Source organism: Giraffa tippelskirchi, chromosome 3 (assembly GCF_054371585.1).
Source record: "Giraffa tippelskirchi isolate mGirTip1 chromosome 3, T2T-mGirTip1v1.2.pri, whole genome shotgun sequence".
Lineage (NCBI taxonomy): Eukaryota > Metazoa > Chordata > Mammalia > Artiodactyla > Giraffidae > Giraffa > Giraffa tippelskirchi.
The window spans coordinates 162,799,775-162,871,863 of record NC_137277.1 but is presented as its reverse complement, the minus strand read 5'-3'; the positions used below and the strand labels follow the sequence as shown (position 1 = coordinate 162,871,863).

Sequence of the window (72,089 nt, the reverse complement as noted above, 5' to 3'; positions counted from 1 at the left end):
GAATTCCATCAAAAATTTAAGAAAGAAATAGTATCAATATCACACAAACTATCTTAGAAAACAGATAAAGGGAAGCACTCTCTAATTTGTTTCATGAGGATAGTGTAACTCTGATATCAAAACTGTCAAAAGTGTCAAAGACTTTGATGGGAAAGTCTACTAACTCCCAACCTCAAACATAGATACAAAAATCCTTGAAACAAGTAAATTAAATTTAAAATTAGTAAACCAAATAAGAAATATACAAAAATGACAAATGATCTTTATCCTAGGAAGGCAAGGTTGGTTTAACATTCAGATTTACCACATTAGCAAAACAAAGAAAAAAATTATATGATCATTTCAATAGATGAAAAATTATTTGAAAACATTGAACAGCTGACTCATTAGAAAAGACTCTGAGGGACTTCCAGGAGGGAAAGATTGAAGGCAGGAGGAGAAGGGGACGACAGAGGACAAGATGGTTGGATGTCATTACCGACTCGGGTTTGAGCAAGTTCCAGGAGATGGTGAAGGACAGGGAAGTCTGGCATGCTGCAGTCCATAGGGTCACAAACAGTTGGACATGACTGAGTGACTTAACAACAACAAATTACTTATTTATGACTGAAAAAACAACTCTTGGAAAACTAGGAAAAGAGAGAATTTCTTCAACCTGATAAAGAACATCTCCTCATCCAATATTCCCAAATAAGCTAAAAACAAACAAACAAACAAAAGAAAACAAAAAATTTCTGCTACTAGTACCATATCAATTATGATATATTGTATGTTTTCTCCTTAAGATTGGAAACAAGGCAATAATGTCTGCAATAGCTGCTTTCATTAAATATTATACTGAAGGTCCAGGCAAGTACAATAAGAAAAGACAAAGAATTTAAAAACATACAGATGGAAAAGAAAGGAATAAAACCTACTTTATTTGCAGGTGATGGAATTGCCTACAATTTTAAAAAATACCCTAAGGAATCTGTAAAACAAGTACCAGAGCTAATAAGCAAGCTTAACAAGCTCGCAGGATACAAGGCCAATACAAAAAATCGATTACAGCAGAACAAAATAAGAAAATGTAAGTTCAAAAATCCTTTTCCAGCAGCACATAAAAGCATAAAATATTTTGATGTTAACTTGACAAAAGGCATGAAAGACCACTATTTTGGACACTGTGCAATAGGGCTGAGGAAAATGAAATGAGACCTAAAAAAAAATGGAGAGATATTCTCTATACATAGATTGAAAGACTTAGCATTTGATATCAATTCTTTCCAAATTGATTTCCAAATAAAGAATTTCAACAGCCTTTGTATTGACATTAATTTCATTTCTAATATACATTATATAGATAGATAGATACAAATAGCTAGACTAGCCAAAAAAAAAAAAACTTGAAAAAAAACCAAAGTTAGGTAACTAACATAATATTACTTCAGGACTTACTGTGTAGCTTTGGTAATTAACACAGTGGGGTATTTGATGAAAAGATGGTCAATTCAATCAATCAAAGTGATTAGAGAGCACAGAAGTAGATCAATACGCATATGTCAATTTATATTCACACAGAGTACCAAGGAAATTTAAAGAAAAAAGAATAGTATTATAAAAAACATGGTGGTGAAACATGTAAACAAATATGTGGAAAATAAGGAATTACTGCACCTACCTCACAAGCGAGCAAAAGTATTTGAGTTGCATCATAGACTTGAACATAAAAACTAAATGGTAAAATTTCTGTAAAGAACATAGTAGAATATCTTTGCAACTTCTGGGTTGACAATACATTTTTATAATGAACACAAAAAAGTCCAAGTATAAAGGAAAAAAATGATCATCTGGACTTCATAACACACCACCAACAAAAGACTAATAAACAAAAGACCTCTGCATTTTGAGTCATCATTAATCAAAGAAAGCAGGATAAAACATCTGCAATGCATATATCCAATAAAGGACTCATTCAGAATATATAAAGAAATTTTACAACAGAATTGAAATACAAATCACCCAATAAAAATGGGAAAATAATTAAAGACTAAATTAAAACATACTGACAACAGTAAATCTTGGTGAAGATGTGGAAATCCAGAACACTCATGCATTGCTAGTGGAAGTGTAAAAAGGTACATCCCCTTGAAAAAATGGTTGGATATTTCTCATAAAATTACACACAGAGAGAATGATGCAGAAAAAGTAGCAGAGTAATGACCTTCAAAAATCCTCTCCTTCATAAAAGCAAAGAGAAAACTTTCAAAGAATATCAGGATCATTCACAAAAAATAGCTCAATCCTGGTTAAGAACAATGAAATTTGTCCTGTTTTCACTTGCCCTGTGAAAATGTTAGTTGCTCAGTTGTGTCTGACTCTGCATCCCCATGGACTGTAGCCCACCTCTATCCATGGAATGTTCCAGGTAAGAATACTGGAGTGGGTAGCCATTCCCTTCTCCATTCCCTTCTCCAGGGGGTCTTCCCGACCAGGGATCGAACCTGGGTTTCCTGCATTACAGGCAGATTCTTTATTCTCTGAGCCATCAGGGAAGCCCTACTCCTTTCCCTGCACCTATGCTTGTCTCCCTAGCATCCCAGTAGCTGTGAAGATCAACACCTCACACTCATGGTAAAAACTGCTAGCCTGGCAGCAAACAGAGAGGGCAGAACAGAGTTAGAATTCCTTCAAATCTAATTCCCAAAGAAGTGTCCTTAATGTACCTGGGTGATTCCCTGGAAGATCCCACTTGCTAGGTTGAGTGTGTTTGACTTGACTTGGAGCTTTTATAGTACAAAAAGCCTTTCCCCAAGGGTGTTGCAAACAGTTAGAAACAATTATTTAGCAGTTCCACTAAATATCCACTGTAGTGGATAAGAGTTGGGGCAAACCATAGGCTAATCCAAACATTTAAAAGAAAAATCTGGGGAATGAGATGTGCTTATGAGTCTCTAAAAAATCTCTGACACATTCTCAGAAATCTACAAAGTTGAATGTATGTGTATAACTGTGCATGTGCAGAGGGCTGTGTACATGCTCAGGATAGACATAAGAAGGCCGTAAGCTCTCACCTCCAGCTGAGCTTGAGGCTCTGAGCCTGAAGGAAGTGAAAGCTGGGGTAGAGCTGTAATCTTCCTGGTTGTGTGTGGAAGGTATAGCCCAATAGGCATGCAGAGCATCTGGGCAAACATTGGGAGGCTTCTTGGTTCCAGGCACTTAAATAAATCTGTCTAACCGTTAGCTGACCACTAACATAACTGAACAGAGGCTTTTGTGCCTACACCTGAGAATAATATAGGTTTTATAGAATTAGTTCACAAAAGGCAATACACAAAAAAATAACAGAGAGCAAAAACAACAAACCATCAAGAGAGGGAGGAATCTGATTTTCAGAGTTTTCATATTATATTATTTAAAACATCAGTTCTCAACAACAAAACATTATGGGACATGCAAAGAAACAAGAAACTATGGTCCATACCCTACAAAGTTGATTAATCAGAACTGTCTCTGAAGAAGTACAGATACTGGAATTATTAGACAAAGACTTTATTTCAACTGTGTGAAATATATCCAAAAACAGATCCTAAAGAAAACCATACTTTTAGAAAATTAAAAAAATTTATATTGATAGAGAATATTGTTCACTGGAAGGACTGATGCTGAAGCTGAAACTCCAATACTTTGGCCACTTGATGCGAAGAGCTGACTCATTTGAAAAGACCCTGATGTTGGGAAAGATTGAGGGAAGGAGGAGAAGGGGACGACAGAGGATGAGATGGTTGGATGGCATCACTGGCTCAATGGGCATGGGTTTGGGTGGACTCTGGGAGTTGGTGATGGACAGGGAGGCCTGGAGTTCTGTGGTTCATGGGGTCACAAAGAGTCAGACATGGCTGAGCAACTGAACTGAACTGAATAAATAGATGTAAATTATTTTTTTAAAAATAGAACCAAATAGAAATTCTGAGCTTGAAGATTAAAAAAACTGAAATAAAATAATTTACTAGAGAGCCTCAGCAGTATATTTGATCAGGCAGAGCATAGAATCAGAAACTTGAATATAGGTCAATTGAGATTACCTGACCTAAAGAAGAGAACAAAAAAGAATGAAGAAAAAGGGCATACACTCAGAGACCCATGAGACACCAGTAATAATATGAACTGCAAAAGGAGATTATATATAGAGAGAAAAGGTCAGTTTTCATTCCAATCCCAAAGAAAAGGGATTCTCCTCCTATCTTGATTCCAGCTTGTAACTCATCCAGCCTGGCATTTCTCATGATGTGCTCAGAGTATAGGTTAAGCAAACAGTTACAGCAGACAGCCCTGTTGTACTCCTTTCTTGAACTTGAATCAATCAGTTTTTCCATAGAGGGTTCTAACTGTTGCTTCTTGACCTGCATACAGGTTTCTCAGGAGACAGGTAAGATGGTCTGGTAGTCCCATCTCTCTAAGAGCTTTCCACAGTTTGTCATGATCCACCCAATCAAAGGCTTTTGTGTAGTCGATGAAACAGAGAAAGATGCTTTTCTCAAATTCCCTTGCTTTCTCTATAATCCAGTGAATGTTGGATTCCTTTTCTAAACCCAGCTTGGACATCTGGAAATTCTTGGCTTGCATAATGCTGAAGCCTAGCATGCAAGATTTTAAACATAAGCTTACTAGCATGGGTGATGAGTGCAACTGTCCAATGGTTAGCACATTCTTTGGTACTACACTTCTTGGGAATTAGGATGAGGGTTGATCTTTTCCAGTCCTGTGGCTACTGCTAGGTCTTCCAGATTTGCTTACATAATGAATGCAAAACCTTGATGGCATCATCCTTTATGGATTTGAAGAGTTTTGCTGGAATTTCATCACATCCACTAGCTTTATTAACAGCACTACTTCTTAAGTAAGGTCCACTTGACTTCAAACTCCAGAATGTCTGGCTCTGGATAACTAACCACATCATCATAGTAATCCAATTCATTAAGATCTTTTTTATACAGTTCTTCCATGTATTCTTTCCATCTTTTCTTGATCTCTTCAGCATCTATGAGGTCTCTATTATTTTTATCCTTTATTAACCCATCTTTGGACAGAATACTCCCTTGATGTTTCCAATTTTCCTGAAGAGATTTGTAGTCTTTCCTCTTTTGTTGTTTTCTTCTATTGTTAAGCATTGTTCATTGAAAAAGGCCGTCTTGTCTCTTCTAGCTATTGTTCGGAACTCTGAGTTTAGTTGGATGTACCTTCCCCTCTCTCCCTTGCTGTTCACTTCTCTTCCTTCTTCCACTATTTGTAGAGCCTTTGCAGATAACCACTTTGCCTACTCGATTTTCTTTTTCTTTGGGATGGTTTTGTTTGCTGCCTCCTGTACTATATTACGGACCTCTGTCCATAGTTCTTCAGGCATACTGTTAACTAGATCTGTTCATTACCTCTACTGCGAATTCATACAGGATCTGATTTAAGTCATGCCTGACTGGACTATCGTTTTTCCCAGTTTTCTTTAAGCATGAATTTTGCTATGAGAAACTGATGATCTGAAAAATGGTCTTTTTAACAAACAGTATTAGGATAATTGGATATCCACATGCAAAAAAAGTAAATCTGGATCTCTGCCTCACAACATATCCCAAAATTAATGTAAAATGGATAATAATTTAAATATAAGAGCTAAAAATAAAAAAAACTTTTAAAAGATAATATGAATAAATCTTCATTATTTTTAATTAGGCAATATTTACTTATATATGACACCAAAGACATAAGCAACAAAAGAAAATGATAGATAAACTGGACTTCAAAATGCTGCTTCAAAGGAGGTACTTAATTGTTCAATCATCTCCGACTCTTTGTGACCCCACAGACTGTAGCCTGCCAGGCTCTTCTGTCCATGGGGATCCTTTAGGCAAGAATACTGGAGTGCGTTGCCATTCTCTTCTCCAGAGGATCTTCCCAACCCAGGGATCAAACCCAGGTCTCCTGCATCACAGGCAGATTCTTTACCATCTGAGCCATCAGGGAAGCCCAAGAATACTGGAGTGAGTGGCCTATCCCTTCTGCAGGAGATCTTCCCAACTCAAGCATTGAACCAGAATCTCCTGTATTTCAGGTGGATTCTTTACCAGCTGAGCTACCAGAGAAGCCTGCTTCAAAGGATTTTACCAAGAAAATGAAAATACAATCCATATGGCCAATGGGAATTTGCTGTATGACTCAGGGAACTCAAACAGGGGCTCTGTAACAATCTAGAAGGGTGGGATGGAGAGGGAGATGGGAGAGAGGTTTGGGAGGGATGGGACATGGGTGTACCTCTGGCTGATTCTTGTTGATGTTTGACAGAAAACAACAAAATTCTGCAAAGCATTTATCCTTCAATTAAAAAGTAAATAAATTAAAATACAGTCCATGGATTGGGAGAAATCTTTGCAAATCACATATCTGATGAGAGTCTAATATTCAGAATATATGAAGTACCCATAAGAACTTAACAACAGAAAGGCAAATAACCTAATAAAAATATTTGAATAGACATGGCTCCAAAGAAGACTTATAAAAGGCCAATAAGCATGTAAAAAGATGCTTAACATCATTAGTCATTAAGGAAATACAAATCAAAACCATAATGAAATTCTATTTCACACCCAGTAGGCTGGCTATTACCAAAATATTGTAGCCCTCATACAATGCTGGAGGAATGTAAAATGGTACAGCTGCTTTGAAAAACAGTTTGGCATTTCCTCAAAAAGTTAAACATAGAATTACCATATGGCCCAGAAATTCCACTCCCAGTTATATATCCAAGAGAAATGAAAAAAATAGATTTCACACAAAAACTTGCACATAAATATTCATTTCAGTCCACCTCAAAATAGCCCAAAAGTGGAAACAACCCAAGTGTTCATCAACTGATGAATGAATAAACAAAAGATGGTTTATCCATGCACTAGAATCTTATTCAGCCATGAAGTGAATGAAGTGTTTATACATGTTACAACGTGGATAAATCTTGAAAACATTATACCAAGTGAAAGATGCCAGACACAAAAGGGCACATATTGTGTTATTCCATCTATATGACATGTCCAGAAAAGCAAAATGCATAGGGAAAGAAAGTAAATTAGTGGTTGTCCAAAGACTGAAAAAAGAAGGAACTACTAGGGACTGAGAGAAGGAATGAGGACTGACTGATAATATGCGTGTGTGTGTGTGTGTGTGTGTGTGTGTGTGTGTGTGTGTGTGTTAGTCCCTCAACTGTGTCTGACTCTTTGTGACCCCATGGACTGTAGGTATGGGGTTATTTAAGGGGTGATGAAAATATTACAAATCAGATAGTGATGATCATTATACAACCTTGTAAATATACTAAAAACTACTGAATAACTCATTTAAAAGGGTGAATTTTATGGCTTGTAAATTATATCTTGGTTAAAAAAAGAGTTAACTGTACATCTTTCCTACTACCCAGCAATTCCACTCTTATATATTCATCCAAGAGAAAATAAAGCATGCATCTGCAAAAAGACTTGTGTGAAGATGTTCATGGCAGCATTGTCCATGCCATCCAAAAACTAGAGTCAGTCCAAACGGCCACAAGAAGAAGAACAAATAAACAAATTGTGGGATATTCATACAGTGGTATACTATGCAGCAATTAAAAAAAATTATATCAACAAGAATAAATTTAAAAACCATGAAGTTGAATGAGAAAGAATGGGCTGAAATAGCAAATACTATGTAATTAATAATAAACTTTCCTGACTTTTAAAAACAGGTAAAATTAACTTACATGGTGCTATGAACAAAGATGTTTTTCTTATGGGGTGTAGGGTTTGTTGGAGAGGCAGGATGAAAATGCTGAAGGTGACTGAAATGTTCTGAATATTTATTGGAATGGTAGCTATATGGATGTATACATTTGCCAAAAACTGATCAAATTTTATAGTGAACTGATGTATATTTCTTTTTATATAATTTTTTAAACGTTGAAAAAATTTAAAAGACTGCAACCAAACATAAGACCAATAAGAAAGCTGGAGGGTTCTTTATAAACAGGTTTGATATTTAATCAGCATATATTAAACTAGAGATATTTTAAATGTTTAATATGATGTTTTCTGGTAGAGGAGAACTCATGAGTGAGGATTTCAAGGGAGCTTTCAGGGAAAGAAACAAATCTTATAGAAGAAACGAGTTTACATGGACTAATCACTGGAGACTTATGACTACTAAATTTTATAGGCATAAATGCTCAAAGGTTATAGCTGAAACTCTTCTAGAAGGAAAGAGGAAGAAATGTTATATACTTGATCATTTGATTTTAACTCTACTCAAGACTCAGGAGATTCCAGGCCTCACTCTTTCAACTTGTCTATTTTCTCTTTTATAATACAGATACTTAGAGCACTTTAAATTCCTTGTCCTCCCTTTTCTTTTTTGTTTGTTTGCTTAGAACAAAACAAAATATTTGTTATTTATAGGACAGCTTCAAAACTTCATGTGGTATATATGTAGAGTTTTTTAATGTCTCTCTTTTTTAAATCTATTTATTTTAATTGAAGAATAATTGTTTTTACAATATTGTATTGATTTCTGCCATACATCAACATGAATCAGCTGTAGGTATACATATGCACCTACCCTCTTGAACCTCCTCCCTCTTACGTCGAACTCCATCCCACCCCTCTAGTTTGTCACAGAGCTCCAGTTTGAGTTCCCTGAGTCATACAGAGAATTTCCACTGGATCTATTTTACATACGTTAGTGTATATGTTTCCATGCTACTCTCTTCATTCATCCCACCCATTGCTTCACCCTCTCCTTGGGCCACACTCCCCTTTGCCCCTACCTCCTTTGGGTCCCTAAGTCTGTTCTCTATTTCTGTGTCTCCATTGCTGCCCTGCAAGTAGGTTCATCATTACCATCTTTCAAGGACTCCTGTTGGAGGCTATGGTGGAAGAGCTGTAAAAGGGATAACACTTTACCAAAATGATAAGACCTCTCAACCAATACCAGAAAATCACAACCATTTCAAGAGAAGAGGGTCAATGAGGTCTTTTTTACTTTTTTGTCAGTAGTATCCTTTTTATTTCAGAAAACTTAAATCATGACCAAAGGTGCTTTTTTTTTTTTTAAGAGATCTAGGAACAGCCCTTCTATGTTTATTTTTAATTAATTAATTTATTTTAGTTGGAGAATAATTACTTTACTATGTTGTGATGCTTTTTGCCATACATCAACATGAATTAATGGGTACACATGTGTCCCCCGATCCTGAACTCCCCTAATCTGCATTTCTTTCTGGACTTTCTCCCACATCTCCATCACTGTTCAAATATGAATCCAGTATGTTTATTATATTCTATGATAAATGGTACATGATCACTTATGACCTGAAAACAGTCCAGCAGCCTGTTTGTCTGGATTTTAAGGCATGCTGAAAGGTTGTTGTAGAACCACAAACGACACCAGGATTCTTGGCCTCCAGAGGAGAAGAATTCAATCTGGGGCTAGAGATGAGGCTTGATCACTTAGAGCTTTTGTGTAATAGATTTTATTAAAGTATAAAGGAGATAGAGAAAGCTTCTGACATAGACATCAGAAGGCGGCAGAAAGAATGCCCCCTTGCTAGTGTTAGCAATGGCATTATATACCTTTTAATTAGTTATTACAATGAATCAAAGGAATGTCTGGATGTTGCAAAGATCTTACTAGACCTACTCCCATAATTTACATTTTAAGATAATAGGATTAGCCAGAAGGTTTTCAGGAAGGAGAAACTGTCTTCTAACAGGATACATTGTTGTTGTATAATCCCTTAGTACAGCCTTTAAACTGAGTTGTGTAATTGACTAAGACTAATGCTGCTGCTAAGTCACTTCAGCCGTGTCCAACTCTGTGCGACCCCATAGACAGCAGCCCACAAGGCTCCCCCGTCCCTGGGATTCTCCAGGCAAGAATACTGGAGTGGGTTGCCATTTCCTTCTCCAGTGCATGAAAGGGAAAAGTGAAAGTGAAGTTGCTCAGGACTAAGACTAATGAATGCAGACAAAAAAGTTTGTCCTTTCCTGCTCCTTGAGAATTCCAGACCCCTCTCTCCTTGGGGACCTCTGGACTTTTTATCAACCTGCCTAGGAATTGACTCTCTCAATGCCCACAAGGACTGGGTTTTAACTTGGATGCTAGGGTCCTGGGAAGAGTAAAAATGCTTCAGGGATCAGTCTCACCTTGAGTCCATTGATGAGCCCCCATGACCCTAACTCAACACAGTATATTCTTCCAATTGCAGCTCTGTCTTCTGGAACTTTAACCTGCAGGTAACCAACAATATCATTTAACACCATGCTTCCCACATTCTCAGTGCTAGTCCCAAGCTCCAGACTAAAACTCTTGCTTTATATCTCACAAAAAAACACTGCAAAATTAAAACCAATAATAAATATAAAACAAAGAGGGATGTGTTGCTGCTCTTGGGCTTTGAATTCCACCCTCCCATCAGCTCCACCCATTACTTTAGACCCCAAACCAAAATGTTTACTCCAATTCTACCCAAACAGGCAGCTAAGAGGACCCTTCTCTCTGAAGACTGCCTGGTTTTTGCTGAAGGATCACTCCTAGCCCTGGGGAATATACCCCTGCTCCAAAAGAAGCCATTATAAAATTAACTGGCGATAAAACCAACCACAGGGGGATTGTGGGGCATTTATCTTTTTCAAACGCCTTGTTGTTTTTGTCCATCTGGTTGCATTTAGTCTGGAGGTATAATTTCCAGTGCTGCTCTTCTCTGGTAGACCATACAATTAAGGTATTTGAAAAACAAACAGCTCTTAACCACTGCACGGCGAGGAACTAGTTCAGCAATCTGTGACCCATTTTCCCTGAGCAAACACAGTTCGATCTCCATGATGGTCGAAAAGCAAGAACTGAAAGTCAGGAATTATTATCTAATAAAATAATAACCTAACCTCTTTTGGCACTTTTCAGAGAAGAGAAAATGGAATGTGAAGAGGGCAGGGAGAAAGGCTGCTGAAGAAATTATACTTGTTGTGGCTCTCCTCATAGATCCTTAATAGACTCTTCAGGGCTGCCACCAAATATATATATTTGGGACGTAAAGAAGGGAAAGACTCGGTGATGGTGGGCTTACACTGGCAGACATGATGGTATCAGGAAAAGAAGAACGACAAGGGCACATTCAAGAGCAGTGTGGCTGTCAGTTTCTGAAAGCTGCCGGATGGCCGTGATGCACTGTGTGCAAAACAATTGATATTACAGTGGCTCATGTGCTCTTGTGCTTCTGCTTGGGACAGGGGACTAGTTTTGCTTTTCGTAATGCATTCTTCCAAATGTCCCTCCTCAATCTCACTTGGGAAATTTTTCCATAATTCTCTGATGAAATTCGTTTTTTGAATCTTCCCAAACCTTTCATTAGAGTATGAAATCAGTGCACGTGTGCCTGCACATCCTGTGTAACAAATACACCTACACACAGTCATTGCCCAAACATGAGACTCACCACCCAGTCATGGGTGTTATTTACCAACTTTGTTTCTGAATGACTTTTCTCCAAGAGAATCAAATATCACCCCAAAGAGATAAAGACATTCCACCCATTAAGAAATTTGAAGAAATGCACTTCAGAGTTTGAGGTTCCTTTGAGAAACAGGAGTCCTTGGGTGTGTTAAGCTTTGCTGAAGTTCTCTGAGGACAGTGCTCTGAGAATTCTAAGCCAGAATTTAGAGGAGGAAGTCACAAGGATCTTGTAGTAACACTTTTACCCCTGCAGGGATTACTTCCTCTCTAGAGCATGCCCCTGGCTCTCTCAATCCTGTCCTGGCCCTGAGAGTCATTTGGATTCCACCCTCAAGTCAGTGGAGATAAACTGATCCTTATTCCTCTTCCCTGAGAGATGTGGGAAGGTTCCTCTGGACAGTAACATGTCTTCCACACTAGAAAGGAATTTAAGCAGACTGGAGATTTGCACTCAGCTTCTGAATGTGTGCATAGGATGCATTTGTTGGTGTGGTTCCTAGCCCTGGTGTGGATATTCAGAGGTGGGACTGTGTTATATTGGGTTTGCTGTCTTCTTCTTCTCCTCTATTGTGTGGACTACATTTAGAGAATTAAGGGTGATGAATGAGATAATCTGCTTAGAGAGCGACAACTTGTTGAAAGAAAGGTATTATGAACTTAAATATATAATATGTGTATTCTCTACCCCAATCCTCTTTCTCACCCCCCTTGCTCTATCCATTTGTTCATTTCTCATGTAACATGTGTGAGTTAAGCGAAATTGTGCTGGGGACTGCACTGGTAAGAAATGCCAAGGTGATTATGGACCCTCCCTGCCCTCAAGGGGCTCATATTCTAGTCTCTCTTTTAGTTCTTTGTTTTCATCTCTAGCTCCTAGTTGTAGCACAACACCAAGAGGTATCAGATATGAACATTTCCCTAGAAAAGGAACTGTGAAGAACTTAATAATTCAGCTTAAAAAAAAAAATACAGGACGCTATGTTGAAGAAAAAATCAAAAGAATGAAAACAGCAGGGGAAATCAGATTAGGCTTAAAAAAAAAAAAAAACTACTGTGAATTTGTTAAGCATCAAAACTCCTTAATGGAGGCAGAATAAACTTTTTTCCCCTAAGAACTTCAGGATCTAGAGTTCCTTTCCCTCCTGTTCCATCTCAGTTGGATATGGCTTCAGGAGGTACATCAAATGAGTGGTGTAAGAAGTCCCAGTGCATTTTCCATTTGACAGTTTCCCAGGCTTTGACCACTGTCTTTCTCCCATTCACTAGTCATAGTTGTGCGTTCCCTCTTCCCCCAGAACACAGAGACAGTTCCAGGGCCCCCTCCCCACTCCCGACTCCTCCAGCCACTTGCACAGATGAGCTCTTCACACCCCTCCGCCAGCTGCTTAGTGAAGTCACACGATATTTTGGTCCCGATGACAGAGGTGCGAATGGCAGCTGCCACCCAACTCAGATGAGATCATGCATGTGAACACTCTCTGCAAATTGTAAAATCTTGACTAGACAAATGAAGAGTGGGTTACTTTATAACTCTGAAGCTCAATACCTTCTACACACAGAAGATATGCTCTAGGGAAGGGACCATTTCTTCTCCGGCACCCGATCCCCTGGGGTCGGGGGAAGTTCATTTCCTTCCTTTACTGACCACAGTTCCATTTCCTAGATCTGTGTCCATTGAAGTAAGCTGAATTCAAGAGCTCAGAATACAAAGAAAGACACAGCTACTTATTGATGACCCGCTGTTGCATAATATAAAGGGTTTGCTCCCTACTCTCTTAGGCCACCGAGTGTCACTGAAGATGAAAGCAATAAACCTTCCAATGAGTCCTCTCTGACAAGTGAGCTCTTACGCTTTCGAAATGTCTACTGGTCACTCCACGTGCTGTGTCTATAATGACTAAGTGAAGCGAACACTGAGTGCATGAAACTGGCTAACTCAGGAAAAACTTGAAAGTGAGAAAACCCTGTTATTTGGTTTCCCTAATTCCCCAGAGGTCCACTTGTCCTGGCCTGCATTGATATAGACTCCAAATACCAGCTCCCTGTCTCTAGTCTTTTCCTGAACTCATTTTTCCTCCACTGTATTAAGCAGTAAACAAATCTGATCATTCACTCCCCAAACTAAAACAACTGCTACCATCTAATCTCAATTCCCAACCACTTATTCAATGTATATACCTCCACTCTCTGCTCCTACCATTCTCCCCTTCTCCTCACACCCAACTATCCCAGTCATCACCTTCCGACCTCTTTCTTAGGCTGTATGCTCATTCTCCTTATACAGATCTCTTGTGGTTCTTCCAACAGAGTCCCTGGGCATTTATAACCTACCATTTCCAGGCCCTGCTGTGAATCTCTTCCTTGCCTCCTCCCGTAAAACTCCTATTCATTCTTCAAAACTCAACTGAAACATCACCTGTTCCATAGCTCCTTTCCTTACCACCTCTGACCTATTCCACCTCTCTGTTTTGTCTGCTGCTTATGATGACTTATATCTTTGAAAGTGAAAGTGAAAGTCATTCAGTTGTATTCCACTCTTTGAGACCCCATGGACTCTACACTCCATGGAATTCTCTAGGCCAGAATACTGGAGTGGGTATTCCTTCCCTTCTGCAGGGGATCTTCCCAACCCAGGGGTCAAACCCAGGTTTCTATAATAGCTTGATAAGTGAGTTATGAGCTCTATAGTCAGACTGCCTGGATTCAAATCCTGTCTCAACTGTGTGATTTTGGGAAAGCTACCTAAATCTCTGTTTCTTACTTCAATCACCCATAAAATGGGGATTAAAAAATCATACCCACCCCAGGGGTTTATGCAAAGAATTAAAAGAGTAAATGCTCAGAATACTGCCTGGCGTAGTGTTTGCTTTTAGTGCTCAATAAATGTCAGCCACACTTATTGTAATCACCGCTGTGTCTGTCTGCCTCAGGATCAGCCTGACCTCTCCTCAAAGCTAAGACCTGGGACATTGAATTTGCCCAAAACATATTTCTGCACAGAGCCTTGGAAGGGATAACTTTCATTTTCTTTTCAATTTATTTCTATAAGATTTAGCCAACAGCTTTGATTCTGGCTGCATAATTTCAGAGCTTTAGACTCTGTCAGTGCATGAGGCCCACACAGCCACCATTCAAAAATTCTCATTTCAAGCCAATAATCCAACTAAACTGAGGTGTCTTCACCCTTTGGCCCATGGTTCTCATCCCACCTCCCCTTCTTGACTCCTTTTCCTCCTTTACACCTCCTCTACCTTTGGTGCCTACCTGGAAATTCAGGGTTTAATTTCTATGGTTGTTTGAACATTTAACCATGAGAGAAGCTGGGACTGGAAGAAAGGGCAGGTGGCTGGAAAAAATGACAAACAAGGTTTCTCATGACATGAATGGGAAGAGAGTGTTGCCCCGAGAGGTCGCCATCCTCATATGCTCTGCATGCTCTGAGAGTGCGGCAGATATGACACTCCTATCAGAGTCTTCTGGCGTCTTTTATAAATGCAGGTTCCCAGGCCACACACTCTAGCCCTTGTGAGTGAGAACCAGCCCTGCGGGTAAAGCCCCTGATTTTTCAAGTTAAACAAGAAGCCACAAAACCCCCAGGGGATCGTGTGCACACTCAAGCTCCAGAGTCACTGACTTCGAGTCATGAACTTAGATTCTGTACTTGATCTGAACTTGAACTGGTTGGGATGAAGGGGGCATGCTCTGTTTGACCAACACACCTTCTTGCTTTCTAAATTCCCCACTTCTCTGTAACGTGTTGAGCCCAATCCAGAAAAAAACAAAACAAAACACTGACTTAAGCTTCTTTCCCCAGAAAAAAGAGGGTCACAAATGACATCAATCCACTACATTCAAGTAAACCCACACACCCTATGTCTGCACTTTGACCATGAACTCCACCAAGAGGTGCGAGTATGATTCAGGAAACCACAGGCATAAATCTCTTCATCTGCCCCCACTTGTCAGTCTGAGGTGTTATCTCTGGTGATTTCTTCTCATAGCTTTAATGTATTTTAATTAATGAATTAGTTTTTTTGCTGTGCTGGGTCTTCTTTGCTGCTCTGGCTTTTCTCTAGTTGCGGCAAGCAGGGGCTACCCTTGTTACAATGTGAGGGCTTTCTTGTCGGGTGACTTCTCTTTTTGTAGAGCTTGGGTTCTAGGCATGTGAGCTTAGTAGTTGCAGCATATAGGTTTAATTGCCCCACAGCATGTGGAATCTTCCCTGACCAGGGATTGAACCCGTGTCCCCTTCATTGGCCAGCAGATTCTTAACCACTGGACCACCAGAGAAACCCTCCTAGCTTAATCTATTTTTAATGAAAAGAGGTAATATGTGAAGATGCTTTCCTTCTTAGGAATAAGAATGAAGACCCTACAGATAGAAAGCTAAAGTTCTCCAGGAGCCCTCTCCTTCCAGAACACTCTCCAGATGTAACTACTGTTATCGTTTTATGTGAATCTTTCAAGAAGCATTTCCATATACTTGAGATAATGAAAATATATACAGACAACATGTGGTAGTTGAGATCTTCCCTGTAGCTCAGATGGTAAAGAATCTGCCTGCAATGTAGGAGACCTGGGTTCGATCCCTGGGTCAGGAAGATCCTCTGGAGAAAGGAATGGCAATCCACTCCAGTATTCTTGCCTGGAGAATCCCATGGATAGAGGAGCCTGAAGGGCTACAGTTTGTGGGGTCACAGAGTCGGACACGACTGAGTGACTAACCCACACATGTGGTAGTTAGGGCCGGTTTTGTATATTTTTTTAAAAAAAACGTTATACCACAGTATGTGTATTGCTCATCAGTTTTTTTCTTTAATCTGAGGTTTTACTATTTCTTCACAAAGCTCTACTTTATTAAAAAAAAAAAGCTAGATTGTACTCTATTATATGAACGTTCTATTACTTTCTTAGCCTTGACCCTCATGATGGATTTTAGGTTGTTTCTTGTAAATGGGGCTTCAGTAAACACAGTGGGTGGTGCCTCCAATGTACTCCTATGAGTTTATTTCTAGAAAGACACTGAAATATAAAATAGGGGGTGAGAGGCTAACTATATTTTAAATTTTAATAGATACTGCCAGATGTCTTTCCAAATGTATGCTGATTTTTAATGCATCCTCTCCTATTAGGAAGATGTTTGATCTCCACATCCTATCCGTTGTTTCTTATCAGTCCATTTTTCTTACCTTCTAAGCTGGCAGGGACCACGGGCTATGATTCTTTTTTCATGCTGCTGTGTGTGTCTCACACCTGTGTTTTAACCAAGTGGGTCCAAATGACATTAACTTCCATGAATGAGCCTGTCAAGCCATCCTTTGAGCAAGAAAACAGGCAGTCTATTTCTAGTAGATTTATTGCTCATTTGTCAAGAGCTTGAGCAATGCTGGGTGTTGTATTCTGAATATCAGATGTGAACGCAGGCTTTACCCTTTGCCCCGAGGGAGGGAGTGATTGAGTTAAGAAGGCAGGGCTAATTCCAAGCAAAAAGCAGGCAAGGCTATGGGTGATTAAGTGCCAGTGAGTATTAGAAACTACAAGTGCACAGAGCAAGGAGAGGAGAATTAATGCTCTCTGAGCTCAAGATCTTTGAAACATCTTGACAAACTTTAAGAAGCAAAGGAGAATTGAATGGGGACTAAATTGTGTGAGGCTTTTGGGCTTCCCCGATAGCTCAGTTGAAGAATACACTTGTAATGCAGGAGACCCTGGTTCGATTTCAGGGTGGGAAGATCAGTTTGAAAAGGGATAGGCTACCCACTCCAGTATTCCTGGGCTTCCCTTGTGGCTCAGCTGGTTGGTAAAGAATCCGCCTGCAATGTGGGAGACCTGGGTTTGGTCCTTGGGTTGGGATGATCCCCTGGAGAAGGGAAAGGCTACCCACTCCAGTATTCTGGCCTGAAGAATTCCGTGGACTGTATTGTCTATGGGGTCGCAAGGAATCGGGCATGACTGAGCAACTTTCACTTTCACTTTTAGTGCAGAAATTAAAAGATGGGAAGAGCTGCTAAAGGACTGATCTGCAACAGGGTGTTGGGGAGGAGCGGGGTACAGAGTTTGAGTAGAAAAGCTGGGAGAAGTCAAGTTAGATGGATGGAGTGAGATTAGATGGGGGTGGGAATATCTTAGATGTTAAGTGATTTCTAGGCTGATTATTCATTACTTCAACAAGAATTAAAGTCCTGGTCTCCCGTGTCATGGTAGACAAAGTCCTGTTCAGAGGGTAGAGGTGGAAAATCAGATGCATAAGAGGGGACTTCGTTAAACTGGTCTGAATTATATGGTGAACATGGTTAAGAGCAGCCATGGTAAACATTAATGGTAGAAGTGAAGACACTTTAGGGAATGAAAGAGTGAAGAAAGGAGATGGCTTTTAACTGAGACCTATAAGAGATGCCTTCAAATAATATTAATTTATAACTAAGACATGGTCTAGCAACCTATTCTTGCTCTCGGTGGATTTGTGGTGTTAAGTGCTTTTTCAAGCTTGTCTATTATGATAAGGTCTCTCTTCTCTGTCTCTGTCTCTTTCTCCTCTGCTCTCTCCCTCCCTTCCCTTGCTCCCAAGTCCCTCTACATACCATCCTCCATCCACCATGGGGTGTACTTGAGTGGAGGAGCCTAACAATTAAAGGAAAATACATAGTGAAATCATGCCTCAATTTGTAAAGTATTTGAGCCCTTATTGTTCCCTCTGCCCTCTCAACCTTTGTTGGGTCCTCTACTGGGTTTTCTATCTTATCCTAAGAGCCCCTACTGTAGAGATAGGATAAGGGAACAGCACAGAATGCATCCCCATTCATAGTTTGAATGAAAGGGGAAGGTGATACTGCTGAAGTAATTTGGACACCCAAGCACTGTGCATGGGTGGAGAAGGAAGGGAGGAGCTAACAGTCATTCTATTGATCCCCTTTCCTGAGTGTATTTGCCTGCTCACCAACACTCTTCTCCCAGCATCCCTCCACCCATCCACCAAACAGCCTGTCTCCATTCCTAAGGGCTTTCATTCAACATCCAACATTTATTGAGCAGCTGTTTAAACAGCATACATTGTATTAGGCGCTGTGGAGGAGAGCAAGATGAATGAAACCCATCTCCATCCTACACTGGAGCAGCTGGCTCAATTATCTGCTGGGATGTTTGGTGATTATTGGTGTTTATTTCAATATCAGTGCAGCTGGTATATCACTGATCTCTGTTTCTCTCTCTCCATCTGCACTGCCTTTTCTCTCTGTCTCACTCATGCACTGTTTCACTTGCATGAAGGTATAGATAGAGTGGCTTTCTCTGGTATCAAGGGATATAAAACACATACATAAATCACTGCTCACAACACATAACATATATCTCGATTGAGATTACAGAGAGTAGAGGATGTATATCTTTCATATAAGTTAGATGTGTTAATTTTTTTTTTCCCATTCCTTGTGCAGAGATGATCAGATATTTCCAGAGGTGGTGAGTGGAGTAAGTTCTCATTGATTGATTCTGTCTTTCCTCCCCAAAACACTCTCTAATGGTGATGGAGGCACTTGTTAAGCAAGAGAAGGAGTCCTATAAAAGTTACTTTCTTGAAGCTTTACACAGTTTGGAGTTCTGCTACACACATGGAAATCTTGCTGGAAAAAAAGAAAAGAAAAGAAAAAACATTAGTCTGCTCAGAATTTTCTCTATTAAGCAAATCATAGCCAGAAGAGCCCATTTTTGTTGCTCTGTAGAGTTGATACTTTTTCTGCAATAGAAGCTGAGGGTATGGCAGGAATAGGACTTCTGCTCATGAAGTAACTTGCCAAATGGTTATGGTTTGGCTGGTCTTCACTGTGGCTGTACTGGTTCTGGTTCCTGAATACTCAACTCTCCATGAGGAACTTGATTTTCCCTAAATTGGCTACAGGAAGTGTTTTCCTAAGGAACCAATAGTGCAAGTAAAGCAAAATGATAAGTAATTCTTCAGGAATGTCCATTTCCTTCACAGGAAATGCCACACCTCCCCACAGCCACCTCTCCATTCCAAGTCTTGGATCTGTACACAGTAGCAATGGACCACAGTATATTTATCAAACTCTGACTTACTCTATCTTAAATGAGACCAAACCAAGGCCAGATTGAGGGTCTCCCTTGCTGCCTCCCATTTATGTTCTTTTTTCCTGCATCAGATAAACATAAATGTTCTTGTTTCCTCTCCTCGGCCTCCTGTGAGAAACTGCTGAGACCAAAAGATCCACATTTCCCCAAAAATGAACAGCAGCTTTTTGGATATTGGATATTTAAGTAAATGATTATTTGGAGAAAGATATTGTTTAAAGATACATCCAAGTTAAATCACTATGAAGAATTTAAGTATCAATTAAAGGCATCTGCTTAGTGACAACTCATTGGCTTAGAAGGTAGGAATTTTGGAATGGGAGATAGGCACACACTTTGGGTCTGAAAAATTAAGGTTTACAAAATGTATCCCTGCTAAAACAAATGAGCAAGTGTGTTGTAGATCTATGTTCAAATTCTTTTTTCCACTCTAGACTACAAATACTGTTTATAACCCCCAAATTGTAAGTTTCTAATTTGAATTTTTTTAAAATACAGACTCCATCAAGTTCTCTTAATTCATAGTTTGCTTATTGCTCAAGGAGACCTTGAACTGTATAGATTTGATGCTTTAGGCAGTTAGAAAAAGCCAAGGGTTAAGAAGAATGGAAATTATTTGTAGAACTGGGCTGAGGACATTTGAATTCTCCTTTCTACATGCATATATGAAATCACAGTAATATAGGTATTAGTTGGTATCCAGCCATAGAGGTAGAGATAAAGTTATGAAATTATAATTCTGTTGATTCAAAAGTGACAGCAAAATCCAGCTGAGATCAGTGACTGGTGATACGGTGGGTTTCGTGTATATATATCTGGAAGAGTGTAGGCACATACATCTGAACTCTGAGAACAGGTTTTCTATTGATGTACAGGTCAGGGCAGTATATTTACTCCAACAAGGAAACAGAAGAGAAAGGCTGGTTGTGGGGAAACGTATGAAGCTGGGCAGAAAAAGTTGGCATCCTAATCTCAATGAATGCCCAAACGGTGCTTAAGGAAAACCAGAAGGCCCCATTGGTAGAAGTATCACATAGTTTTTCAGTCAATCAGCATGTGGTTTTAGACTCCCATCCCATTTGAGATGGGCTTTCCAGGTGGCATTAGTGGTAAGGAACTCTCCTGCCAATGCAGGAGATATAGAAAAGTGGGTTTGACCTCTGGCTCAGAAAGATCCCCTGGAAGAGGGCATGACAACCCACCCTGGTATTCTTGCCTGGAGAATTCTATGGACAGAGGAGCCTGGTGAGTTACAATCCATAAGGTCACAAAGAGTCAGGCATGACTGAAGAGACCTAGCATGCATGCATGCCCAGTTGATGTGGATCCAAGCTATCAGGAACACTAAGAGGTCATCAAACTAGAAGAGTTAGAATGGCCATCTTTGAAGACTCAAGAAATTGAAGAGCTATAAAAGTTATTACAGAGAATTTAGAAGACTTATGGTTTTGTCAGTTCACTCCTTTCTCTTGCCTATAGCTCTGTGCCTCCATTGGCTTCTGTCCTCTACCTGTATCTTGGATGATATCATGCACTATCTTTAGGATACACTGTACCGTAACTTCCAGTATATAAGGGAGAAGGATGGAGAGATTTTCTTGATGGTTCCCCAGAGTGTGATTGACAATAAAATACATTCAGAGCTATCATCTCTAACTAGTGTGTGCTTCATTTACAACCCAAATACAATAGAGATGGTCAGAGTTGAATAAGAAATGAAAACAAGAACTTCATGAAGCCTAAATAGTGAGTTAGCAGAGGAAACAGTATGATGGAAAAAGGGAAGGAAACAAGAAAATATGGTCACACTGAAGCTTGCTCATCATCTTGCACACAGCCCAGTGAGAAGATGCTGACACACTGACATGAGGTTTCCTTACGTGCCGTGGTGGCATTAGAGGGGCTGCTGGTAGTTACAACAGCAGTAATGCCCACTTTGGACAAACTATGCTAAGAGAGCTGATCAGAATGGAACCACTTCTGTCCTGACCCAGACTTTGCAGTACAGATGCTTCCCAGGCCGTGTAGGTCTCATTCAGTCCTCCTGAGTGAAGGGTGGAGAGGAGGAACCACCCTTTTAGGAATTTGAAAGTTTAATGCTGTGGGCTTTCTCATCACAGCTGAAATGTTAACAGTAGAGATGAGGGATAATAACTACTTATGTAATCTGATCGATTAGCCCATAAACATTCAGAAAGGGTGAGACGAGGACCATCTTCAGTAGATGCCCAGAGTTTAAGGCCAAATACAAGTCATCTGTAAGATATTGTAAGCATATCAAGCAGGCAGAGTATTAATGAGAAAAAACAGAGCTCAGGGGAAACATTCAGACATAGACACTACCCATATCTGTGAGTAAAGCCAGACAAATCTTTGTTGTTATTGTTCAGTTGCTAAGTCATATCCAACTCTTTGTGACCCCATGAACTGCAGCACACCAAGATAAATCTTACTCTATAAAAAAATAGGCATTATGAAAAGAAAAATCAGGTTAAGAAAAGAAAAATAGGAAGAAGTGTCTGGTGTACTGGGACTCCGATGTCCTGCTTCCTGTCCATCAGGGTTAAGGGATAGAAGACTGCATCCTAGGATAAAAGAAACAGCGACTTTGACAGAATCAGTGCAGTATTTCTCCCACCGCTCACATCCCCTGTAGCTGACAGCCATTTGTCCTTGACCAGCCTTTCTGCATTCCATTCGTGGTGAACTGTCCATCAAAAGCCATGGATGGGACACTTTGGGTGGCCTGGAAGCCATTCTCACTTTGGCAGTTGGACAATACTAGTTATCTCACTTTCCTCATGAGATTTTGAACACCTGGCCAATATTGCTCCCAATGAATATCTGCATCCTTGGTGGATAAAAGAGAGATTGCTACATTCTCCAACCCTGGGAGATTAGAGGAAGACAAATACCAAATTTAGAAAATGTGGGGATACAAAGAGAGGAAGTCATGGGCTAAATCTCCAAGGGTTAAATCTTAGTAGTCAGATAATACTGTGAAATGAGCAGTGGAAAGAATCAGACTGAAAACTAAGTTCGGAGAATCCACCATGTCTGGTAACAAGGCTCAAGTCGTATCCAACTCTTTGTGACCTTAGGGATGGTAGTCCAGTAGGCTTCTCTGTCCATGTAATTCTAGGCAACAATACTGAAGTAGGTAGTTATTCTCTTCTCCAGGGGATCTTCCTGACCCATGTATTGAACCTTCATCTCCTGCTTGCAGGCAGACACTTTGCTGTCTGAGCCACCAGGTGTGGCTTCAGTAACAAAACAGCAGTTCCCATATGCCAGTTTTGTAGCTACTCCGTTCCAAAGCCACCATCAATCCTATAGAACAGTAGACCTATAATTTCTTCTTGCCCACTTCCTAATGGGCAAACGCACAGCTGGAATGGGAATGATGCACAAAATTATCCAAATGCAAGATTCCAATTTTTATTACTGTCCACAAAAAGACAAGAGTCAGAGAAAAGTAATAACAATTTGATCCAAGGAAAGTCAAGGATTGCCAGCAACCATCAGAGCTAGGAAAAGGCAAGGAAGGATCTTCCTCTAGAGCCTTCATAGAGAGCATGGCCTTGCTAACACTTTGATTTTGAATTTCCAATTTTCAGAACTGTGAGGCAATACATTTCTGCTGTTTTTAAACCTCCTGGTTTGTGGCGGCTTGTTACTGCAGACCTAGGAAACTGATACATTTCCTCTTTTCCATGCTCCTTATGGAAAACTTTACTCAGAAAAGGCATTGATGATGGCACTGTCTTCCCTGGGAAAGCCTGTGGGGAGATCAAGGGGGACAAAGCATTAAGCCTGGGAAGAAATCTCTACAGAAATGTCCATCCTCAGCAAGGCATTCACATCATTCTGTGTTTTATGAACCTTGAAATTACTCCATGAAACCTGTACTTCTGATGGGCCAACTCTGTTCAGCAAATTAGTAAAGGAAAAGCAAATAACTTTACTGAGAGCTTATTATATGCCAGGCACTGGTCTATATGCTTCACATGTAATATCTCATCAAATCTCCCCAACGATCCTCTAAGATGGGAATGATTAGTACCCCCATATAAAGGGTGAAGTTGCCTCAAAGGGGTATATTCACTTGTTGAAGGTCAGAGTTAGTAAGTGGTAGAACAAGTATTTGACCCTAAGCAGCCTCTGAATGGCTATTAAAAGTTCAGAAACTGGGTTGCTTCCATATCACGGCTTTGTAAATATTGCCACAGTGAACCCTGGGGTTCACGTATCTTTTATTAAATTAGGGTTGGTCTTTTTTTTGGATGAATACCCAGAAGTGAAATTGTAGGTGGTTCTACTTTTAATTTTTTGAGGAAATTCCGTATTGTTTTCCATAGTGGCTGCACCAGTTTAGGTTCCCACCAACAATGCTAGAGTGTTTCCTTTTCTCTACATCCTCACCAACACTTACTATTTGTTGTCTTTTTGATAACAATCATTCTAACAGGTGTGAAGTTATATCTCATTATGGTTTTAATTTGTATTTTCCTGATGATTAGTGACGCTGAGCATATTTTCATGTGTCTATCGGCCATCTATATGTTTTCTATGAAAAAATGTCTATTCAGGTCCTCTGCTCAATTTTTTTTAGCTTCTTCAAAACCTGCTTCCATGTCCCTGTTGCTCCTTTATAATTTTTATCCAATATAATTTGCATATAGTGAAATACACAGACCTTGAGAGCGTAGTTTAGTGCTTTCTAACAAATATGTGCATATAACCAACACAGCTATTTAAGATATAGCCCCTGCTCATTTTTAACCAGGTTGTTTGTTTGGTTTTGGATGTTGAGTTGCATGAGTTCTATGTATATTTTGGATACTAACTGCTTATCAAATATGTTGTTGTGTGATTTAGTCACTAAGTTGTGTCTGCCTCTTGTGACTCCGTGGGTTGCAGCCCGCCAGGCTCCTCTGTACTTGGGATTTCCCAGGCAAGGATACTGGAGTGGCTTGCCATTTCCTTCTCCAGGGAATCTTCCCAACCCAGGGATCAAACCCACATCTCCTGCATTGCAGCAGTCTCCTACATTGCAGGCGGATTCTTTACCAACTAAGCCACCAGGGAAACTCTTAGCAAATGTATCATTTGCAAATATTTTCTCTCACTCAGTAGGCTGCCTTCACTTTTTGATAGTTTCCTTTTCTGTGCGAAAGTTTTTTTAGTTGGATTTGGTCTCATTTATTTATTTTTGCTTTTGTTTCTCTTGCCCAAGAGATAGATCGGAAAAAATATTCCTAAGACTGATGTCAAAGAAAAAGCAACCTAAAGTGTCCATCAATAGATGACTGGATAATGATGTGATATATATGTATACAATGGCTGAAAAATAATTCAGCTCCCCCAAATATGAAAAAAGAAATCTTGCCATTTGTGACAACATTGATGGATCTAGAAGCTATTATGGTAAATGAGAGATGTCAGAGAAAGAGAGTTACTAAATGATCTCATTTATATGTAAAATCTAAAAAATAAAACAAAACAGAATGAAAACCAACTCATAGGTATAGAAAACAAAGGGATGATTGCCAGAGGGAAAGGGAGTGGGGAGGATAAGATAAATGAAAAGGATTAAGAGGTAGAAACCTCCAGTTATAAAATAAACAAGTCTCAGGGGTGTAATATATATCATAAGAAATATGGTCAATAATGCTGTAATAACTATGTGTGGGACATACAGTTTCTAAGCTTACCATGGTAATAATTTCATAATATATGTAAATATCAAATCACTATGTAGTGTACCAGAAACAAACATAACACTGTAACTAAATCGTATTTCAATAACATAAATAAATAAATAAAATCTCAGTCTTAGAAATATTTTTTCAGATCTATCTCTTGGGCAAGAGATACAAAAGCAAAAATAAATAAATGAGACCAAATCCATAATAATTTTATGTCCAGTTAGAAATAGCTTCCATTAGGTCCTGGGCAGTTGGTGGTCCAATAACAGGACATTGCCTCACCCGACAGTCCCTCCCTCCATAGGTGGATCTGAGTCAGACATTTCACATCAAATACCTTAAGGCACCAGGCAAGGAGTGTTAGTGAAGGAGGTAAGATGGATAGCCTTGACCTAGAGACAGCAGGCCATTGGAAAATGTTCCTGAACAAATAAACAAAAAACAAAACAAAACAAACAAACACCAAGGGAGACAAAGATTTCAGCCACTGAGTTGGCCCGAAGGAGCTCTGGTCAGATTCAGTGCATCTGAAGAAAGTGCCTGGCAAAGGACCCAGAGCTTGGGAGTCAAACCATTAAGCTGTCTATGTTGTTGGACCCAGAGGACATGGGATGGGCAGCCATGATGGCCTGCCCTCAATGGCCAGCAAGACCTCAAGAAAACAGGGAAGAAAGCAAGGGACGGAGGAAGGAAACAATCATACTGTGTCCCTATCTCTGATTATTCTAAGTGGTAGCTGGGGAAATTTTTGTTCTTCTCCCATGATTTCCTATTCTCCCACTGCTCAGGTATACAGCAGGCTTTATTGTTTGCTGCTTCTGGAGAGTGATTTTCATGCTGTTGTTTTCAGAAGCTAGACCCATTGAAGATATTTGGGTTTGATGACAGAGTGCAAGAGACCATGGAGAGAAATGTGGAGAGGGAGAAAAGATTGACTTGCCTGCAGTGGGATTCTCTAGGGCAGGAGGTGGGGTAAGAATGAGGTCTGGGAGCAGCTCCTGGTGATGTCTGAAGGGGTGGGAGGATGTTGGAAGAACCACCAGGCATTGCAGGGAGCGACATGTCTTTGGCCTGAGATTCACAGTCCTGCCTGGAGTTCCTTCCATAGCCCCAAGTACAGTATGAAAGTAGCAGAAAGGAGGGCAAGAAGGTAGCACAGTAGCACAATGGTGGACATCTCTTCCATGAGAGAGTGGACCTCCCACTGAGGCCCATGGGCATCTCTTCAAGAAGCGGGTCCTATATGAGATTTTAAAAACTCACCCTCAAATGGAGGTTGGGGTGAAAAATAAGATTGAATCCCGACACCACAGGGTAGGAACTGAAGTTAATTTAATTTGTGGGAAATGGAGAAACAATATTACTTTCACACTTGAGCCCATGGATTCAGGTTGGAACCCCCAATGGAGAGTAATGAAGCAGGTTTGCAGCCAATGAAAATCTTCCATTTATGACCATCCTGGGTCACCAGGAACATAATTTACTTGGCTCTTTGCAGAAAGGCATATCATGGACCGAGAGTGTCAAAAATCACAGACACTAATTAACACCTTCCTTTCTTCTCCCCTCATAACCTGCCTATACTGATCAGGCCACAGGTGGCCCCTTCCCAACCAGCTGACCCTCAGGACTGCCAACACTGCCTGATCTTTTCCTCTAGGGTCCAGCTTAGGGCTCTCTTTCAACCAAGCCTATGTTTTACTATATGGGGTCAGCAAAAGAAATTTCACCTTGCCTCATTTAGAAACTTCTAATTAGGATGAGGAGAACCTGTGTAGGGAGAACTAGGAAGGATGTTCAGGAGGCTAGAATACAGACGTGGGCCTCTATGCCTCTAGTCAGTACATGCCACACACACTTTATGAACGCTGACTTTCTTTATGAGTTCCCAGGTCTGAAACAAACTTCAAACAGTCAAAGATTCCTGCCCCCAACCTTAGCTTTCAGCTAAATGAAGAGGTATAAAGTTTCTGTTGTAGAGGAAAGGGAAGAAGGAATTTTAAATACCCACTCATTTGGCAACATGCAACTTTATTGGTTGTAAGTCCATCCACTGCTCCAGAATCATACACTTTTGCCATTCATATATTAATTATATATGGAAAAATTAAAGATTAATTATATATGAAATTAAACATGGAGCTTATTTTTATGAGCGGAAGAATGACGGTGATGAAAGTTCCTGTGTTGAAAATCCAAATTTGTCAGAGAACACAGAGAGGACAGCCTTTGTGGATAGTCTTTTAAATATTTAACTCGCTCTATTTCTACCAGAGGAGCCTGGCATGCTACATGGGGTTGCAAAGAGTCAGACATGACTTCGAGACTGAACAGCAACAACAATTTTTACCAGGAACCTCATTTTACTGATATCCCCACCCTGGGTCCAGCAGGAAGTTAAGGAGAATGAAGGAGGTCCATCCCCAAATCCTCCATGGATGGTGGTCAGGGAGTTGGTGGGTTATTTCATAGATGGAGTAGTCTCTCAGCTAGCCTTCAGAGTAAATTTGTTTGTCATCAGGGGATATATTATACAGGCAAGAGCTTTATTAAATTCTCCCTCTGTCAATTATTTCTTTATTCTCAAAATCTCAATTTCTCTTTCACTCAAGTTTTATGGCTCTTATTTTTCCTCAATCCTTTGAAGGCCAGCATTAATCTGGGTCCAGGTGAGAGCAGAGTAGAACATCACCCATGGTCTATGGCTGAGCAGAAGGAAACTTGGGTTAGCAGTCTTAAGGCCTGGACACTGGCGTCTGCTCTACCACTGAACTGATCTCCACATGGGTAAAGGAAGAAGCCCTAACTCAGGTCACCCCTCTGTTTTCAACACTGATGTTCTGTGATTCTACAATTGCCCACAGGACACCTCTCTGGGTGTGAAGGTTGGCCTCTTGGTTTTAGGGGACCCACACACCCTCCACGGAGTCCTGCTCAGACTAAGAGAAACAGTAGACTCCAACAAAAGGGATACACAGGCAGGCAAGGGTCCACTTACCTACATTAAGAACAACACTTTCTACATAGGATATGGTTAGTCACATTTGCAAAATAGATTTTTCTAGACCCATGCTTCCCATGAGAAGAGTTTAATTTTCCTAGTAGGGTGAAGGAACAATCCCTAACTCCCAAAACAAGCCCTCAGTGAAACATGATCTGGGCCCAGCACCAAGTCATCATAAGACTCAAGCCAGAAGAAGCCTAAAGATGAAAATGAGAGAAAATTATACCAACAAAAGTATATATCTCTTACTACTATTTATGTCTGTCATAAAGATGCCATTGATTGTCGTAACACCATACGCACTTCAGAGAGCAAATACCACAAGAGCCAAAATCCATGATTTCTCCCAACCACCAAGCGCCAGCTGTAAACCAAGACACCCTTGTTCAGCATTACTGCTCCTCCTAGGTAGCTATTTCCAGGTTGCATTTGAATTTGGACCAAAACTCTGAGTACAGTAAGTGTGCAGCTGGTGGGTTTGTTTGGCTCCCATTCAGAATCCAAGCCATGGACTTCCTGAAAGTATGGACATTACTGTAATTGGACTTAGCAAGTCCAATTTTCAGTTTTCTATTATAGAGAGAAAGATTCTGATTGAAACCATGAACTCCATAAGGTCAGGGGTTTTGTGTTGTATTTGTTTATCTCCAAGACGTAGTCCAGTGCATACCCCATGACAAGTGTTCGATAACTTAAGTGAATTTATGAGTATCAGAGGTATAAGCTGCCCTCTCCCTGCACTCCCAACACACACACACACACACACACACACACACACACACTGTGCTCTGCCTGGCTTGAGCTTGACTCTGATATATTTTCAAAGCAAAGAACAAAATGGCAGACTCACACATGCATACACTACGAGGCCAGTGTGCTGCAGTGCTCTGCCCACCACCTTCCCCACGAATGGAGCTTTTCTCATTGAGTGGAGGGTGAAAAGACTGAGAAACTCATCTCAATTTCTTCTTTGGCTTTTTCTTTGGAAGAATTGGACTCTGGAAATTTTCTCAGTGGGCCCATCCTTTGCCCTAAGACCCCTGGAGAAAGGGACAAAAGAGTGACAGCTTAAGATCTATGGCAGATGCTGTCCTAAGGGAGGAGAATCAAAGAAAAGAGAGGCATTTTCAAAATCTCTGTGTGATCCAGCCCAGCTCATACGGTTTGGGACAAAATATTAGTCATATGGAGCAGCATATAGCTGGATACTCCCCTAGGTGGCCCCTCTTAGAAACTCAAAATGGCAAATTAACTGGACAAGGTGCCAGCTGCTGGATAGCGGAGAGAGAAATTCTACCGGTGCATGAACTTGAACAGGGTTCTCATCATCTTGAAGGAGATAACTGCTGTGAGTTTTACCAAAACCTTGGCCTCCAAGGGAAGAGACCTACACAATGGCAGACAGACTTAAGTAAGTTGTTCATTTGTCCCAGTTTGCCTAGGACAGTTTCTGCAGTGCTTACTGTCCTTGTAACTTATACTGTTTAACATTTGTTTTGCATTTTTCATCTTCCTCATCATCAATAGTTGCCTTAAAATAAGCCATAGGGCTTTCCTTGAATTCTATTGTGGACTCCCAGCTTCCTTCGTGGTCATGTATAGCATGTGAACCATATTTTAATATATGATTACATGGACTATGGAAAGGGGAAAAGATGCCTTCAGAGTAGAGACCCCTAGCAAGACTGTTAATTAAGTGATCACGGTTAACCTCACCAGTGATGTCATGTTGATAGCATGTGTCCCTGTATGATGTGATGTGAAGGGTACTTCACCCCTGTGGTATTCCTTCCCAAAACCCATAACCCCAGGCTAATCATTAGAAATACATTAAACTCAAATTTAAGGACATTCTACCAAATAATTGGTCCCAAAACTCAGAAGGAAAGACAAATAAATTGCCATAGACCAAAGGAGACTAAGGAGATACAACAAAATGTCATGTGGTATCCTAGATGGAATAATATTCTAGAATAAAAGAAGTACCTCAGTAGAAAGACTAGAATAATCTTAGTAATGTATAGAATTCAGTTAATAGTAATGTTGGTTTCATATATGACAAATGTGCCACAATTATGTAAGATATTAAAAATGAGTCAAACTGAGTGAGCAGTATTGGAGAACTCTGTGTACTATCTTTGCAACTTTCTGATAATAATTTTTCTCAAATTATTCTAAAATAATAAGCTTGTTAAACATAACAACTGTAGTGGAAAATGTTAGAAGTATTTTAATAAACACACAGAAAAATCCAACTACAAATTTTTGTGAAAAAGCTGACATTTAATATAAAACAATAATTTAACATGGCAGAACACACATTTACTCTTTGCTACTCCTCACGTGTCACATTTTAGAAATATTTAATCTGCTAAGGAATTACTTAGTGAATCTATTTAAGAACCTTTAGGGTTTTTGTGAGCAAGCTGTCTTAATTTTGTTTGTATTTGATTCAAAATATATTGAAAGTATTTTATTGAAGCAGTCAATGAGTAGAAAGCCAAATGTCAGCATTTGGAGATTTTAGTGAATTTTAGTTGTTGACAACAAAGATTACAAATGGGAAGACATTGAAATGTATCCTATTAAAATAAAGGGGGGACTGAAAAAATTATGAGAGAGTGCGATGACTATGGGACACACTTATACTGAAAACATATTTCTTGTTTATCTTAAATTTAAATTTAGCTGAGACTCCTGTGTTTTTACCTGCATAATCTGGCGACCCTAATCCTGAAGAGAAAATTGGCTTCCAGCCCCAGTCTCATTTATTCAACACACTTCTGATAGCCTGGCTCTGTATTAGATACTAGGATCAAAACATTAAAAGACATGAACATATCATTGAGAGACTCCAGTCCCTGATAATGTAAGTATTATGTGGTCTTGGAGAAGACAGTCAACTTCTCTGATATCCCTGTCTTCAGCTGTAACATGAGACTCATTGCATACCTGGGCTGATTTGTGTATAAAGTGGGGCTCTGAGTGTGAAGGAATTTTGGAAAAGTCTGAGTTGTTAGACAAACTAATGTTTTAATTACTTCACCAAGCATTTTTGGCAGCACTGAAACTAGGGCAGACTTGTGGGCCAAGCCCCCTACGTGCATCCTAATGGGTTCAATATTTTTGCCAGATTGCCCTCCTCTAAAGAGCTGTCCCCCTCCTCTTCCCTCCCCATCTTGTCAAAGCTATCACCCTAGTCTGGACCCCATCCCTGGAAAGAGGCAGGAGGAGTCAAAGCCGGCAGTAGCAGCAAACAGTTGGACCCACAGTGACAACTTCTCCTTTGTGTCAACACAGTTCTCTGATGGGGAGAATTATGAGAAACAAGCAAGTTGGCGACCTTCTCTGAGGAACCACCCAGGGAGCCCTGAACTGTGAGCTCCACACAGCTTAGGAGGCTGCTGAACCCTTGAGTGAGTATGCCAATGCTGAAATGCCCCCTCAAAGTCATCATATCTAGGGGTCAGGTGGGCCTCTGACTATACATTCCAGAGACTGCAGAGTAAATCCCATTCTGCCATGTTCCTAGAGAGGGAAAGACCCATGCATTTCCCATCACTTCCTCCAACTCCTCTACATCCAGCACGAAGCTGACAAAGTCCTAATTAGAGGTTAGAAGCTGTAAGCATTCTGCTGGTAAAGACATCAGTCTAGCTGGTGAGGTAGAACCAGTGCAATACTACTTTATATTGCTTTTTAAACATTTATTTATTTGGCTGTGTCAGGTCTTAGTTGTGGCATGTGAGTTTTTAGTTGCAGCAAGTGAACTCTTTAGTTTTGACATGTGGGATCTAGTTCCTTGGCCAGGGATCAAACCCTGGCCCCCAGCATTGGGAGAATGGAGTCTTGGCCACTGGACCACCAAGGAAGTCCCTTATGTTAGTGTTGTGTTTTTTTTTTTTTTTAAGTGGCAAGTAGCAAGTCCATCATTGTCATGACTTAGAAATCTAAGATGATGACTATGATAGAAAAAAAATTTTTTTCTTAAGATGCTGTACAGATTAAAAGATTTTGATGAGAAGCAGAAAGAGGCAGGTAGGTTGTCCACTGCCCTCTTGCTATCTTCCACATGCATAAATGAAATTCTCTCTCTCTTTCCTTCTACTACCTCTATTATTGTGTTGAAAGAACTGATTTTCACCAAATTCAACATGCACATTTGGGATGGTCTAATAAAATACTTGGTGGTAATGTTAGTTGCTCAGTCATGTCTGACTCTTTGTGATCCCATGAACTGTAGCCCACCAAGCTCCTCTGTCCTTGGAATACTCCAGGCAAAAATACTGGAGTGGATAGCCATTGCCTTCTCCAGGAGACCTTCCTGACCCAGGGATCAAACCTGGGTCTCCCGCATTGCAAGCTGATTACATTCTGAGCCATCAGGGAAGCCCCAAGCTATAGCCAGGAACAGAAAGTTGGTCCTGCGTGGACTGGAAGATATCAGGAAGTCCTCCTCAGAGTGTGACCAGGGCTGCAAATAATCAATAGAGGGATTAAGAAGCTACAAACAGAAAAAAACAAAACAAAACAGTGTTTTCAAACGTGAGTCCCCAAATAAAAAGACAGCACAAATGTCGATTTAACCATTAGAATGATTGCTCACAGTCTTGGGAGGTATGCACATGCATGTGTATGCTTGTAATATTTACTGTCCACCATGTGCTAGGCATTATATGAAGTGTTACATGGATTATATTTACCAAACACCAAAGAGAGTTATATTATTATCAGGCTTATTTTACAGGTCTGGGCGGGGCAGGGGAAGAGGTCCAAAGAAGGTAATAAATGTATGAACCTGAAGCAACTTGCTTAAGTGGAAAGTTAAAATTTGAAATTCTGACTATTTTAGGTCACTCTTCGGAGAAGGCAATGGCACCCCACTCTAGTACTCTTGCCTGGAAAATCCCATGGACGGAGGAGCCTGGTAGGCTGCAGTCCATGGGGTCGCTAAGAGTCAGACACGACTGAGCGACTTCACTTTCACTTTTCACTTTCACGCATTGGAGAAGGAACTGGCAACCCACTCCAGTGTTCTTGCCTGGAGAATCCCAGGGATGGGGGAGCCTGGTGGGCTGCCATCTATGGGGTCGCACAGAATTGGACACAACTGAAGCGACTTAGCAGCAGCAGCAGCAACAGTAGGTCACTCTTTGCACTCAGAAAACCAACAAGATGACCCCTGTATGCAACTCCTCTGTAAGCCTGTTGAACACTGCTCAGATGACAGTGCTAACCAGTCCCTGCATACATGCAGTCTGTGTTAGCAGCACAGGATAGCTTACTTTCTCTTATCGGTGCTGTCTACTCAGCCAGGAACACTGGCAGGCACTGGAGCAGAAACCTTGCCTATCAGCTGTCATCTGACCTGTAAGGAGAAACATTCCAAATACAAGGTAGAAGCAATTTTAGCAGGATGTAAAGAGGAACTTTCCTCCCAGGAGCTTTGAGTGACATCAGAATGGATAAGCAAGCGAATCATATCATCTACTTTCCAGGGGAAGTTTAAAAATAGCAGCAGCCTCTTACTGTTGGAATAGTGGTAACAGTATATCTGGGCCACCTCTGAATATGATGCCAAATCAACCATTGCAATGCATCAATGCAGGAAGCAAAGGCATTTTATGTCAGTGTTGTACAAAGTAAAAGCAATTTGGCACTTGTCAGCATGACTGGTAAATCTTGCCAGCAGGTAACTTGCATGCCAATCTGAATCCTGGGGCTCTAATTGTTCAGGTTCGTTGTCAAGTATGATTAAACCAAATGTAATACTGCTGAGTTGCTGTTCCATGTTGCCCTAGGCAGTGGAAAGAGCCTGGTGCCATTGTACTCATTCATTCATTTATTAGGCAGCTGCTACTTTCCAGACCTGATGCTCTGTGCTGGAGTCACAAGATGAGTAAGATGTGTTCCTCTTCGTCATCATCAAGAAGCTCATAGCCCAAGAGTCTGGGTTCTCATCCTAGCTGTAATATGAATAGCTTCACGCTCTGTTCAAATGACTTGACCTCCTTTTGGGTCTGACTTCTAATCCATGAGGAAAGCAGACAGAGACCTTGCCTGGAATGGGCACCAGCTTAAGCAGTTATGGACTGTTGATGTCATTTATTCAACTAATATTTGCTTCTGTCTTCCATGTACCAGACACTGTGTTTTGTAGAGATAGCAGGACAAGGATGCCATCCCTTCCTTTGAAAAGCGGGAGGGAAGAACATTGACTGGAAAATAAAATATCATGAGGTGCAATGTGTAGGACTTAATATGAGGCAGAAAGGGGGTGGGGTCAGGGAATAAGCTTCCTGGAGGAAAGCTCAGTGGGGTCCTAGGGATCAAGGAGGAGTTAGTCAACAGATTAAAGGAATAGGAGAAGGAATTTCAGGCACAGGGAGGATCAGGAAACAAGAGGGATGGTAATTGTTTTAGAGAACTATAGTACATCATGAGAAACACTGGGCTGGAAGAAGCACACTCTGGAATCAAGATTGCCAGGAGAAATATCAATAACCTCAGATATGCAGATGACACCACCCTTACGGCAGAAAGTGAAGAGGAACTAAAAAGCCTCTTGATGAAAGTGAAAGAGGAGAGTGAAAAAGTTGGCTTAAAGCTCAACATTCAGAAAACTAAGATCATGGCATCTGGTCTCATCACTTCATGGGAAATAGACGGGAAAACAGTGGAAACAGTGTCAGACTTTTTTTGGGGGGGGGGGCTCCAAAATAACTGCAGATGGTGATTGCAGCCATGAAATTAAAAGATGCTTACTCCTTGGAAGGAAAGTTATGACCAACCTAGACACCATATCAAAAAGCAGAGACATTACTTTGTCAACAAATGTCCATCTAGTCAAGGCTATGGTTTTTCCAGTGGTCATGTATGGATGTGAGAGTTGGACTGTGAAGAAAGCTGAGCACCAAAGAATTGATGCTTTTGAACTGTGGTGTTGGAGAAGACTCTTGAGAGTCCCTTGGACTGCAGGGAGATCCAACTAGTCCATCCTAAAGGATATCAGTCCTGCGTGTTCATCGGAAGGACTGATGTTGAAGCTGAAACTCCAATACTTTGTGCCGGGAGCCAGCTCATGAGATCCCACCCATGACAGAGTCATGAGGAGAAGACCTGATGAGCAGAGCAACTAAGGCCTCAGGGATTCTCGGGAGGCTGCCTCAGCGCTCACCTTAAAGATGATATCTATTTTTCTAATAAACCTCTTCTTATTTTCTGTGACTTAGGTAGAAGGCCTTTCCTGATCTCTTCCTAAATAGATCATTCTGGAACCTTGATCGACAAGGCCCCCGAACGGTGGCACCCTATAAGATTATCCAAGATATAGAGTATTTTAATCTAAACTCCCTTTGCTAGCATGTTAGTTTAACAAGTGTGCCTGTGCCTTTGGAGCTAATGTGCATGACTGCTCCTTAACAATAAAACAGCATTGAGAGCCTCTGCACAGAAAGCCCCAATGGGCACAGAACCCTTCGTAGGAAAAAAGGCTTATTAGGAAATATAAAAAATATTGCTTTATGAAACTGTTACTTAGTCTATATTTACTCACTATGTTTTTACTCTTAATGTGTTTAGCCTATATAATGAAAGTATAATAGTTAGAGATTTATATAAATAGAAGTTTAGCTTTAATACAAATAATAAGACAATTGTTAATTCAGCTGGTGATTTTTGCTAAGAACTGACCTTTGCGCTACATTGTTTCAGCTTGCTGTTCTATGACTTTATGGAACCACATTCTTTTCTGTTAGGCTCAAGGCGTAGGATAGATTACCAAAAACAGGTTTTATCTTGTACTTTGAAACTTTCTGTTAATGAATTCTTTCCTTGTCATAATCTGCTGTGCCTGATACAAAAGTGTTCTGGCTGATCAACCCTTATCAATAAAGAGTCACAAGATGTTAGCAGGCCCCCAGGCCAGAAGATGATGTAAACAAAATGAAACTTTTTGTAACTAAGATATGCAAACGGTTTCCATAAGGGTCAAAACTGCTGACCCATTAAGCTGATTTGGTATGACTCTATACTTTACATTTGTTTCTATGTACCACTAAAAATATAAAAGCTGTCTTGAAAACAATAAAGTCAGGAGACACTTGGAAACACCGAGACTCGCTCTGTCTTCTCATTTTCGCATCACCGACGCCGTCCATCCTGAGGGAACCTTGTACCAGCTGGAGCAGGACTCCGGCAACTTTGGCCACCTGAAAAGAGCTGACTCATTGGAAAAGACCCTGATGCTTGGAAGGATCGGAGGCAGGAGGAGAAGGGGACGACAGAGGATGAGATGGCTGGATGGCATCACTGACTCGGTGAACATGAGTTTGGGTAAACTCTGGGAGTTGGGGATGGACAGGGAGGCCTGGCATGCTGTGATTCATGGGGTCGCAAAGAGTTAGACACGACTGAGCAAGTGAACTGACTGACTGACTGAATCAGTCTAACATGGATGGAGGGTAAAGGGGAAAGGGGCAGAGGGGAGGTAGCCTGGGGTAGAAAGACAAGCAGAAACAGGAGGAGAGAAGAAAGGAGGAAAGAGGAGGAGAAAGAGAATATAGGAATATGGAAAGAGTTGAGAGGCAAAACAGAAGGAACAAGCAGGGACAGGATTGTCAAGAACTTTGTCCCCCATGCTTGGGAGTTTAGACTTAAACTTGAGGCAATCAGAAGTTATAGAGCATCTTAGGAAGCAGAATTCTGAGGTTAGATGGAAGCTTTACAGTACAAAATATGAAATACATATTGGAAGGGAGTCAGAAAGAGCAGTCCAGAGGTTGATGGTCTATTTAGGGATTTAATGAAAGGATTTCCTTTCCTCCTCTCCTTCTCTCTTCTCCCTTTGCCTTCTCTGACCTCCCCTCTCCACCCCCTCTCTGACTTTGGATGTTGGGGAGGCCATGGGAGCTTCACAGGCAAGAAGAAAGGCAGTGTGGGTGCTCCATGGCTCTGAATCCAACAGAGGTGATTTTGTGACTGTATAAGGAGCTGGTGACATCCATTCCTGCTGAAATTCCTCACTGTCAAGACCAAGCTCCAGCCCATAAGAAGGCAGGGACTGTAGAAGTGACTCATCACGGGTGGCGCAGATGATACCAGATTCTAAGAATCTAAACTATGTGGCTTAACTGAGCACCCTTGCCTATTGAGTTGTTTCTCTTCTTTCCTTGTGTGGTTTTGGCCCAGAAAAAGGTTCCGGGTTTGGTCATATCCATCCTTAAGCCCTGTAAAACAGTTGTGCAGGGTCCTCAGAGCCCCTAGCAGTCCTGTGACTAAGCATAAAGGCTTGACCTAAAAACATAGTCAAGGTATTTTCAATACAAGTAGAACGAAGTCGTAAGTGAATACTTGAGGCTTTACTTGAACAAATAAGGGGATCACATTGTATAATCTGACTCCCACATAAGTAAGAAAAGTTAGTACCAAATGATTTTTTTTTTTTAATGTACAGGTGGTGAATATCAGGAGGACTGAAATTCAGCATGAAGTGATGGTTAAGAGTGAAGGACTTGGAGTCAGAATACCCGGGCTGGAAGTCCAGTTTCACTGCACAACTGAGGCAAGTCAGGTCACCTCTCCATGACTCAGATTCTTCATCTGTGAAACGGAATAATCATAGAACCAACTTCATTAGGTTGCTGTGAGAATTAAAAGAGCTCCTGGCATATAACAGGTGTTACGGAAGTATCTGTTAAATAAAAATAAAGAAAGTCACCACTCTCTTAACAAATAAGTTGTGCAGGGATTTCTGGAGAGGAGGATCAGGGGTTCAATGATGGTTTTTAGTTTCTGGGGGCTTGAAAATAGAGAACTTGTGTCCAGGGAGCATAGTAGTGTTGACCCAACAGATAGAGTTTGACAATATCTGTCTATTATGTCTTTGTAATAAAGATTCTGAACTAAAAAAATCGAAGGAAGGAGGACATTTTACTTTTAAATTTCAGGCTGAAAGTAAATCAGGTTAGCAAATACAGAATGAAATTTCTAAAAGCAAGCTTGAGGGGGAAAAATGTCAGAAACCCAGGGTTGGGTAGTTAAGAGAAGAAAAAGTGGAATGGAAATAACTCTGTAACCCCATGCAGCCACACAACTTCATTCAGACAGAGGGTAAATCTGCCCCTGCATCCACTTTTCAGAAGATAAGTCTCTCTCTTAAGCTTGACCCTACCTAATCAGTATCTCTCTGGCTTAGGATCTACATGCTGGCTGCAGGAAGAGTCCATGCTCTCCTCCTGGCTCCACTCTGAGGTTCTCCCTATGCAAGACTGGGTGCCCTGGCTGAGTTCCCTGAGATCTGGTAGTAGGCCGGACCAGCAGGAAACATCAGCTCTTGGTGTGTAGGCTACCGGGATAGTGTGTCTTTCCCAGGCTGTCCTTTTCTCATTCTCTGAGCATTTTCTCTGTGCTTCAGGATTCTCAGATCTCTCTTTATATCACTGCTCTTTGGAATCCACAGTCTTTGGTCTTTTCTTGAGAACCCAGAGAGATAGTTCCAAGTCTTCAGTAATCACTTCTCTTTACCACAGTGTACATGTTACTGAACAGACTGTTTCAGGGGCCCTTGATAACACTACCCAAAACCATTTGCATGATGAGTAGAGATAGATGGCCATCAAAGGAGATGATGTAGGAGAGAAAAAAAATCAGAGGCTGTAAATCAACCCAACCTCATGCACACCTGCTGGTCCTACTGCTCACACACAAATACACACAAACCACATATATTCTTTTCCCTCATTTTCTGGGCATGGAAGCTTAAACAAGGGCATGCCACTATCATTAACTTTGTTTTATGGATCTATAAAGTGAGGAGAAAATAGTTTATTATCTAAATACAGTTTCTTAGATGAATACAATGATAAATTACTAATCGTACATGAATAGCATTTTATATTCTATGACTGCTGATCATGTCTGGGGACAATTAAAAAGCCCATCACAAAGAGGAGGATATAAGAAAGGTAATTTAACCAAGGGCTATACAAAGACAGAAAGTTTTAAGGCTTGACATACTAAGTTATCTATCCAGTCCACAGAAAAAAAGCCCTGGCATTGTTTATCCCAACTACTTAGTTCATGGTTGATGTATAATATGTGATGATGGCAAATAAATGCCAAAATTGTGACCCCAGCCCTGAATAACACTGCTGGCTTAAAGAAACATTAGGCAGATATTTTATTTTGATTTTGTGTGTATTTTTCTCTGAATTAAACACACACACATATGCAGACACATACTATTTCTCAATTCAAATGATACTCTGGGGGTTCCAGAGAGAGGTCTGTGTACTATAAAAGGAGGGTCTCAGTACAAGTAAATAACCTAGTTTAAAATCTCAGTTGGAAAAACCAAAATTCTAAATGAACCTCTAGATAAAATTCCAAATGAAGTCCCACAATTTGTGGGCTATATATCAAATAGAAGAATTTATAGTAATAATCATTATATACCAAAATGAGTAACTGAAAGAGGTGGAGGAGTCATTAAAATATTTTAAATTATTTTCAAGTAGGTTTTTAAATTTTTTAAATTATTTTTAAATAGGTTAGATAGGCTTTTTTTTTTTTCCCCTTATAGTTCTGAAAGGAGTAGTTTCATCTGACCTGGAAGTTAGGAGATGGATGATGTAAACTCTCAAAGTCTTTTAAACTTTAATATTCCTATGCTTCTGTGAGCATCAAAACTGAAAACAGAGGTATAGTTGTTATAAATGGGACTGGTAATTGGATAAAGGTGCCAGTTTATTCTGATAAATAAATGAGAATAAAATATGTAACACCTTAGTATAACATCTGCTACATAGATGCATTCAGTAAATATCAGTCTTTAATAATCATGATGGTGGGGATAAAATCATACTTTTATATCCCTGTGCAGGATTTCTTTATGCAGTACAAGTGAGAGCAGGTGCTAAGAGTCAAGAATGTGTTTTAAATGAGTTCCTGAAAACCATTCCCTTAGCTAATCCCATTTTCCTGAACCTTGACTAAAGGTCTTGAGAAAAATTGGGAGCCAAAATTTCTCCTACAACAGAGTTAGTCGTCATCAGTCTATAAAATTAAACTATTGACTTAATACAGTGATAAGCATCAGATATTTATGGTCAGTCTCTGAGCTGATTTACTAGCTTTTTTTTCCCAGAACATAATTTTGGTCATTCAATAAGGGAGCAAAAAAACGAAAAAACAAAAAGCAGAGGGGTTAGGAAGAGGGAAATCTAATGTGAAATGTTCATCTGTTAAGACAAAAAAAGTCATTATTCTTAAAAACTGTCTGGAGGCAGAGATAGCGATATGTAAGGGAAAAGAAAGGAATTGAAGATTTAGATGCAAAAAAAATATTTGTATAAAGGATTAGGTGAGAGACTGGAAAGGCAGGAAGAAAGAAAAAAAAAACAAAAAACTAATTCAGGACTTGCTAGAAAAACAGGTTAACCCCTAGGGTTTAACCATCATCTCAATAGCTGTTCAACTCAGCCTATAAGCCACCAGTTTTCTACTTCTATTGTAAGTCCCCAAATCCCTCCAACCTATTTCTTAGCAAGCCCTAAACTAGTTGTGTGTGTGTGTGTTTGCCTTTCAAGTGTCTCTCACCTAAAATGCTTTATACAAATATTTAAATCAAATTTACTTTGTTTTAACAATTAGCAATTGGAAGGATGCACATCAAATTCTGGATTTCTGGTTTCTTTCAAAAAACCAGAAGAAGAGGTAGAGCATGGTCTGCTCTTCAGAAAAGCAAATGTCTCTTTCAGCATGCACTCCTCAGCTCACTGTGGCCTGAATTCTACTTTTTTCTGAATTACATGCAGCTGGCTTCATTTTTTTCCATGGTCTGCCTGTCCCCTGTACGCACTGGAGTTTGCAGTCCTCAATTAAAATGCATTGTTTTGAAAAATATCTGATAAAGGATTTTAATCCAAAATATTCAAAGAACTCTTAAAATCTCAATAATGATAAAATGAGCAACCAGATTAAAAACGGGCAAAACCTGAACTAACAACTAACCAAAGAAGATATGTAGATGAAAATAAGCATATAAAAAGGTTTTCGACAGAGTATGTCATTAGGGAATAACAAATTTTGAGAAAGAAAGAGATGCCACTGTACATTCATTAGAATGGCCAAAATCCTGAACCCAGACAACGCCAAATGCTGGTGAAGATGTGAAGTAAGAGGAACTCTCATTTATTGCTGGTAAAAACACAAAATGGTATAGCAACTTTTGAAGACAGTTTGGCAGTTCTTACAAAACTAAATATATTTTTACTATACAATCCAGCAACCATGCTTCTTGGTATTTACCCAAAGAAGATAAAAACTTATATCCACACAAAAATTTGCACATGGATGATTATAGAAGACATTTATGATTTCCCAAACTGGGCAGAGCCAGGATGTCCTTCAGCAGGTAAATGGGTAAACTGCAGAACATTCAGATGATGGATTCAGTGGTAAAAAACAAATGTGCTATCAAGCCATGAAAAGATATGGAGGAATCATAAATACATATTACTAAGTGAAAGAAGTCAATCTGAAAAGAATACATACGTTCTTTTGTATGTATTCATACATAATTTCAACTGTATGACCCTATGGAAAAAGCAAAACTATGGAGACAGTGTTTGCCAGTGGGGAAGAGAGTAGAGAGGGATGGAGAGGTAGAGCACAGAGGATTTTTAGAGCAATGAAGCCATTCTGCATGATGCTGTAATGGTGGATGTGTGTCATTATGCATTTGTGCAAACTTATAGAATACATGACACTAACATGTAACATAGACTATGGATTTGGTTGATAATGATGTGTCAGTATAGGGGTCATTGACTGTAATAAACCTTCTACTCTGGTGAGGGATGTTGATGGAGGGTGAGGGGGTAGGGAATATGTGAGAACTCTCTGTATGTTCCACTCAATTTTGCTGTAAGCCTAAGACTACTCTAAATACTAAAGTTGATTTAAAAAAAATGAATAAATGAAATAAAAACTTTGCTGTATATAATGGTGGGCAGGAAAAAGGGGATAAAGGCAAGTGGTTGCATCCTTGCCCTCAAGGCATTTGTAATGGACTTGCAAAGATCAGACAAAATGCCCATAAATGGATAGTATATAAAAACATGTGATCAAAAAAGATAGTTTCACTGAAATTATTTTCTATATTAGCTCCCTTGAAGCAGAAATATCAACATGAGCATATGTTGGTCCTCAGTTGAAGTCTCTCAGAGTGAACACAAGTTCTATGGTTAAATATTAACTCTTTGGAACTGACTTCACTCTTTTAATGTAGGAGTCCAACTGCTGGGCTTAGAGTCCCAGTTCTGCCAGAAACAACTCTGAGTTACCTTAAGCCTGTTACTTTTGTTTCTCCATTTGCAATGGGAATATTAATAGTACTTCCCTACAGAAGGACAGTGAGGATATTCTGGTGAGATGCTGGTAAAGCCCTTAGCACAGTGCCTGGCATCTAGTAGCATCCCCCAAAGAGGGTTTCTGTGGTTATCATAGATTGCAGAAGTTTCTTCTGTGTGTTTGTCCTCAGGGTACAAGAGTAATCTGGTACAGTGTGGGCAACACTCACCTACAGGCACAACTTGCTTCACCGTGCTTCACTTTATTGTGCTTCCCAGATAATTGTATTTTTTATGAGTTAAAGTTTTGTGGCAGCCCTGTATTGAACAAGCCTTACGGTGACATATTTCCATGGCATCTGGTCACTTCAGGTCTCCGTGTCACAGTTTGGTAATTCTCTCAATATTTCAAATTTTCATTATTATTTATTTGTTATGGTGAACTGTGATCAGTGACCTTTGGTATTACTATTATAATCGCTTTGGGGTTTCACAAACTGCACCCGTATAAGACAATGAACTTGGTAAATGTTGTGTGTGTCCTGACTGCTCCAACTGGCTGATCCCCCCATCTTTCACCCTCTCATCAGACCTCTATGCCCTGAGACACAACATATTGAAATTAGGCCTTGCAATGGCCTCTAAGTGTTCAAGTGAAAGGAAGAGTCTCACCTCTCTCACTTTAAATCAAAAGCCAGAAATGACTAAATTGAGATAAGACAAAAGCTAGGTCATGTGTGCCAGTAAGCCAAGTTGTGAATGCAGCAGAAAAATTCTTGAAGGAAATTAAAAGCAATACTCTAGTGAACACACAAATGGTAAGAAAGTGAACCAGCCTTATTGCTGATGTAGAGAAAGTTTTAGTTATCTGGATAGAAGATCAGAGCAGCCACAATATTCTAAGTCAAAGGCTGATCTAGAGCAAGATCCTAACTCTATTGCATTCTAGGAAGGTTGAGAGTAGTGAGGAGGCTGTGGAAGAAAGGTTTGGAGCTAGCAGATGTTGGTTCATGTGGTTTAAGAAACCATCTTCATAACACAAAAGTGCAAGGTGAAGCAGCAAGGGCTGTTGTAGAAGCTGTAGCAACTTATCCAGAAGAGCTAGCTTAAGCTAGTCGATGAACGTGGCTACATTGAACAACAAATTTTCATTATAGAGGAAACAACCTTCCATTGAAGATAGCTGCCACCTACAGCTTTCATAACTAGAGAAGGAAAGTCAATGCCTGGCTCAAAAGTTTCAAAAGACAGGCTGACTCTCTTGTTAGGGGCTAAAGAAGCTGGTAACTTGAAGTTGAAAAGTACTCTTTTACCATTCTGAAAATCCTTGGGCCCTTCAGAATAAGGCTAAATCTACTCGGCCTGTGCTCTGCAAGTAGAATGACAAAGCCTGGATGATAGCACATCTGTTTACAACATGGTTTACTGAATATACTAAGTCTACTGCTCAGAAAAAAAAAAAATATTTCTTTTAGAATATTATCGTTCACAAACAATGCACCTAGTTACACCCAAGAGCTTTGATGGAGATGGACAATGAAGTTCATGCTGTTTTCATGCCTATTCACAAAACATCCACTCTGTAGCTCATATATCAAGGAGTAATTTTGACCTTCAAGTCTTATTATTAACAAACAAATTTTATTTTATAAGGTTATAGCTGCTATATATCATGGTTCCCCTAATGTATCTGGGCAGAGTAAACTGAAATCTAGACAAGGCTTCCCTGGTAGTTCTGGGCTTCCCTCATGGCTCAGCTGGTAAAGAATCCACCTGCAATGCAAGAGACCTGGGTTCAATCCCTGGGTTGGGAAGATCCCTTGGAGAAGGGAACAGCTACTCACTCCAGTATTCTGGCCTGGAGAATTCCATGGATTGTATAGTCCATAGGGTCACAAAGAGTCAGACACGACTGAGTGACTTTCACCACATTTCAGATAGGATTCACTATCCTAGATGCCACCAAGGACATTCATAATTTGTGGGAAGAGGTTAAAACATCAATATTAATAAGAGTTTGGATGTTGATAGCAACCCTTCATGAACAGCTTTGAGGGTTTCAAAATATCTGTAACTGCAGACATGGTGGAAATAGCAAGAGAACCAAAATTTGAAGTGGAGCTTGAAAGATGTGATTGAATTGCCTCAATCTCATGATAAAATTGTAATGGATGAGAAGCTGCTTCTTATGGATGAGCAAAGAAAGTGGTTTCTTGAGAGAATTTACTTCTGGTAAGATACTGTGATGTTTATAAAAATGACAACAAAGGATTTCAAATGTCACATAAACTTAATTGACAAAGCAACAGAAGGGTTTGAGAAGAGTGACTTCAATTTTAAAAGAAGTTCTACTGTGGGCAAAATGCTATCAAACAGCATCGCCTGCTACAGAGAGAACTTTCATGAAAAGAAGAGTCAATGGATGTGGCAAATTTTATTGTTGTCTTACTTTAAGTAATTGCCACAGCTACCCCAACCTTCAGCAACCACCACTCTGATCAGTTAGCAGCCATTGACATCCAGGCAAGACTCACCACCAACAAAAAGATTGTGACTCACTGAAGGCTCAGAAGATGGTTAGCATATTTTAGCACAAAGTATTTTTAATTAAAGGTACCCATAACTCTTTTTTAGACATAACGCTACTGCATACTTAATAGACTACAGTATAGTTTAAATATAACTTTTATATGATCTGGGAAACCGAAAAAATTCATGTGACTCACTTTACTGCAGTATTTGCTTTATTGCAGTGGTCTGGAACTGAATCGACAATATCTCTGAGGTAAGCCTGTATATTATTTTTCTGATTATAAAAGTGTCATATTGCAGTGTTACCGAAGTATAGCCCTTAGACAGGTAGCAGCAACATCACTTGACAGAAATGTCGATCCTCAGGCCCTATTTCTGCACCTACTGAATCAGAATATCTGGGGGTGGGGCTAAGAATCAGGGTTTTAATGGATTATTCAGGTAATTTTGATGCACATAGGAATTTGACTAGCATTGATAGAATGGAGTCCATTCTTATGAACACACACATACATAATTAGCATGCCCCAATTCAACTCTAAGTGTTGGACAATAAAAAGTAAAATAAATAGGTTAGCTTAAATGGTTCTCTAAACCCAAAGGAAAACAAATTTACTTAAGTTTTGGCTTTTGAACATCCATGGGCCCAGATTCTGGTGATTTAAGAATGACTTAAGGAGTCTATTAACTAATAGATATACAAAATGTAGTATATTCACACAATGGAATATTATTCAACTATAAAAAGAAATAAAGTTCTGATACATAGCATAACAGAGATGAAACTTGAAGACATGCTAAGTAAAAGAAGCCATTCACAAAAGACCACATATTGTGTGATTCTATTTATATAAAATATCCAGATTAAGTCAATTTACAGAGATAGAAAATGGACTAGTGGTAGCGTAAGGCTGGGGTGTGGTTAGGGAAATTGAAGGGTGACTGCTAATGATTATAGGGCTTCTTTTTGAGATGAACATATTCTAAAATTGATTGTTACGGTTATTCCATGACACTGTGAATATACTAAAGGTCATTGAATTGTACACTTTAAGTGGCGAGTTGTATAGTGTGTGACCTGTGTCTTAATAAAGATATTACCATAAAGAGTGATTTAAGGAAATTCAAGGCTAATTCTGACTAAATTCAGTTTTTGCCTGAACTTTGTCCTTAGAACTTAACTCCCTGCCCTCTGCCCAGTAACACACAATTCCACCATATAAAAGCATTGTAAAAGAGTTAAAAATTCTAAAAACACCTTTAAAATTCTCCACTGCATCAACTGTTACAGCATTTTAATATATTGGGTCATAAATTACTAAAGCTGATGTGTGTGTGTGCTCAATCATGTTCAGCTCCTTGCGACACTATGGACTGTAGCCTGCCAGGCTCCTCTGTCCATGGAATTTTCCAGGCAAGAATACTGGAGTGGATTGCTATTTCCTCTTCTAAGGGGTCTTCCTGACCCAGGGATCAAACCTGTGTCTCTTGCATCTCTTGCATTGGTAGGTGGATTCTTTACCACTGTGCCACTTTGGAAGCCCTACTATAGCTGAAAGAAGCCTCAAAAATGATCTAAACTAGTTGTTTTCAACATGTTTTTAAGACAAGGAACTCGTGTTCAATGAAATTCTTGCAAAAGCCTCAATGAAAGGCAAATAAAAATGAAGCTGTTCTGGTGAAACAGAAGGGGCAGTCTTAGTACCCTCCTCTTTCAGCAGCCTCTGAGGAAAGGTCCAAGGTGCAAAGTTTGAAAGCAATAAATTTAGACCACGTTTCTTCTCTATCCAGATAAGGACACCAGAGATTTGGAGTGGGGAATGACCCAAGGGCATCCAAGGAAGCTTCTGGTTCTAATTCTCAGCCAGTTTTGCATCCCACACATATGGCTGTTGTCTCTACCACATGGCAACAGCTTCACAACCATGTCTTATTTGTGTATGCACAGCTGGCATCAGGTGGTCTTTGCATTTATGTTGAAGAACATTTATGTTGAAGACCAGAAAGTTGGTTCATTCAATTCCACCAAACCACTGGTTGATTCAGTAAAGGAATATGAGGGAGGGTGTTGAAAAATCTTCCTGACCCTTTGTTTTGACACGGGCATTGGGTAGACTAAACAATCAGCCGACCACCTGAATGATTACTTCTCTGCCATTTAAGACATACTCTCAAAGTATGGGTTCAACTGACAGGGCTGCGGTGAGTATCAAATGAAAGAGTGAGCATAAGAGGGCACTTTATAAATATACAGATTGTGTATTTGTGGCAATGAGATAGGGGAAAATTGGGTCAACATAAAGGCAAGAATTAAATTCTGACCTTCTGATTACTGGTCCAGATGTTTGTCCTGCCACACCACCCATATCAGCAAAGATTGAATCTTGACTGGGGTGGTGCTAGAGGTAAAGAATCCACTTGCAAATACAGGAGACATAAGAGATGTGGGTTTTATCCCTGGGTCGGGAAGATCCCTTGGAGGAGGGCATGGCAAACTCACTCCAGTATTCTTGCCTGGAGAATCCCATGGACAGAGAAGCCTGTCTGGACAGTCCATAGGGTCATAAAGAGTCAGACATGACTAAAGTGACTTAGCACACAAGGGGTCAACAAACCATAGTTGCTTTCCAAATTATGGCAGCTGATACAGTAGGAAATTGTAGAGAAGAGGCAGCATATTCATTTCTTTTCTCTCACTCTAACCCTGATCAATCACCAAGAATTTCCCTCCTGTTTTCAAAAGATAAAGAACTCTGGGTAGACTCTTTTTTCTTTAAACATAGAGACCCCACAGCAGCACTCTACAAACTAGAACTCAGTAATCTCTCATATGATTTTTCAACCTTCTTTTCATATGCTTAAAATGTAGGTGATATAGGCTGGTTTATTATCAATGGGTGGATGGATGTGATCAAGAAAAAGAAGATGAAATAATGAAATGTTGATTTAAAGATTAGATTGAGTAGTTTCTTCTCTGTCAGCCATTATAAATTTAGGGGAAATATGGTTTACAGATGCTCTTTTGTCTTCAAGATGGTTTCCGTGGAAATGTATCTTTCAGAACAACACTGTACAATAGCATTTCCTATGGTGATGAAAGTGTTCTGTATCTGTGCTTTACTTACTAATCACATGTGGCTATTGAACGCTTGAAATATGGCTAGTGTGACTGAAGAATTACATTTTAAAATTTTGCTAAAATTTAATTTACATTTAGAAGGCCACATATGGCTATTGACTACATTGTTGGACGGTACAGTTCTAGAACAAGGCACTTATATAAATAAGCTTAGATATACAAATGCTTAACATTTACTTATCCCATATTGTTAAACAGGAAAGCAGTAATAAAAAGCAAGTTGTCAAAAAGTGTTTGATACTATATTTAGGCTATGTTAAAATGTGCTACTTGAAAGAAAAGCTATGACCAACCTAGGCAGCATATTAAAAAGCAGAGACATTACTTTGCCAACAAAGGTCAGTCTAGTCAAAGTTATGGTTTTCCCAGTAGTCATGTATGAATGCGAGAGTTGGGCTATAAAGAAAGCTGAGCGCCGAAGAATTGATGCTTTTGAACTGTGGTGTTGGAGAAGACTCTTGAGAGTCCCTTGGACAGCAAGGAGATCCAACCGGTCCATCCTAAAGGAGATCAGTCCTGAATATCATTGTAAGAACTGATGCTGAAGCTGAAACTCCAATACTTTGGCCACCTGATGTGAAGAACTGACTCATTGGAAAAGACCCTGATGCTGGGAAAGATTGAAGGTGAGAGGAGAAGGGGACAACAGAGGATGAGATGGTTGGATGGCATCACTAACTTGATGGACATGAGTTTGAGCAAGCTCCAGGAGTTGGTGATGGACAGGGAAGCCTGGCATGCTGCAGTCCATGGGGTCATAAAGAGTTAGACATGACTAAGTGACTGAACTGAACTGAAAATGTGTCTGTGGATAGAAATAATAGACTCACAATATTAGTAATATGTGTCTTTGGGAATGGAATTATAGTTGTTATTAGTTTTGCTTTTCTTTATTTTTTCTTTTCTCTAAAATAGGCAATTTGCTATAAAGATTTTTACTTGTTTGTCTCTACATCTCTAGAAAGGTCATAAACTCCACCTTTACCCCAAAGCACAGTGTTTGCATAAAGTAAATATGTATGGTATTTAATCAAAACACTGTCATGTAATTGAGTTTTTTCCCCATGGACAGAAATGTACACAAACTTGCACAGCAGTAGGAAGACAGAGAGACACAGCAGTCTGAAGATGTCACAGGTAGACATAAAGAAAAGTAGAAGCAGAGAACCCACACCCCTTCAGGTGCTGGGGAGGGGGGCCCTGGAGAGCCACCATGACCCCAAGGGCTTGGGTACCCAAGCACAGTCCATGATTTCAAGAAAACCTCTTAATTCAGAAGTGAGTCATGGCTCTGGTGGAGTGGGTCCTGAACCTGGGACTGAGCCAATGGGAAGGCCAGGCTTAGCACACCCTCTAATAACAGACACAGACCCAAGTGGAGGCCAAAACAAATACATTGCATCATCTTGAGTTATTATCCTCTATCAAAGCCTCTATCCCTTAGGGATAAAAAAAAAAAATTGGGTGGGGGTGGAGAAAGGGGGAAGAGAGAGGAAGCAGGCAGTAAAAATGTTCTACTAAGACAGATCATTCCTTTGGGATGAAAAAGTCAATGACTGTCAATGCTGAAAGGGACCTATAAGGATCACTGCATCCATCTCCTGGCTCTATTGCTGGAATCCACTTTACCCTAGGTAGGTGCAAAGCTATTTTGTGTTTCAGGCCCTACAGAGATAGTGATAGGGATGGGAAATGGTTTCTTGGATTTAATCTAAGTATCCCCAAGTGATAGTTTATGATACATGCTATTGCTTTGCTAGAGATCCATAATTCTATTCTGTGTTTATATAAGTCCACCCTCCCTCACTTTGCTACACGCAGTGAATATCTATTCACTTTAGATATGTATTATTAAGGTGCCACTCCTTATTTATTTAGAAATAAATAAACGTGCCACTCCAGATGTTATTTCTTACAGTTTTTCAAGTGAAGAAGCCAGGATAAAGGGAAAAGGGGAGAAATTCAAACTATTGCTGGCCTAAATTATACAATAGGTGACTCGTCAATAATTATGTCTTGATAATGGAGAAAAAACAGAACGTTTCTTTACTCCTGGATTCCATACAAATGTATAATCAAAGTCTTTACATGACAACAAAAGAAGATTGGAATGACTCTCCTGTGCTTCAACATTTCTCTTTCTCACAGATGACACCAAATTGTAGAGCATACTGAGATATTTCCTCACTAGAGCTGGGGAAATTTCTCATGGATTTATAGTGTTCTCCTATGTTTGGCCATTTTCTCCACTGATTAAACCAAGAAATCTCCATAAGAAGAAAAAATCCACAAATTTTTTTTATTTCACCCCTCCCCCATTTGAAATCTGGTGGATTTAATTTCAAGGTCTAAAATTTCACTAATGCAGAGAAAAGAGAAAAAGGTGAAACTGAATCAGGATGAACTCAGTTCAGTTCAGTTCAGTCGCTCAGTCGTGTCTAACTCTTTGCAACCCCATGAATTGCAGCACACCAGGCTTCTCTGTCCATCACCAACTCCTGGAGTCTACCCAAACCCATGTCCATCGAGTCGGTGATGCCATCCAACCATCTCATCCTCTGTCGTCCCCTTCTCCTCCTGCCCCTAATCCTACCCAGCATTAGGGTCTTTTCCAATGAGTCAACTCTTCGCATGAGGTGGCCAAAGTATTGTGGTCAAATCTAAGAATAAAGAATGGGATCACTTACACACTCATTCTCTCAGGACTCCACCTGCTACTTTTACAAAATGTCATTGCTCTGACCAGGGCAGTATCCTGTTCTGTCTCTACCATAATGGAGAAGGCAATGGCACCCCACTCCAGTACTCTTGCTTGGAAAATCCCATGGACGGAGGAGCCTGGTGGGCTACAGTCCATGGAGTCGCTAAGAGTCGGACACGACTGAGAGACTTCACTTTCACTTTTCACTTTCATGCATTGGAGAAGGAAATGGCAACCCCCTCCAGTATTCTTGCCTGGAGAATCCCAGGGACCGCAGAGCCTGGTGGGCTGCCGCCTATGGGGTCGCACAGAGTCGGACATGATTGAAGCGACTTAGCAGTATCAGCAGCAGCAGTGCTAAGAAAAGATGGGTAGGGGGACAGAAGAGGCAACCTGTGCTCTAAGGTGAGGCTAGAGACATGCGAATCAGGCTAGAGTCTATGTTCTATACTGGATTATAGCATCAGGAAAGGAGACTCTGGGATTCTAGTCTGAAGAATTTTGTAACAGAAGTAATAAACAATCATTGGACTCTGGGGGAAAGGAATATTATGGCAAAAATTGTTTGAGGAATGTTAATGTGTCGGAAGTGTTCAAGTTTAATTTTGCAGGAGAAAGGTTGCAGGCAGAGACTTCAGTAAGGATGTATTGCAAGAATCCTGACCTGAGGCAGCGAGAATTGGGAGAGGTGACCGACAATGGGGATAATAATAAAGGTAATAGAATAGTTCACATTTACTGAGTGCTTATTATGTGCTAACTATTGTGCAAAGGGTTTTACTTACATTATCACATTTTGTCACAACACTGTGAAGTAGGTACTATTATTGATCTTATTTTCAAGTGTGGAAACTGAGGCTTTTAGCTGCCAAGTAGAAGCACATGTAGGAGATGCATTTCAGAGATGAATCCAAAGGATTTGGTGAGCAGGCAGTGTTAAAGAAAGAAACAATGTTTTAAGAGCCTCAGTCCCTGGGGGCGTATCTCTTGGTGTCAGCAACAGGAAAAGAGAAGCTTTGCAGGAGGAGTAGGTTTTGTTAGAGGGGGGGAACCAAGAGTCTTTTTGCCCCGTGTGAACTTCCTATATTCTTTACATTTCCAAACCCTTTAGTTCTAAGTTCCCAAGACACTTTCTCAGTAGAATCTCCTCCTCCCCAGCATTTCTGGAGTTTAGTAAACAGACTGGGCTGAGCTGCCTCACAGAGAAAACTGGAGTCCAGCAAGTCTTCAGCAACACTAGCCAATGAAGAGAATCTGTGACAAGGGTCTTTGCTCTTTCTTACGTGGGCACGAGGTCAACAGCGACCTTCTGGTCGACCATGAGACTGGCTGAAAACCCTACTGTTCCCTACCTCTTTGTTCCACCCACACTCTCTCAACCACCCCTACTCCTGCACCTGGAGAACAAAGCCAACTTCATTTTTCTACAAGTGAACTTAAGTCATTCATAGCATTTGGATTTCCTCAGATCTGGAAGAGAGGTACACTGCAGATAAACAAGAGCAGTAAAAATGTCTTTCTGAAGGGTAGGACTTCCGAGGGGGGTCTGGGGCAGGCATCTGCCCAAGGCTACTGGGAGGAGGGGCGAGCAGCTCTGACGTCAAAGAACCTCCAGGGTCTTGACACAAAATGAGATCACGTCTTTTCCTGAGGGAGCAAAGTCCCCCTTGTCTTGAGGGTCTTGTGTAATTCGGGTCACTAGGAGGTTAAGCATAGAGGAAAGTTCTGCCCTAACATTGAGAATCATCTCCCTGGTAGAATTGCTTTAGCACACATGTGTGTGTGTGTCACATTCATTTTGTTCATATACGCACACTTTCTTTGGGTAGAACTTAAATGCAATTTTTCTTATCTTTATTCTCTCTCTTTCTTCTTTACTCCTTCTGTTCAACAACCATCTTCTTCCCCTTCCTCCCTTCACTCTAGAAAGTTTGAAAACTAGATCACACAACTTGTCTGAGAGAAATGAGAGAAGAAAACCTTTCTATGTTTTCCTTCTTCCCACTGTGCTATGTGTTGTGCGTAGTCATATCTGACTCTTTGTAACTTGCCAGTATCCTCTGTCCATGGGATTTTCCAGGCAAGAATATTGGAGTGGGTTGCCATTTCCTCCTCCAGGGGATCTTCCTGACCCAGGGATCAAGCCTGTGTCTACCCATGTCTCTTGCATTGCAGGAGGATTTGTTTGTTTGTTTGTTTTTTACTGCTGAGCCACTAAGGAAGCCCTTTCTTCCCACTAAACTCATCATATTGAAGTCAACCAGCACATAATTAAGTTAAATAGCCATTTAAGGGAGGCACAAGACATTTGTTAATGGTCTAAAGTGTGGGGTTCAAGCTCATTGAATGAAATCCCAAAAAAGCTTTAATTATGGTGTCTTTACCAGACCTTACAGAGGCTCAGCAAGACCCCCACATCATCCTCAGGTCTCCAGGTAGGACCTTTGAAAATCTCTTGTCTACTGGGGGATCTTGAAGAGTCAAATCTAGTTTTTCAGACTCCCCCTCAGAGCTCCCCTTTTCTTTCCATGTCATAAGGCAGGACTCCTGTCCCTCTTAGATAAAAAGTATCTTTCTGTCATTAGCATATGTGTAGAGCAAGTGATATCTGACCACTTTGACCCTAACATAAATTGTTTTTTTGTTTTTGTTTTTTGTAGAGTATGGCCAGAAACCAGTTCAGTTAATCAATCAACAACATAGCATTCTCCCTGACTAGAATGAAGTCTCCAGAAGGTCAAGGATTTAGATATGGTTTTCCTCATCTCCCCATCCCTAAGACCCAGAGCAATGGGGGCACATTCTTAATGGTTTAAAGTCATTTAACTATCCCTTTCATTAGAGCCTCTTGGCATATCAATCTGGAAAAACTCAACACCCAGCCTGAAGGATGATGCACAAAATAAAATAATCTTTTCTCATTTTGTTGGTTTTATGGGCAAGTTTTGATGTACACCTCTTCCCCAAGATTCACTGGTCTTCTGACCAAAGTCTTTGGGGAATAGAGGAGTTCTTCGTTAGACTTGCCTGCACAATGGTTTGATTGTTGAAAGGCACAGTGGTGACGTACTTAGGATCAAGGGTGCTGCCTTTGTTTCTTAGGGCTCCTATGACAAAGTACTATAGACTGGGTGGCTTAAAATAATAGGAGTTTATTCTCTTATAGTTCTGGAGGCCAGAAGTCTAAAACTAAGGTGTCAGCAGGGCAATGCTCCCTTTAAGACTTTGGGTAGAATCTTCTCTTGCCTTCTGGTGGTGGCCATTGATCATTGGCATTCCTTGGCTTACAGCTGCACCTGTCATCATGTGGCATCCTTCTTGTGTCTATGTCTTCTTAAAAGGAAACAAGTCATATTAGATCAGAGCCCATGATAAGGATCTCATCTTAACTTGGTTTTATCTGCAAATTCCCACTTCCAAATAATGTCGCATTCAAGGTACTAGGGTTTGGGACTTGAACATGTTTTTTGGAGGGACACAATTCAATCCATACACCAGGCACTCTCTTTCTCTTTTGTCACATGCAGACTCATTTGCAAGACTCATAGGATGCTTTATCAAGCCTTGTTGCTGCAGAGATGATGCTGAGAGGTAGGCTTGACCAGGAGTTGAGAGTGGTTTCTGACTGAGATGATTAGCCATCTGGCATGAGTGGGCCACATATTACTCCCACTTGGGAACAGAGAGGCAAACTGAGACTGAGATTTTATCTAGCTGGCCAGACTCACAAAGAAGTTGCAAGGATGGAATGGAACACACCTGCAAAAATAAATTGTAAAGGCTGGGAAGCTGTACAAATGTGAGGCGAGATCCTCCTTCTCCAGGTTGCTTTGGCTTTGGGGTGAGATGAGGATAACTGTTCAAGAGGGTGGAATTGGGAATGTTGGGATTTTCTCAGTGACAGGTTGCTTTATCCTTTTGAAGTTTCTTCCAGAATCTAGAGCTCTTCCATGAAATCTCAGACATGCTTTTCTGAAATCCTTGTTTTCTTAAACATTTCCGGCTGAATTTCTAAGAGTATTCCACATACAAGCCTTAGATATATGGACATGGAGCTTAGAAGGGCTTATAATCCCATCTCTAAGAGATCCAGCTAAGTCAGAATGAGGTTGTGTTTTAGGTCCAACAAAGACCCAAGCCCAATCTTACAACTTTAGGGCAGTTCAGAGTTCAATGACATGGAATAGAGATGAATCCCTCTTGCCCACCCTCACCTGCCATCCATTATTGCATTTGCCACATTGCAGTTAGAGTGATTTTCTTAAATGCAAATCTGATCATTTAACTTCTACTCAAAATCATCAATGGATCCCTGTAACTTACTAGGTAAAATATACATCCTTGTCATGATTTATAGGTCCTCCACTGCCTGGCCTCTCTCTGCCCCTGAGCCACATCTCTCCCCCATAGACCTTCATCTAATCCATGAAGAGCTTTTTGTACTTTTCTTAATATCCAAAGTTCACTCACCACTCCTTTCCAGTTAGAAAGAAAGCAAAACATAACAATGCTTTACCAGCAGGAATGGACTATGGTCCTATTTAACCTGGAGAGTCTATAAATGTAAAGGTTATTTTTTTATTCTTGGTTATTTTCAATCCCATTCCCCATGTCTGCCCCTACATGAAGGAAAGAGACTCTGTGAGGCTCCAGGGATCCTACTTCCTGTGGGGGCTGCCACGATGTTGTTGTTGTTGTTGTTGTTGTTGTCAGACATCCTTTAGATTGGAGTCCAGATTATGTGGAACTAGGAGAATGGAGCTAGTGCTCTCCCCCGGGTGAACACCCACACAGCTACAATAAATTATAATAAGTGACACCAGCAGCCCCAATCTGCATTTTCCATGCCCACGGAAGAGGCTCCAGCCCTCATGTTTCCTTTCTTCCTTCCTCTCTCTATTCATCCCGTCTCATCCTCCTCCTCCCCACCACTGCCTGACTTCAGTCCTCATCAGATCACAGCTGGACCATTGTGAGAGCCTCCACCAGGTCTTCCCTAAGTGTTCTGAAATGATCTCTCCTCTTAGGGCAGCACTTTTCTCCTTTCTTTCTTTCTTTTTCTCTACCTCTTTAAGTTCTCAGGTTCTTTGGAAATTCCTGTTTCCTCTGCAACTTTTCCACCAGTTGTTCAAATTTAAATAACAAACAACAACAAAACAATATACTGTAGAGACAGCAAGCAGCCAATATACCTTTCCTATATCCTTACCTATATTCAGTTCCTCAAGATCTGAATTAATGACTGTAATGACCTCCCCTGTCAAAATAAGAATTGCCTGTTTGAGTCCCAGCCCCAGTTCTATGCCTTTCCTCAAAGAGGAACCCAGTCATCCAAATCTCTCTACCACAATCTCTCTACCACCTGGCTATTTCCAAACCCAGTTGTTTACTCTAATCAACAGACAGGGACAAACACCTTTGATTTACCTAAAGCACAAACACACACTGAAGATGTTTCTACACCTCTCCCTTCAATCAGTCAGAATTAACAAGGTGTGAGCAAGCATGCTAACCTCTCCCAGAACCTCGGGGTAGATAGTGCAGGCGGGTGATAACTAGTATGTATCTTAATTCTAAACCTTTGATTAGTGAATCATCGTTGGATCCTCATTCTCTCAGACTTTGATGTGACACCTTTGGCTGTGACTCAGCCTGGGAGAGGGAGGGGGTGCCCAGAGACAGAGATACCAACAAAGTTGGCCACCAAGGTGGTGCCACCAAATAGGACAAATTCGACCTCCCAGTAACTTGTACCCTGAGAAATTCAGTTATCACTCTGAGACGCACAGCTCAGAGGGACTCACAGCCTCAGATGAGGTGCCAACAATGAGGAAAATAAAAAGGAAATAAAGAAAGAAAACCCCCTGATCCTACAAAATATTTGCTTGATGGAAGCAAGCTAAAAACTTGACAAATCTCCATCAATTAAGCAGGGGACAAAAGTATACTCCTTTCAAAAAAAAACACAAAGAACAACAACAACAAAAATCAAATGTATACACTTTTGTTTTATACAATGAAATGGAAGAATAAAGCATGAAATAGGAATTCAGACATTAGTTAAGTTCTACTATCTATATAATTGATTTGTTGCAAGTCTTTTAACCTCTCTGAGCCTTTGTTTCATCACTGATATGTAACCCTAATAAACTCAGAGACCCATGAGACTCAGTCTCAGAGAAGTATCAGATTTAAGGAACAACATCTCAAAATTAAAAATAATAAAGGTGAAATTTCATTTATTATTCTTGACTCTCTGAAGACATTAAAGGAGATGACAATATGTAGTTCTCAGAAATACATTCAAATTCTCTTTCCTCTCTAATCTACTATTTTTTTTAACATAGTTACTCTGGCTCTGGTCTCCAGGGAAAAAATAAAAAGCTTCCTCTTTCACTCCCTACTCATAAAGCTTTCCATCATTTTCATCTTTCCTTTCCACCTTCTGAGTACTGTAATATCTAGATCAATTTATCTCTTCTTCCAGCAAAAAGATCTTCCCTCTTGTAAGAGCATAGGAGGTAGAAATTGCACTAGCATTTACAGGATTCTTTTGGTGACATTGGGGGAAAGAATGGGTCTTAAAACAATCTAAATTATTGATTTTGACCTTGTATCATTAATTTTGTCCCATAACATTAAATACAAGGCCTCTAAACTCTCCTTGCTTACATCACACATTTATTGCTTACATCAAATAAGATATTACTTTGGAAAACCATAAATCACATACAGTATTTTTAGCTGAATCAGTTCTAAAAGGCTTGGCACAATCTTTCCTTCCTGGATGTCAAGGAAGGCAAAAATATAGAGGACAGAAAGAACTTCTCCTTAAAATAACTACATAAATGACTATTCCTCTGAAATTGTTACGCATACCCCTCTATTGTTTACTATGTCTTTATCTTACATTTCCACTTTTAGCACTCGGAAACATAACATTTTGTTTTTGTAATAATGAGTCTTAGTAAATGGGATCCTCAATTAATTAATGTATTTGATTAATAAATATATAATCAATAAATTTGTACTTTCCTCCCTTAAAAAACAAACAAAACAAAAAAAACCTCGCATGAGCCAGATTCTGGGTGTTAAATAAATCATAGCCCTTTCCCTCAAAGAGGGCATCTAGTGGGTAAGGTAGAATGTAAGCAGACATTTTAAGTCATTAATTCCTAATGGAGCAGAGTCCAAGGAAAGGGATGGAGATTGAGAGACTAGCCTACTGACGAAGCAGCTGCAGCCACCAATGCCTAACTCAGATCTTAGTTCTCCTCTTGGCTAACCGAGAGAGAGGCCAGCAGCTGTGGTGCACAATGTCCTTTGGCCATGTTTTGGCTATGTACCTCCCCTCCTCCTTTTTTCAACTTCTATAAGAGAAAGACAAGCCATACTCTCCCCCAACTTCCCTTGCAGTTAAAGGTGTCCATGGAAACCAGTTGTAGCCAGTGGGCAAGACTGTTGAAGAGATTTGGGAAAGTTTTCCTTTCCTGATAAAAGAGAAACAGAAGAAGGAAAAAAAGAAAGAAAAAAAGCTTCTACACAGCAAAGGAAACAGCAAAATGAGAAGTCAATCTTCAGAATGGGAGTAAATATCCATAAACTCTATATCTGATGAGGGCTTAACGTCCAAAATGTATAAGAAACTATTGCAACTCAATAGAAAAACTTATAACTAACTAACTCTAAAAAGTGGATGTCAGCTTTGAATAGACATCCAAAAAAGATATACAGCCAACAAATATATAAGCAGGTGTTTAACATCACTAATCATTGGGGAAATGCAAATCAAAGTCACAATGAAATATCACTTCATACCTCTTAGGATGGCTATTATATTAAAAAAAGATAACAAGTGTTGACAAGAATGTGGAAAAATTGGAACCCTTGTACATTATTTGTGGGAATGCAATAGTGCAACCACTATGGAAAATAGTATGGAGGTTCCTCACGAAATTAAACCTAGAAGTATCAGATGATCCATGAATCTCACTTCTGGGTATATAGCCAAAAGAATTGAAGTCAGCACTGGAGATGTCTGCACTGCATATTCATGGAAGCATTGTACACAATAGTCAGGATACGGAAACAGTCTAAATGTCCATCAACGAATGAATGGATAAAGAAAATACAGAATATACATACAATGAAATATTAACCTTAAGGAAATCTTGTTATCTATAAAAATATATGAACCTGGATGATATTATGCTAAATAAAACAGGTAGTCACAGAAGGACAAATGTTCCATGATCGCACTTATATGAGGAGTCCAAAACAGTCAAACTCAGAAGCAGAGAGTAGAACATTGTTTATCAGGGACTGGGGGAGGGAAATGGGGAATTGCTGTTCAATGAGTATAAAGTTTCAGTTATGTTAGATGAATATGCTCCACAGATCTACTATACAATACAGTACCTATACTTAACAATATTGCATTATACACCAGAAATTTTGTTGCGTGCAGATCTCATATTAAGTGTTCAATAAAAAAAAGAAGGAAAAAGCCCAGTTCTGTACCCCTTTCTTTTATTTATGACATTTAAGAACAATATTCAGCTATGCAAAGCTGATCTTGCAACCATCAAGCGGCAAGTTGGAACATTAAGTTAAATGAGCCCTGGTCCTGGTCCTTGAGCTATCAAGTCAACCTGGAGAACATCTTTCTCAAAAAGAAATAATAATTGCTGCTGTTTTTATTATTGTTGCAGCTGAATATTCCTCAAAATATGCAGCTTGTTAGAGCTAGGAGAGACAATAGTTTTGATTTTTGGTTTATCATTTCTTAATTAGTAGTCAACAGTTCACCAAAACAAATACTTATTTCCTTGAGTTTTCCTCTCTGCCACTCTGCAACAGGGCAGCAAGTCTCTTCTTCTTCTTCTTCTCCTCTTACTTCTTGGGTTTTTAATGGAGAATTTAGAAGCTTTAGATGGGTATGAAGCACTAATAAGTCTTCTGAAAAGATTTACCCTAAATCAAAATGTAAGGTGTTTTTATACAATTAAAAGAAAAAGATATTCAAAGGGTCTTATTCCAGATTTGAGGCAAATATGCAACCTTCTCAGTGTTTGTAGCAAGAACCACATTTCTCCCTGTTTAACCACCCCTTGGAAACATTGCCTTAAGACCACAGAGACTGCTCGTTGGGGAAGAAACCTACAAAGAGGAGAAAGACTCGTAATGGGTAAGCAGAGGGCAGAAAACAAGTACTGCTGTACTAAGTTGCTTTAGTCATATCCAACTCTTTGCGACCCCAGGGATTGTAGACCACCAGGCTTCTAGTTCCATGGGACCCTCCAGGCAAGAATACTGGAGTAGGTTGTCATACCCTCCTCCAGAGCCTTGTAAAAAAAAAAGATGAAAGAAAGCCATGGATAGTTTCCTTTGAAATGACTTACAGAGACTTCCATGGTGGTCCATTGGTTAAGAATCCACCTGCCAGTGCCGGGGACATGGGTTTGATGACTGTTCCAGGAAGATTCCACATGCGGCAGAGCAACTAAGCCCATGTACCACAACTAATTGAGCTTGTGCTCTAGAACCCACAGGCCAAAACTACTGAAGCCTGGGGGCCATAGAGCCTGTGCCCCACAACAAGAGAAGCCGCAGCAATGAGAAGCCTATGCACCACAACTAGAGAATAGCCCCCTCAAAGCAACAAAGTCAGAAGCAACACAGCCAAAAATAAATAAATAATTTTTTAAAAAATTTACTTACATACACTATTGATACTATGTATAAAATAGATAACTAATGGGAACTTACTGTATAGCACAAGGAACTCTACTCAATGTTCTATGGTGACCTAAATGGCAAGGAAATCCAAAAAAGAGAGGATATATGTACACAGTTAGCTGGTTCACTTTGCTTTACAGAAGAAACACAACATTGTAAAGCAACTATACTCCAATAAAAGTTAATTTTAAAAATGCACACACACTCAAGATTTTGCATATAGATGCTGGGAATTTTCTGTCTCCTGGAAGGTTATAAATCCCAGTTTAATATCCTATGCCAAAGGCTTACTGGTGACTCCGAGGGAAAAAAAGCAGTTTGGTTGGAATGGGAAGGTGAGTTTATCTACAAAGGACAGAAGGAGAGGATCCATCAGAGAGGCACTAGGGATGCTAGTGAATGAGCGTGGCTAGATGCAGGGGTTGGAGCACTGGCATCATTTAGAGTCAGGACAGGTGGATTGGGGCATGGTAGAAGCTTGGTGAGGGTCCTAAAGCATACACTTACACAGAGGTATTGGGCAAGTCTCACAGAGCCATCAGATACCTCTTCTCAGGGAAACTCTTAGGCGAGAATAAACACAGTCATGGAAGTGGGGGGACACTGGCAATCTGGAGAGAGCATAAAACCTGACATCATGATCACTGTGTTGGTGTTCCAGAGTTTTCTGCATTTTTCAAGAGAAAATGAAAAATAAAAATTTTCATTTCATGTAAAGGCATCATGGACTTTAAAATAGCATCTCAGTTGTCAAACTCTGTAGACAACTAAGGGCTTCCCTCATAGCTCAGTTGGTAAAGAATCTGCCTACAATGCAGGAGACCTAGGTTTGATTCCTGGGTCGGGAAGATGCCCTGGAGAAGGAAGTGGCAACCCACTCCAGTATTCTTGCCTGGGAAATCCCATGGACAGAGGAGCCTGGCAGGCTACAGTCCATGGGGTCACAAGAGTTGGACACGATCAGATATGCGTTCTGGGCACAGCCCATAGGCCTCCATGTTGAAACTTCCCAATCAAATATATGCAGCACTGGATCATAATTTCAGATGTCTGAACAAAGAACGTAATGATCAAAGATGGAGAGACAGCCGACTGGAGCATCAATTCAGGAGAACTTGAGTTCAACATAGCCATGTGATCTCAGAAGTGTCCCTTAACCTCTTTCCTCACTTACTCATGATGAGATGAAAGCAGATGACCTCCAAGGCTCCTCTTGTCACTGTGGCCAACCTAGTTAACAGAATGCACGCATGTGCTGCCTGTGCATGGAGAAAACACACCCAGATGATTCCTGAGGCTCTCAGCACTTCATTTTCTGCTATGGTCCAGGGACCCTCAGTTCAGTTCAGTTCAGTTGATCAGTTGTGTCTGCTCTTTGCAACCCCATGGACTGCAGCATGCCAAGCCTCCCTATTCATCACCAACTCCTGGAGTTTACTTAAACTCAAGTCCATTGAGTCTGTGATGCCATCCAACTATCTAATCCTCTGTTGTCTCCTTCTCCTCCCACCTTCAATCTTTCCCAGCATCACGGTCTTTTCCAATGAGTCAGCTCTTCACATCAGGTGGCCAGAGTACTGGAGTTTCAGCTTCAACATCAGTCCTTCCAATGAATATTCAGGACTCATTTCCTTTAGGATGGACTGGTTGGATCTCCTTGCAGTCCAAGGGATTCTCAAGAGTCTTCTCCAACACCACAGTTCAAAAGCATCAATTCTTCGGCACTCAGCTTTCTTTATAGTCCAACTCTCACATCCATACATGCTACTGGAAAAGCCATAGCCTTAATTAGACGGACACTTGTTGTCAAAATAATGTCTCTGCTTTTTAATAGGCTAAGTTCATCATAACTTTTCTTCCAAGGAGAGCAAGTGCCTTTTAATTTCATGGCTGCAGTCACCATCTGCAGTGATTTTGGAGCCCAAAAAAATAACGTCTGACACTATTTCCACTGTTTCTCCATCTATTTGCCATGAAGTGATGGGACGAGATGCCATGATCTTAGTTTTCTGAATGTTGAGCTTTAAGTCAACTTTTTCACTCTCCTCTTTCACTTTCATCAAGAGGCTTTTTAGTTCTTCTTCGCTTTCTGCCATAAGGGTGGTGTCATCTGCATATCCGAGGTTATTGATATTTCTCCCAGCATTCTTGATTCCAGCTTGTGCTTCCTCCAGCCCAGCATTCCTCATAATGTACTCTGCATATAATTTAAATAAGCAGGGTGACAATATACAGCCTTGATGTACTCCTTTTCCTATTTGGAACCACTCTGTTGTTTCATGTCCAATTCTAACTGTTGCTTCCTGACCTGCATACAGATTTCTCAAGAGGCAGGTCAAGTGGTCTGGTATTCCCATTTCTTTCAGAATTTTCCATAGTTTATTGTGGTACACAGAGTCAAAGGCTTTGGCATAGTCAATAAAGCAGAAATAGATGTTTTTCTGGAACTCTCTTGCTTTTTCAATGATCCAAAGGATGTTGGCAATTTGATCTCTGGTTCCTCTGCCTTTTCTAACCAGCTTGAACATTTGGAAGTTCATGGTTCATGTATTGTTGAAGCCTGGCTTGGAGAATTTTAAGCATTACTTTACTAGCATGTGAGATGAGTGCAATTGTGCAGTAGTTTGAACATTCTTTGGCATTGACTTTCTTTGGGATTGGAATGAAAACTGACCTTTTCCAGTCCTGTGGCCACTGCTGAGTTTTCCATATTTGCTAGCATATTGAGTGCAGCACTTTCACAGCATCATCTTTTAGGATTTGAACTAGCTCAGCTGGAATTCCATCACCTCCACTAGCTTTGTTTGCAGTGATGCTTCCTAAGGCTCACTTGACTTCACATTCCAGAATGTCTGGCTCTAGGTGAGTGATCATACCACTATGGTTATCTAAGTGATTAAGATCTTTTCCATATAGTTCTTCTGTATATTCTTGCCATCTATTCTTAATATCTTCTGCTTCTGTTAGGTCCATACCATTTCTGTCCTTTATTGTGCCCATCTTTGTATGAAATATTCCTTTGGTATCTCTAATTTTCTGGAAGAGATCTCTAGTCTTTCCCATTCTATTGTTTTCCTCTATTTCTTTGCACTGATCGCTGAGGAAGGCTTTCTTATCTCTCCTTGCTATTCTTTGGAACTCTGCATTCAGATGGGTATATCTTTCCTTTTCTCCTTTGCTTTTCGCTTCTCTTCTTTTCACAGCTGTTTGTAAGGTCTCCTCAGACAGCCATTTTGCTTTTTTGCATTTCTTTTTCTTGGGGATGGTCTTGCTCCCTGTCTCCTGTACAATGTCACGAACCTCCGTCCATAGGTCATCAGGCACTCTGTCTATCATATCTAGTCCCTTAAATCTATTTCTCACTTCCACTGTATAATCATTAGAGATTTGATTTAGGTCATACCTGAATGGTCTAATGGTCTAGGGACCCTCAGTATGTCAGCAAAGTGGGTCTCAGTCTACACTTTTATAAGGGCCCTGGGGATGAATGGCATGGTTTTCAGACTAAAGTGAAAGTGAAAGTGAAGTCGCTCAGTTATGTCCAGCTCTTTGCAACCCCATGGACTGTAGTCTACCAGGCTCCTCCATCCATGGGATTTTCCAGGCAAGAATACTGGAGTGGGTTGCCATTTCCTTCTCCAGAAGATCTTCCCAACTCAGACTAAGACCATCACAAACAACAATGCCTCACTTGTCTTGCATGTCTGAGGAAGATCCCAACACTGATAGGTATCAGTCACTCCGAGCACATCTCCTATATGATAAAGTCTGAGCCTGTAATTAGCAGCAAAACTGAAGTAGAAAAGAACCACTCCCACCATTAGGTAGTCAGCACAGGTGCACAGCATGGAAGAGATGAATGGCACCTACTGTCCACTGGGACCTCCCCTCCCTGACAACAGCCTGCAGGTTCAAGTGGTGGGAGTCCCGAAATAAGACACCAGGTAGATAAGAGTCAGAACAGGATAGAATCACAACATTCTGCTCTTCAGAAAACCAAGGTCACATAACTTGCCAAGCTCATGCAGCTAGGTAGAGACAAAGTCATGGTCATGCACAGCAACCCTAGAAGCCAGAATTAAGATCAAAGGATCAACAGTAAAAGAAGAGTCAGGAGAATGTATCCACCCTTTAGTGCAAATTAGAAATGATAAATACATACTAGTAACCAGAAAAGTTACTTTTGAACTGTGGTGTTGGAGAAGAATCTTGAGAGTCCCTTGGACTGCAAGGAGATTGAACCAGTCAATACTAAAGGAAATTAGTCCTGAATATTCACTGGAAGGACTGATGCTGAAGCTGAAACTCCAATACTCTGGCCACCTGATGTGAAGAACTGACTCATTAGAAAAGACCCTGATGCTGGCAAAGATTGAGGGAAGGAGGAGAAGGGGATGACAGAGGATAAGATGGTTGGATGGCATCACTGACTCAATGGACATGAGTTTGAGCAAACTCCGGGAGTTGTTGATGGACAGGGAATCCTGGTGTGCTACAGTCCATGGGGTTGCAAAGAGTCATACACGACTGAGCAACTGAACTGAACTGAACCAGAAAAGTATCATTGAAATATGAACATATGCTCTCAGAGTGAGTCTTTGTTGGAGAAAATACTTGTTTATATGTGGCTGCTGTGAAGTCGCTTCAGTCGTGTCCGACTCTGTGCGACCCCACAGACGGTAGCTCACCAGGCTCCCCCGCCCCTGGGATTCTCCAGGCAAGAACAATGGAGTGGGTTGCCATTTCCTTCTCCAATGCATGAAAGTGAAAAGTGAAAGTGAAGTCACTCAGTCGTGTCCGACTCTTCGCAACCCCATGAACTGCAGCCCACCAGGCTCCCCCATCCATGGGATTTTCCAGGCAAGAGTACTGGAGTGGGTTGCCATTGCCTTCTCCACTGTTTATATGAGTAAGTCCCAATATGTTCATTACAATTCACTTGAAAAGTCATGGCCACAACATGTTTGTGATAAAATTTAATTTTTGTTTGAATCATATGTTGAGTTAATACAAATTTCATTATATGAAAAATTCAATCCATAGCACCTTGCATTGCCCCATCACTCATTCATCACACTTGAAACATCTGTTTTCAATGTTCAGCTTCCTCCCAGGGCTAGAAGCTTCTCAAGGACAAAACTGTGTTTATCTTATTTGCTGCTCTAGCCTCGGTACTAAGCCCAGCACCTAGTATATGGTATGTGCTTCATAATTATGTGATGAATAAGTCAATGAATGAATAAGTGAATGAATAAACAAAATGTTCTTCTAACATCTCACACAGAGCTCCATGCTGCTAAATAAACTTACTGCCTTAAGGACATAAACAATTAGCAATTCAAAGACTGTTTATTTTTCTCTTGTGTCTCAACTGTGTAACCTTTGAATTGCTTTTGAAAACTGTGGCTCCAGACTGGCACACAGCAGCCTTACCTGCCATCTATTCCAGGACTGGAAGAGATTCAGGGTCTCCCTTCCTCTATTTAGACCTCAGCTGAATCACCAATCAATTACATTCTTCAATTCAACATTTACTGAATGCCTACTAAGTGCAAAAGGGATTCCTCGCTGGCTCAGCGGTAATCTGCCTGCCAGTGCAGGAGATGCGGGTTCGATCCCCGCGTCAGGAAGATCCCCTAGAGAAGGAAATGGATCACTCCTGTATTCTTGCCTGAGAAATCTTGACAGAGACACTTGGCGGGCTACAGTCCACAGGGTCTCAAAGAATCCAACACAACTTAGTGACTAAAAAACAACAACTACTACTACATTCAAGATAACTTTTTCTTTAGTACCAAAATTAAGGTTAATACTAGGATCAGTGATCTTTTTTTAGCCTCAGAGTTCTATCTTATAAATGGATGCTTAATGAATACTTATTTCTCCTACACCAGTTTGAGTCTTGGCACCTGGTCTGTCCAGAAAGTCTAATTGTACCTTGATCGCCACTGCTTGGCTATTTCAGTCCATTTTCTGATTCAAAGCAGTGATACTAGAGACAGGCTGGTAACCATTCATATAGCATGGCTCTATTAAGGAGCTCAAATCTGCTTCCCCTCCAAATCACTAACCCCTGTGAGATGGAAAGCCAGCTGACCTAAACATCTCAACGTCCTCGCTCCATGACTATGACTCTGTACAACCACAACGTGGCCAGACTTTCCTAACTCCTGCTTCTCAGCCTGTTCTCCAAGCCCATGTGATTCTGGGCTGCACAGATCCCTGGGGATAACTGGGTAAGAAAAGGCTTAGTCATTGCACCAGCACTGTGTGAGTTCACATAATGGGGGATCTACTGGCCAGAAGGACTCTAGGAACCTGATGGCCAAGCCTATGATGCGAACATGAGCTGAATGATGAGTTGTTGTTGTTTCAGTTGCTCAGTCATGTCTGACTCTTTGCCACCCCATGGACTACAGCACACCAGGCTTCCCTGTCCTTCAATATCCCCTGGAGTTTGCTCAAACTCATGTCCTTTGAGTTGGTGATTCCTTCCAACCATCTCATCCTCTGTCACCCCCTTCTCCTCTAGCCCTCCATGTTTCCCAGCATCAGAGTCTTTTCCAGTGAGTCAGCTCCTCACATCAGGTGAACAAAGTATTGGAGTTTCAGCTTCAGCATAAGTCCTTCCAATGAGTATTCGGTGTTGATTTCCTTTAAGATTGACTGGTTTGAGCTCTTTTTTGTCCCTCCTCAAATTTATATGTTGAAGCCCTAACTCTCAATGTGATGGTATTTGGAGGTGTAGCCTTTGAGAGGTACTTAGATTTGGATTAAGCCTTGAAAATAGGAACTTCGTGATGGAATTAGCACCCTTCAAGAAGAGGGAAAGAGAGAGATTTTCCTCCCTTCATGGCCATGCACCAAGAAAAAGCCATGTGAGGGCAGAGTAAGAAGATGGCTGTCTACCAAACAGGAGGCAGGCCCTCACCAGACACTGAATCTGGCACTGCCTTGATCTTGAACTCCCCAGCTTCCAGAACTGTGAGAAATAAAGATCCGTGGTTTAAGCCACCCAGTCTGTGGTGTTTTGGTGTAGCAGCCCAAGCTGACTAAGACAGCCCTTTCTACCAGTCAATGTTCTTCACAGGTGACACCCACCCTGGGCCGCCCACAGCGCTGCCTCACCGCACATTCAAACAGTCCTATTTACAGCACCCACAGATAAGTCATGTCAGTGGTGAAATGGAGCATCTGTCCTAGAGTCCAAGTAGAACCACACATCTTCCTAAATTTCCAACTTTCACTCTGCTTGATGGTTCCCTCTGCCCAGGGTCGGAAATCTTCAAAAACATCATGTTGGATCCATCTCAGTCTCAAATTCAGGACCCATGGAACAGCCTCCATGCTGTCCTTGCATAATTGCTGGTATCAGCTTTCAACATTCTTCCCCATCCTCAGCAAGAGTGACAGAGCAAGGAAAATTGTAAGAGAAAGAGCCAGTCCAGTTGGTGAGGTCCTATGTCTAGACAGGCTAATAAGTAAAAAGTATTCTTCTTGGAGGTCCACAAACCAGGAAAATAAAGATTTATTCATTTTTTTCGCTGCCTTTCCTGAAGTCTCCATCCCAGGTTAAGTGGGGGAAAATACTTCCTCCTGGCACTTGGGCCTCTGCTCTGCTATAAGAAATATCTGCCTCCCAGGACAGCCCAGGCTCCATTCCTCTTCCTTCAGAAGGTTCATTCAAAGTCAAGTATTCCACCTGGCTGGGGGTCTCCTCACTCAAGGCTGATCTTTCAAAGAGATTCAGTATGTGGTTCCTAGCAGGGCAAGCTTTGAGGTGGATCACAATACCCCATTCCTTAATATTTCTCATTAGGGTTTTTTGTGGCCCCTCCTATTTCCTAAAATTCACAGAATCCCTTGATCTCCAAGTGGGCAGAGATCTTAAAATCCAGCCAGACATTCCTTCTGCAGGATTTTACTTACAGAAAGTCATTCAGTCTCTGCTTGAAAATTTCTAGATACAAGGAGCTCATAGTTTTTCATTCCGTCTTTGGACAACTCTGTCAGGATACTCTTCTTTTGAGCTGAAATGAGATATCTATTCTTTGTAATAACAAATTTTATTGGCATTTTAAAGTCATGGGCACATAAATGGCTTATAATGGAGATTAGTGGGAATCCAATTTAACCCCTTCATTTTCCAGGGAAACCATTCAATGCAGTGAGTCCCTGAATCACATTGCAGGTCAGGTCAGGGATGTGGACAGGACTCAAACCCAAGCCTTCTGATCATTCCAGGTGAGTGGATCACCATACCAGCAGTGTTCTGTAACCAAATTCCATCAGGTAGTTGTAGCTCTTTGAGACTTAAAGTTCTGATGTGTGGAATACATGACTTTAAATTGGTTCCTGACTCTTATTTTGGTTAAATGTTAGATATTTTTCAAACAGAGTAAAAAGCCTCAATAGAAGATCCAAGACGGGTACTAGGAGGTGGAGTAAATAAAGAGAGGAGATGGAATATTTAAATGATAAACTTCCTGTCCAGGGTCCCACTATGGGAGAACAGTACCCCAGGTGGTACCCTTCTGGTCCACCAACTCTATGTACAGTGAGGAGCAGGGTCACAGAGGTGGGGGACAAGAGAGGCAAGCTAAGGCCCAGATGGCAAATCAATAGGATGGTCCCCTCCATCTCTGTGGAGTTCCCTAGTTAGCAAGATGCTTCTCCATCCATTTTCACATTTGATCTTCACAATCACATGGCAATGCAGACTATGATTATCTCCATTGTATAGATGGAGTAACTGAGTCTAACAGAAGTTAAATGTGACTTGAAAGTTCAGAAAACCAGTCACTGACAGAAAAAAGGAGTAGAATCGAGGCATTCAGACTCCCAGTTCAGTGATGTTTTGGTGTGACATACTACCTCAGAAATCCCTGAATTGTATGGAATTCTCCAGGCCAGAATACTGTAGTGGGTAGCCTTTCCCTTCTCCAGGGGATCTTCCCAATCCAGGGATCGAACCCAGGTCTCCCACATTGTAGGCAGATTCTTTACCAGCTGAGCCACAAGGGAAGCCCCAAGATAATAGTAACAGCTATTTATAGAGCACTTATTATGTGCCCTGCATGCTTCTGTGTGCCTTACCTATTTCCATACATTTCAGTTTTCCAATGATGATTTGAGTATAATTTTTATTTCCATTTCATGGGTAAGGAAAATCAGGCCCAGAGACGTTAAATAATTTGTCCCAGGATACTCAGCTAGAAAGATACTGAGACTTCAAACCCAGGAACTATGAGCAACTACAGTGTGTGTCTCTCTGTTTGTTCCCCCAAACCAGCACCCCTGGAGTTCGAGGACAGTGTCCTAAAAATCTCAAGCTAAGGTCAGATTTTTGACCCATGAGATCACTTCTAACAATGTGCAGTTGATTTTATCTCCTGATACATATTTATCTCCTGATAAATGTTTTCAGTTCAGTTCAGTTCAGTCACTCGGTTGTGTCTGACTCTTTGCGACACCATTAACCGCAGCACACCAGGCCTCCCTGTCCATCACCAACTCCTGGAGTCCACCCAAACCCATGTCCATCAAGTCAATGATGCCATCCAGGCATTTCATCCTCTGTTGTCCCCTTCTCCTCCTGCCCTCAATCTTTCCCAGCATCAGGGTCTTTTCCAATGAGTCAGCTCTTCACATCAGGTGGCCAAAGTATTGGAGTTTCAGCTTCAACATCAGTCCTTCCAATGAACACCCAGGACTGATCTCCTTTAGGATGGACTGGTTGGATCTCCTTGCAGTCCAAGGGACTCTCAAGAGTCTTCTGCAACACCACAGTTCAAAAGCATCAATTCTCAGTGCTCAGCTTTCTTCACCGTCCAGTTCTCACATCCATACATGACCACTAGGAAAACCATAGCCTTGACTGGACGGACCTTTGTTGGCAAAGTAATGTCTCTGCTTTTTAAAGGTTGGTCATAACCTTCCTTCCAAGGAGTAAGCGCCTTTTAACTTCATGGCTGCAATCACCATCTGCAGTGATTTTGGAGCCCAGAAAAATAAAGTTAGCCACTGTTTCTCCATCTATCTGCCATGAAGTGATGGGACTGGATGCCATGATCTGAGTTTTCTGAATGTTGAGCTTTAAGCCAACTTTTTCACTCTTCTCTTTCACTTTCATCAAGAGACTCTTAAGGTCTTCTTCACTTTCTGCCATAAGGGTGGTATCATCTGCATATCTGAGGTTATTGATATTTCTCCTGGCAATCTTGATTCCAGCTTATGCTTCATCCAGTCCAGGGTTTCTCATGATGTAGTCTACATATAAGTTAAGTAAGGAGGGTGACAATATACAGCCTTGACATACTCCTTTTCCTATGTGGAACCAGTCTGTTGTTCAATGTCCAGTTTTAACTGTTGCTTCCTGACCTGCATACAGGTTTCTCAAGAGGGGTCAGGTGGTCTGGTATTCCCATCTCTTTCAGGATTTTCCACAGTTTATTGTGATCCACACAGTCAAAGGCTTTGGCATAGTCAATAAAGCAGAAATTGATGTTTTTCTGGTAATCTCTTGCTTTTTCGATGATCCAGTGGATGTTGGCAATTTGATCTCTGGTTCCTCTGCCTTTCCTAAAACCAGCTTGAACATCTGGAAGTTCATGGTTCACGTATTGCTGAAGCCTGCCTTGGGGAATTTTGAGCATTACTTTACTAGCGTGTGAGGTGAGTGCAATTGTGTGGTAGTTGAGCATTCCTTAGCATTGCCTTTCCTTGGGATTGGGATGAAAACTGACCTTTTCCAGTCCGGTGGCCACTGCTGAGTTTTCCAAATTTGCTGGCATATTGAGTGCAGCACTTTCACAGCATCATCTTTCAGGATTTGAACTAGCTCAACTGGAATTCCATCACCTCCACTAGCTTTGTTTGTAGTGATGCTTCCTAAGGCCCACTTGACTTCACATTCCAGGCTGTGTGGCTCTAGGTGAGTGATCACACCATCGTGATTGTCTGGATCATGAAGAACTTTTTTGTACAATTCTTCAGTGTATTCTTGCCACCTCTTCTTAATATCTGCTGCTTCTGTTAGGTCCATACCATTTCTGTCCTTTATTGAGCCCATCTTTGCATGAAATGTTCCCTTGGTATCTCTGATTTGCTTGAAAAGATCTCTAGTCTTAAAAAAAAAAAAAAAGAAAGAAAGAAAAGATCTCTAGTCTTTCCCATTCTATTGTTTTCCTCTATTTCTTTGCACTGATCGCTTAGGAAGGCTTTCTTATCTCTCCTTGCTATTGTTTGGAACTCTGCATTCAACTGGGTATATCTTTCCTTTTCTCCTTTGCTTTTCACTTCCCATCTTTTCACAGCTATTTGTAAG

General features: G+C 40.6%; 1 long non-coding RNA gene across 1 annotated transcript; it reads left to right on the top strand.

The window, feature by feature from the left end:
• The first annotated feature begins 36,284 nt into the window (after positions 1-36,284).
• On the top strand, positions 36,285-41,203 carry LOC145540835 (uncharacterized). The gene is made up of 2 exons (XR_014078574.1): positions 36,285-36,636; positions 37,757-41,203. It is a non-coding gene; the product is annotated as an uncharacterized LOC145540835 (long non-coding RNA).
• The last annotated feature ends 30,886 nt before the right edge of the window (positions 41,204-72,089 follow it).